This window comes from Bubalus kerabau, chromosome 6 (genome assembly GCF_029407905.1).
Source record: "Bubalus kerabau isolate K-KA32 ecotype Philippines breed swamp buffalo chromosome 6, PCC_UOA_SB_1v2, whole genome shotgun sequence".
Taxonomy (NCBI): Eukaryota; Metazoa; Chordata; class Mammalia; order Artiodactyla; family Bovidae; genus Bubalus; species Bubalus kerabau.
In genome coordinates this window covers 21,782,673-21,833,624 of record NC_073629.1, presented here as the reverse complement: position 1 = coordinate 21,833,624, position 50,952 = coordinate 21,782,673, and the positions used below count along the sequence as shown (strand labels likewise).

General features: G+C 46.6%; 12 non-coding genes across 12 annotated transcripts; 3 read left to right on the top strand and 9 right to left on the bottom strand.

The window, feature by feature from the left end:
• Positions 1 to 4,739: 4,739 nt before the first annotated feature.
• On the bottom strand, positions 4,740 to 4,812 carry TRNAV-AAC (transfer RNA valine (anticodon AAC)). The gene has a single exon. It is a non-coding gene; the product is annotated as a tRNA-Val (tRNA).
• A 7,903-nt stretch (positions 4,813 to 12,715) lies between these two features.
• TRNAG-CCC (transfer RNA glycine (anticodon CCC)) lies at positions 12,716 to 12,786 on the top strand. Its single transcript has one exon. It is a non-coding gene; the product is annotated as a tRNA-Gly (tRNA).
• An 801-nt stretch (positions 12,787 to 13,587) lies between these two features.
• On the bottom strand, positions 13,588 to 13,659 carry TRNAE-UUC (transfer RNA glutamic acid (anticodon UUC)). The gene has a single exon. It is a non-coding gene; the product is annotated as a tRNA-Glu (tRNA).
• A 517-nt stretch (positions 13,660 to 14,176) lies between these two features.
• TRNAV-CAC (transfer RNA valine (anticodon CAC)) lies at positions 14,177 to 14,249 on the bottom strand. The gene has a single exon. It is a non-coding gene; the product is annotated as a tRNA-Val (tRNA).
• Positions 14,250 to 14,850: 601 nt separating this feature from the next.
• On the bottom strand, positions 14,851 to 14,924 carry TRNAN-GUU (transfer RNA asparagine (anticodon GUU)). Its single transcript has one exon. It is a non-coding gene; the product is annotated as a tRNA-Asn (tRNA).
• Positions 14,925 to 16,128: 1,204 nt separating this feature from the next.
• Positions 16,129 to 16,200, top strand: TRNAQ-CUG (transfer RNA glutamine (anticodon CUG)). The gene has a single exon. It is a non-coding gene; the product is annotated as a tRNA-Gln (tRNA).
• Positions 16,201 to 19,909: 3,709 nt separating this feature from the next.
• On the bottom strand, positions 19,910 to 19,982 carry TRNAV-CAC (transfer RNA valine (anticodon CAC)). The gene has a single exon. It is a non-coding gene; the product is annotated as a tRNA-Val (tRNA).
• An 11,812-nt stretch (positions 19,983 to 31,794) lies between these two features.
• On the bottom strand, positions 31,795 to 31,867 carry TRNAV-AAC (transfer RNA valine (anticodon AAC)). The gene has a single exon. It is a non-coding gene; the product is annotated as a tRNA-Val (tRNA).
• A 9,286-nt stretch (positions 31,868 to 41,153) lies between these two features.
• TRNAV-CAC (transfer RNA valine (anticodon CAC)) lies at positions 41,154 to 41,226 on the bottom strand. Its single transcript has one exon. It is a non-coding gene; the product is annotated as a tRNA-Val (tRNA).
• A 602-nt stretch (positions 41,227 to 41,828) lies between these two features.
• Positions 41,829 to 41,902, bottom strand: TRNAN-GUU (transfer RNA asparagine (anticodon GUU)). Its single transcript has one exon. It is a non-coding gene; the product is annotated as a tRNA-Asn (tRNA).
• A 1,193-nt stretch (positions 41,903 to 43,095) lies between these two features.
• Positions 43,096 to 43,167, top strand: TRNAQ-CUG (transfer RNA glutamine (anticodon CUG)). Its single transcript has one exon. It is a non-coding gene; the product is annotated as a tRNA-Gln (tRNA).
• Positions 43,168 to 44,878: 1,711 nt separating this feature from the next.
• Positions 44,879 to 44,951, bottom strand: TRNAV-UAC (transfer RNA valine (anticodon UAC)). Its single transcript has one exon. It is a non-coding gene; the product is annotated as a tRNA-Val (tRNA).
• Between the last annotated feature and the right edge of the window lie 6,001 nt (positions 44,952 to 50,952).

Below are 50,952 nucleotides of genomic sequence, written 5' to 3'. Positions count from 1 at the left end.
TACTGCTTTCGCAGCTGTGGGCCAGGGTTTGTGGACCTAAGATCCCACAGTCTGTGTTCAGTCATGCATGCTCAGTCATATCCAACTCTGTGGGACTCCATGGACTGTAGCCCACCATGCTCCTCTCTTCATGGGATTTTCCAGAGAATCCTGCAGTGGGTTGCCTTTTTCTACTGCAACAACAGATAGGTTTCTTCTTAATGCACTTATTAAGGTCGGTAGTGGCTGGTGGCTAGATGGCACAGCATGCTTTGTTTGCTGATATGGCAGGTAAACTTTTTCATTCACATTCCTCCCCTCTCCCTCCTGATCTCATTTGTTTGGCTGCACCCATTGGATTCCATGGGCAAGCAAGACAGGGAAATGCTGGTTGCCAGGGTCCGCCTCAAGCACACAGATCAGAGGCAAAAGCTAGACAGGAAACCAGGAACCAGGAACGGCAGAGAATATTTAGCCCAAATGTAATGAGCCCAACAATCAGGGGGCCTCCTATTAGTCCTGGTGCCACCACTTACCTTCCTTTTGACCTTGGGTCAACTCCAATTTGCTAGGCCAATTTGCAAGTGTCTTGTGAAAGAAATAATAAGTACTTCATAAAGCTATTGTCTAGATTAAATGGGATAATCAAATAACACAGCTGGCACAGAAGGTGGCCAATACTAAGTATGTTCTGGGAGGAAACAATCAAAGATAAGCTGGCACTTCAGTCTTTTGTAACATTTGAATACATTTTTAAATATTTCAATAAATTTTGTCATTGAATGCAACATCCATTCACAAAACAAATGTATATTAAAGAATAGAAAATTTTAAATGGAATTTATAAAACATATGCCCACAAAAAGGACTTGCTTATAGTAGCTTTGTTCATAATAGTCCCCAAATTGAAAAGCATTCAAATGTCCAGCATGAAGTGAATAGATATAATTGTGACGTATTCACTCAAAGGAATACTACTCTTCAATAAAATGAAAGAAATTCCTGATCCATGGCAACGATATGGATTAAAACATCACCCTGAGTGATGAAAAGAGTACATACTCTGCAGAGCCACCTATAGGAATTACTAGATGAGGCAAACTAATCCCTAGTGACAAGAACTATATCATTGATTACCTGGCACAGGGAGTGGCAGGGGGATTGATGGCAAAGGGGCTTAAGAGGATATTTTGGAGTACTGGAGATGTTCCTGAACTGGGTAGTGGTTCCATGGGTATGTTCAGTTGTCAAAAGTCATCAAACTTGAAATGGATAGATTGTATCATTTTAAAATTAATTCTTAAGAAATTTGATTTTTTAAAGTAACGAGAATCATTCCAAATTTTAATAACTCAATGACACTCATTATTATTATTAGCATTAGAGGGTTCCTTTAGAAATGTAAGTCACTTAAAGTAAACAATTTGATTGAAAGTTCAACAGTTTCTTCATTTTTGTGTTTTTTTTTCATTAATTTATACACTAGTATATTGAAACACTTTAAAGTTGGAATAGATTCTATAAGGGCTCAATCATATAAAAGTATATATATATATATATATATATATATACCTAAAAGACTCCATTATCATTTACTTACATTAACAGAAGTTACTTTTGAATTTAAGATGTTTCAAAATTTTACATATTTGTATGTTCTGCATCATTTCAATTTTTAAAAATAACACATAGAGTTTAGGGGCTTCCCAAGTGATACTAACGGTAAGAACCCACCTGCCAATGCAAGAAACACAAGAGATGTGGGGTCTATCCCTGGTTCAGGAAGATTCCCTGGAGGAGGATATGGCCACCCACTCCATATTCTTACCTGGAATCCTCTCATGGTCAGAGGAGCCTGGGGGGCTACAGTCCATGGGTCCCAAAGAGTCGGACAGGACTGAAATGATTTAGCATGAACCCATGCACTTTTGCTACTTAGAATAATGTAAAAATAGGTTTGAAGGAAAATGTGCAAAGATGTTAACAGCAGTCCATTCTAGGAGGTGGGACTATGGATGACTGCTTATTCTCTTCTTTAGATATATTTAACATTTTTAAATTAAAGAAAATGAATGACCTGGAAGTGAAAGAACAGAAGAGCTATGGAAGAGGTATTGGAAATGTGAGAGGAAAGGATAAAAGGGAGGGAAAACCTAGTTCTTGCAGAAGTGTGTGTAAGTTGGGGATTCAAGGGGAGCAGCTCTTGGAATAAGAAAGGTGTTTGGGAGGCAAGTGGGTCATGAGGATACTGCAGTTTTATTCATCTTATATGACTCCTCCTTGGTGTTTTGTCAAAGAAACATTCGGGCTTAAATCTCTTGCCAAACATTTTTACCATATGTGTTGCTCTTTGACTAGCACATATCCTGTGTAGCCAGGCAGGCTCCAGTTCAAATTGCTGCTTTCAGATCCCACTCACTGATTGAGTGACTAGACAAGTTATTTAACCTTCCATGTCTCAGATTTCTCATATGTGAAATGAGGATGATGATATGATAGAAGCCTGTTGAAAGGATAAAGTGAGTACACCCATGTAAAACTTGTAGACAGTGCCTCAGCACATGGCACTTTGCATGTCACCATTGAGTGTAAGGTCTTGCATTTTGGCACTGCACTGCATAAAGTCTGGGTGTGGTTTTCTCTTAAGTTAGTGATATCTTTCAGTGGCAGTGGAACTTTCAAGAGAGAGTGAAGGAATCCTGTCTGACCAGCTTTAACCTTCTGGGCTTGTGGGACCGGCCAGTTTACTAGTTCATCTGATCAGCTCATCAAAAGGGGAACAGTAGTCCAATTCTTTGCTTCAAAAATCCCCCAATTAAAAAAAAATTAAAGTTTTACAGTGGAAAACATTCCAATACATGACACAAGACCCAGACTTTTACATAGCATATATATATATATATATATATATATATATATTTATGACTACATAAAAGTTTAAAGTTAAAATACACGCAATGGACCTTACTATGTGTATATCTGTGTATATACAGCACACACACACACGGTATCAAGTTATACATGCCTGGGAAGAGTAGTCCACTGGCCCCTGTCAGGTTCCCATTCCCACTCTCCCACCAACACAACCACTTTCACTGACTGCTTGGCTATTGATCTCCTTATCTCAAAATCAATATTGATACCATACCAGCACTCAGATTTTTCAGTTTCCCACCCAGACCCTGAAGACCAGCCTGCAAACGGGAAAGTGAATTTGTGTGTTTCCTTGCCCACTAGTCATCTCCAAGGTAGCCCATAGGTCTTGCATTCAACTGCAAACCCACACAACCCACCTTGCCCCTCCTCATGGAACCAGCAAAGGAAACTGCCAGAACAAATGTAAGGCCAGCAGCTTTGCGATTGGGGGTGAACCGGATTCCCGGACACCTCAGTAAAGCGTGGGAGCTGCGCCAGAGTCAGGCGCTGTGATCTCCCATCCAGCGACTGCCCCGGCCACGATACCAGCCCGCTCCTCTCTCTTGCAGTCCCTTTCTCCTTCTGGCTCATTCTCTGTTCTCTCCTGCCCTTGGCCTTCCTCGGATCTATTCGCCCTCTTCACACCTTTCCTTTCCCGTCTTCAAAAGACAGCTAAAGCCTTACATTGAGTGGATCACAATAAACTAATCTCTTTCCAGCTGCAGCCACACGCACCCCATCTACTAAACCGATGTCCAGAAGCGCAAATGGTCGGACGAAGGCGGAGCAAACCAGGAGCCATCAGCTTCTTTCTGGGGCCCCTCGGCTCAAGCTCGGGGCTTCTCTTGGGCGCTGACATCTGCAGCGGCGAGGATGCTCAGGAGACCTTCTGCCCTCGGAACCTCCCGGCTCCCCGACGGGAACGAACAGGCTGAGTGGACTCCATCTCTCAGGTTGTCCGAGGCTCCGAAGTGGAAACGCCATTCTGCGAAACACAGGTGGCTCCTCCCAGTACCGTAAGTATGCTTGCTTTCTGTGGGAGTGAGGATGAAACTCTCCTCCCGACTTTGGCACAATCGGTTAGGGCGTTCCGTCTGTTAACCGAAAAGCTCGTGGTTTGAGCCCACCCAGGGACGTGTCTCACTCTTTTAGAATGTTAATGATGTATGATTGTTTCTAGTCTATGCATCCTCTCCCATGCTCCACTACTACCCTACTCCTCTGTGTCTTGTACACATACACATACACACACACACACACACACACACACACACACACAAGCACACAAGCACGTACGTCCAGGTAGTCTGTGATCCTCAGAGAGGATCTCTGGAGGAAAGCAGGTTGACTGGGAATCCTAGAATGCATGAAAGAGTAGGATCATCATCATCACCCTGTAAATGCGTTTTACCAATGAAATTTCCTCCATTGTTTATAGTAGTCTCTATTTAACCTTTTCCATATAGTTTTCCAATTAATTTGGTTCTATCTGTTTCCTCCTTTTCCCTCCATTTTTCCTCCATTGTATCATAGAAAAAGCAAGAGAATTCCAGAAAGACATCTAGTTCTGCTTCATTTACTCCACTAAAACCTTTGACTGTGTGGATCACAAGAAAATATGGAAAATTCAAGAGATGGGAATAGCAGACCACCTTACCTGACTCCTGGAAAACCTGCATGCAGGTTAAGGAGAGATGAAACCAGTCAGTCCTAAAGGAAATCAATCCTGAATATTCTTTGGGAGGACTGATGGGGAAGCTGAAGCTCCAAGCCTCACTCCAGGCGGCAGACCTCTATTTTCTGTTTAAATTATGAATCTAAAAGTTTGGGGGGGGAAGTGGAGTTGTTTCCACCCGGTTTCGAACCAGGGGCCTTTCGTGTGTTAGGCGAACGTGATAACCACTACACTACAGAAACCACATGGCCAGTTGTGTCTAGCGACATATCCAAGAATTACATGTTTGAACACACCTGACCTTCAAATTTTCAAAGGAAGAGGACTCTGGAAACACAGGCAATCCGTCAAGTAAGGATCTGCATTTCCTGAGAGGGCCTGATTTAGGGTTCCTTGCCTCTTCCGGGGCAAGGTCCGTGTGTGCCAGCTTTGCGCCCAAGCACAGAGGTCGCCCCCCCTGACTCCCCAGTTCTCAGAAGCCTCAGGAGCGGGGGGAGTAAGGTGCGTCTGAGCCCCAGGTGGCCCCACGTCTGTCAAGATGGACACAGCCCTTCCAGAGGCATATCCAGTGCCTTAGAGTCCCTTTTCATGGCGCCAGCGGGGACCAGGCTCGATGCTTCAAATCCCACTGGGGAAACAAAGGACCCGCCCTCCCTTCTGCCCCGCCTGACCTGTGCGCTCCTCTCTCGCAGGCCTTTCACAGCAGCGCTTCTCCGGCGCCGCCTGGCACCGGGGGTTCCTCAGGTTCCTGCGTCTGTGGCTGATTCTAGTCCTCTAGTTTCAGTCCAGACTTGCATCACGCTTTCACATTTAGCAGGAACCAGGTCATATGTTGAATTCCTTTGCCTACCAGGCCCAGCATAAAGCCGCCTAGGAACCAGGCGCGGTCCACACTGATCTGATAGTCTTGATTCCAAACTTGAGATTCTTCTTGAAGGACAGCTTTGTTTTACATTTTACAATGTCTGAAACGCCTCTTCTTTTTCTTTCATAATTTTGCAGTTCAACAGGTCGTGGAACGAGAATTTAATAGAGAGGTAAAGGTCTTTATTTTTGTTTTTGTTTTTCAGAAAGCAGGTGTCTTGAAGGGTTTTCGTATTTACCTCACAGCAGGCAGTTTCTTTTCGCTGAAAGTTTTTAATGCGATGTTGTCTGTGTGTCTGCTTGTCTCTGGTTTCCTTTAGCAGTAGAGCTTCTCATTTGGGGGAATGCATGTGCCCTTTTCTCCAGCAGTGGCTTTCCTTCTTTTCTCAGTGCGGCGTTGCTTTCGCGTCTGAGGTTCAGAGGCTCAGACCCAGAGGAAGGCGCGGGACGCATGCGCACCGGCTCCCAGGCCGCAGGGCTCCTCCTGGTTCCGCGTGGACTCCGAGTGCGGTCGAGAGTGCGACCGCGCGCCAGCACCCTCAATCTCGCTAGAGGCCTGAGTTCCCAAGGAGGCAGACTTGAAAATAGCTTTAGATCAGAGCGTTTCTTGAGATTTTGCCTTGCTTTCTTCCCCTGCAGGTCCTAGTTTTCACCTCCCACGTCCAGACAGAGGAGCGGATTCATCGTTTTCTGTCGCGTCCGGCATGCTGACGTCCCACCGGGACGGGACGAGGGTGAGGTGGTCCTCTCCCCGTCAGGGTGGACGCACAGCGGACGCCCGAGAGACCACAAACACACGGCTCTCTGCAGCAGAAATGGTAGGCACAGGGCTTCAGAGCCGGCGAGTGGAGCGCGCCGAGGGGACGGATCCATTCCCTGACCCCGAAGATGTGACAAAACACAACGACGGCCGCCCAACCCCTGGATCAGAGGTTCAGCCTCATCCAAGAACTGGACAAGGGAGGCTCCGCGGGTCGTGTGGGAAGACCTGGAATCCAGGTGTGGTGAGAGGTCAAGCTCTCTTTCTGAACCTGTTTCCTTGTGAAGCAGAGGCCACTTGGTTCTCAGCCGGTGATGGGCGGGTCCATCTACTCCCTGATCTTGACCAGATTTCGGGGCCTCCCCTGATAGCGGCTCGACGGCCGGCTGCTTTTCCTCCTGGATCAGCTCAATCCACAGAGCCTGACCCTCTTCATCATTGTGTCTTCGGCTGTAGAGTTGAAGTCGTTCCCTTTTGTTCTCTGACTCAAATCAGATTGTCCCGCAGGTGTGCTGGGGTGAGGGAAAGCGAAGTGTCTTCAGAAGGGATGAACTTCTTGGTTTTCAGAGAGATATGGGTGTCACAGGTAGAGACGATGTAGGGCCCAGGTGAAAAGGTGAGGGGATATCAGGAGGTAAAAGTATCCTGCAGTCAGCTTTGTCCTGTGCCCTCTTGGATTCACTGACTGGCTTGTTCTACAAGGTGACTCAGAGCAGAGAAAGATGGGCTGGTTGTAGGCCCTATGGAGCTTTCCGGTGGTAAGGAACTGTTCCCCAATTTCTTCAGTTCAGTAGGGATCCAAGGATGGCAACATGCCAGGCTTCCCTGTCTATCACCAAACCCTGGAGTTTGTTCAAATGCATGTGCATTGAGTCGGTGATGCCATCCAACCATCTCATCCTCAGCCACCCACTTCTCCTCTTGCCTTTGATCTTTCCCAGCATCAGGGACTTTTATACTGAGTCAGCTCTTCCCATCAGGTGGCCAAAATATTGGAGCTTCAACTTCAGCATCAGTCATTCTGATGAATATTCAGGACTGATTTCCTTTAGGATGGACTGGTTGGATCTCCTTGAAGTCCAAGGGGCTCTCAAGAGGCTTCTCTAGCACCAGTTTAAAAGCATCAATTCTTTGGTACTCAGTTTCCTTTATAGCCCAACTCTCACATCCATACATGACTACTGGAAGAACCATAGCTTTCATTAGATGGACCTGTGTTGGCAAAATAATATCTCTGCTTTTTAATATGCTGTCTAGGTTAGTCATAGCTTTTCTTCCAAGGAGCAAGCATTAATTTCATGGCTGTGGTCCCCATCTATAGTGATTTTGGAGCCCAAGAAAATAAAGTCTCTCACTGTTTCCATAGTTTCTCCATCTATTTACCATGAAGTAATGGGATCGAATGTCATGATCTTAGTTTTTTGAATGTTGAATATTAAGCCAGCTTTTTCACTCTCCTCTTTCAGTTTCATCAAGAGGCTCTTTACTTCCTCTTGGCTTTCTGCCATAAACGTGGTGTCATCTGCATATTTGAGGTTATTGATATTTCTTGCTGAAATTTTGATTCCAGCTTGTGCTTCATCCAGGCTGGCATTTCACATGATGTACTTTGCATAGAAGTTAAATAAGCAGGGTGACAGCATACAGTCTTGACATACTCCTTTCCCAATTTGGAACCAGTCTGTTGTTTCATGTCCGATTCTAACTATTGCATCTTGACCTGCATACAGATTTCTCAGGAGGCAGCTAAGGTGGTCTGGTGTTCCCATCTCTTGAAGAATTTTTCACAGTTTGTTGTGATTCACACAGTCAAAGTCTTTGGAGAAGTCAGTAAAGCAGAAGGAGATATTTTTCTGGAACCCTCTTGCTTTTACTATGAACCAAGGGATGTCGGCAATTTGATCCTTGGTTCCTCTGCCTTTTTTGAATCCAGCTTGCACATCTGGACATTCTCCGTTTACATACTGTGAAAGCCTCACAGTGAGAATTTTGACCATTACTTTGCTAACATGAGAGATGAGCACAATTGTGTAGTAGTTTGAACATTCTTTGGCATTGCCTTTCTTTGGGACTGGAATGAAAACTGACCTTTTCCAGTCCTGTGGCTGCTGCTGAGTTTTCCAAGTTTACGGGCATACTGAGTGCAGCATTTTAACAGCCACGCCTCCCTGTCCATCACAGGAGTTTTTTGAATGTTCTTCCCAATGGCCCAGGAGTTATAAGTAGTCCAGTCTGTGTGGGGAGATCACTCACATACAATTGCTTGTCCTGTGTGAGTGCCAGGAGTTGTTCCAGGATCTTTTTAAAACGTTCTTTCCTTGGCCTCAGGCACTTTCTTCATAAGGATACCCCAATCATTACTCTGCTGAGTACTTGAGGGAGACCCTTTCGTATCCCAGCATTCTCTCTCTCTCATCATGGGACCTTTCTTCATGTTTCTTTTTTTTTTATTATTAACTTTTATTTGAGTATAGCTGTTTTAGGATGTGTTAATTACGATGTTGTGTTAATAGCACAGTGAATCGGCCATACATATACATGTATCCCCTCTTTTTAGGATTTCTTCTCATTTCGGTAACCACAGAGCATCCAGTAATTCCCTATGCCATACGATAGGTTCTCATTTGTTATTTATTGTACCAGTTCAGCTCAGTTCAGTCGCTCAGTCATGTTTGACTCTTTTCGGGCCCATGAACTGTAACATGCCAGGCCTCCCTGTCCATCACCACCTCCCGGAGTCCACCCAAACCCATGTCCATTGAGTCAGTGATGCAATCCAGCCATCTCATCCTCTGTCGTCCCCTTCACCTCCCGCCCTCAATCTTTCCCAGCATCAGGGTCTTTTCAAATGAGTCAGCTCTTTGCATCAGGTGGCCAAAGTATTGGAGTTTCAGTTTCAACATCAGTCCTTCCAATGAACACCCAGGACTGATCTCCTTTAGGATGGGCTGGTTGGATCTCCTTGCAGTCCAGGGGACTCTCAAGAGTCTTCTCCAACACCACAGTTTAAAAGCATCAAAGCATCAATTCTTTGTGTTCAGCTTTCTTTATATCCAACTCTCACATCCATACATGACCACTGGAAAAACCATAGCCTTGACTAGATGGACTTTTGTTGGCAAAGTAATATCTCTGCTTTTTAATATGCTGTCTAGGTTGGTCATAACTTTCCTTCCAAGGGGTAAGCATCTTTTAATTTCATGGCTGCAGTCACCATCTGCAGTGATTTTGGAGCCCAGAAAAATAAAGTCTGCCATGGTTTCCGATGTTTCCCCATCTATTTGCCATGAAGTATTGGGACTGGATGCCCTGATCTTAGTTTTCTGAATGTTGAGCATTAAAACAACATTTTTACTCTCGTCGTTCACTTTTATCAAGAGGCTCTTTAGTTCTTCTTCACTTTCTGCCATAAGTGTGATGTCATACATAGCATCAATAGTGTATATAGGTAAACCCTAATTTCCCAATTTCCCCAACTCCCCTTTCAGCCTTGATATCCATACCTTTGCTCTCTACAACTGCTTTGCAAATAAGAATCACTGGATCTTTGTCCTGTGAACTCTAGCTTTCTTGCTCTCCACCAACACTACCTGAAATCCTCCTCTTGGTGCCCAGCGTGGGAACTCACTGAAAGCAGGAAGCTGGGCCCATGGCAAGACTCACCTTGTTTGTTTGTCACCTCTCGAGGCTTGCTATCCTTTGCTGCCTGATTTCCAGTGTCTTAGAAATCAGTATTTCATGGTTTTTGTCTTTTTGTTCCTTTGGGAGTGGGACAAAGGGGGAGAGTGAGCTTTAGGAAAGAGGGTTAATCTGATTTCTGTCACTGCACCTTTGCTAGAAACTGAAGGCATCTCTTTATGATCTTAGTTATCCCTAAATAGATGTGCTAACTTATATTCCAATGTATTTTGCCCCCTGAAGGAAAGAGTCTTTTTCTTCATGGCCTTGCCATGACAAGAGATTGTCAATACACCTGTCTGTTACTCTAACAAAGGAATTTGTGCCCTACTGACTCAACTTAGCAGGAGGTACAATGAAAAGACAATGTGTACATTTCCAGAGATTGCACATATTCAGCAACCAAACTTCCAAGCTGATTGGAAATTATTCTAATAATTGTAACTGTTTTCAGTAGTGACCAAGTCATTGAGTCCAGACAAGACCAGCCAAAATGACTCTGGAGAGCCTCTTGGAGAGCAGCTTATGGATTATAGGAGCTTAAAAAAAAAACAAAAAAAAACAAAAAAAAACGACTGGTCCCAGACATTTATCCTCTTCCCTTCATGAGTTGTATTTTGGCTCTGGTTGGATGCACACAATCTAATGAGGGGTCTCCCTCCAGTTATGTGGGTGTATTTGCAAGCCTGAGACTGTCTCTGTATGATATCTGGACAGTACGTGGCTACTATCTGCAAAAATTATCTCATTTGAGACAAATTGTTGCAAGCTACAGAATCCTGCACCGATAATACATCTTGTGCAAACCTGGATCCTTAGAGTTCCTGGTTCACCTTCCACTGATTCCTCAGTTGAAGTTCAAGAGGAAAGAAGAGCTCTTCAGATTTTCTGTACTCAGTCGAGGATGTCTCTAGGTTCTAGGACATTTGTCTCTGCCCTTCTCTCTCCCTCTTGGAGTTTGTGTCCTTCTCTCCCTTATACTCTAGGCCTGTGTGGATCTTACCCACATTCTGTCCTCTTCATCAGTTTTCCGGAACTGTGTATTAGGAGTCCTTAAGTCAGCAAGGACTTACTAGGTGCTCACCAGGTACCAGGCCCTTCTCCTGGAAAACTGCTGTATCAGGAGTAAAGTCAAGGTGCCACTCCTTGGTGCATTCACACCAGGAGGCATCAAAAATAAGACACACAAAGACAAATAAGAATCACAGCAGGAGAACAACCTGTCATGTTCTTCTCAGGTTCATCTGCCTGCCAACGCCTAAGGACCCCACAGTGACTAAAAAAAGAATTACCTAGCACATGGGAAAATGTGTGACTTGAGATCTAGAAGGCAGGTAACTAAGAATCAGGATTTTTTTTTTTCTAATAAAGGAGTACATCAGGTAAGCAACACGTCCTTACTTAACTTAGAGAGTCCATGTGTTGTACTCTTCTTCAAGTGATGTTATGGCTACATTCAGGAACATCTCCTAAATGTACCCACACATTCTCTTAAACTATTAAGCTAGAGCCCTTCCATATATAACCTATAAAAATATGGGCATTATTATTTCTACCTTGTTTAGAAATTCTCCAGGCAAAATTATACATTAATTCAACCAATTTAATATCAGTCAAAGAACTTAAAGTTAATGATAGATCTTAAAATTGCAATTTGAGCTGAGTTGTGTCTTTTAAATGCTGCTTAGAATCACATATTAGATGATACCTAAAAACATTGACCCCAAATTGAAAAGGGAATAATTAAGTCACTATGATTTCGAGACTCAAAAGACTTAATCCTGATTTAAAAGATATTATACGGTATATTTAATTTACTGGGACACATAATTTTAAATTTTATAAATAATAATAAATCTGAAAGTAATCATGAGGTAGTTTTTAGACCAAAATTATTAAAGTAGTGTGGTGCATACCAAGAGTCATCTCTGGGAGCATGACAGGACAAACATTTTCTATGTAATTACACATCAATTATTAGAATTCTCTAGAGTGTTAAAAGTATTCAAGATTCATCCTTACTATCAAGTTGAATTTTATTCTTGTTTGTAGCATGGAGTGCACTAATTTATCTAAAGCTAAACCTTTTTTATATTCCTGAGTTACATTTCAGTGAAACAAAGGGGAAAAATAAATAAATAAAAGATCCACATGGTTGCTATTCACTGAGATAGAAAAGGTGGTTCAGAACTCCCCTTGGAGAGAGACAGAATGACATATGGGTGGGAAAGCAGGGTGCCTCTGTGCTTGAATTCAGGCTGGACCTGGGACTGGGTCAAGGTCAGAACACAAGACTAAGCCTTATTGTCATAGGCCAGCCACCCAACCGACAGCACCCACACAGCAGTTCTGGGAAGCTTTTGAGAATATTCCCCTCCCTTTGCAGCATTTCCCATCTGGTTCTCTCATCCTCCGACCACAGGGAAGGATTCTTCACCTCTGTGTCCTGACAGAACACTTTATGCTCCCTGCAGGGCAAGGAGAGCCAGGCAAGAGCCAAGGGGGCAGCTGTACTGCCTCGATGGGTTTCTAGCAAAGGGGCGTGGCAATCCCAGGGACAGAGGAGCCTGGTGGACAAGGGGTCGCAAAGAGTTTTGGACAAGATTGGGCCAGTAAGCACGAGCACCAGGCGGTTCCACCACTCAGACAAATCCAAAGTACACCTGAGTGCCCGCCAAAGCAACCCGCAAGAGGCCAGAGGGCAGAGGGCAGCCAGTGCAGCCGAGGGCGGAGGATGAAAGCCTAGACCGTCCTACAAGCACAGGGCATGAGTGGCCTGCATTTGAGAAAGACCTGAATAAAACTCCATCTAGGTTATCCTTACAAACATTCTCTCTATAGTGGCATTGGTGTTTCAGTGGTAGAATTCTCACCTCCCACGCGGGAGACCCGGGTTCGATTCCTGGCCAATGCATTACGGTCTTCTTTGTTTTGGACTACGCTGATGGCTCAGAAGGTAAAGAATCTGCTTCCAATACAGGAGACCTGGGCTGGGAAATTCCCCTGGAGAAGGAAATGGCAACCCACTCCAGCATTCTTGCCTGGAGTAATCCCATGGACAGAGGAATGCTACAGTCCAAGGGGTGGCCAAAAGTCCAAAAGGACTGCACGACTAACATATACCTTCTCTACATCCTAAAGAGAAAAGATTCCAGGTTCCTGAAGGGCCAAGAGGGCCCCCTTCCAGAAGGCAAAGCTGTTCCCTGGCCTTGGAAGACAGGTTCCACAGAAGTTAGCTTTGAGAGGGACGCCAAAGGAAAGGAACAATCCTGAGATATCAGTACGTTACTATCAAGTGATGTCACGACTCTTATATAAAGAAAGAGTGTGATGTTAACTGGGCACTTAGGTACAGAATCTAGGATGTTCGTATTCTTGCAAACTTTGGTATCTTATAAAAGCTTTTGGTTTTGGATTTTAATGAATTTTTGGAACTGAAGCCCCACGTTCTCTTTGAATGAAAACTCTGTTAAGTAAGACTCTGGGTTTACCACGCCAGGAGAAAAGAGTGGAGGCCAGAGCTGGCCAGCCCAGGCTGTTCACGGCATCTCAGCTCCAACAGCCAGCCTGAGGTCCAGGACCCTGAGGCCCGGACTCAGCGGCATTTAGAAACTGTGCAGAAATGTTCTGCCCTGGACCTTTAAGCAAAATACAGTTCCCATCTGGGCAGGAAGAGAGAGACTTGTGTGAGTGCAGACGCTGGGAAAAGAAAGATTTCCCTGACCGGGAATCGAACCCGGGCCGCGGCGGTGAAAGCGCCGAATCCTAGCCACTAGACCACCAGGGAGCTGTAGACAAATGGCTTACTTAGCTTCTCCAGGTGAAAGGTGAGTGTAAGATGACCCTTCAAAAAGTCAGAAAGCGGGAAAGGCAATGTCGCAGCGGCCCAGGGCTGTGTGCAGCTGTGCAGGGCTCCCAGCCCTGCCCCGCTGCTCATCGCCCTTCACCTCTCCTTTCCTGGGCGTCGCTTTTGCTCTGGGGCAAGGACACAAAGTAGCGGACTGGGTCCCTCCTGGTCTAGCTGTAGCGCTGCGTGCTGCCGAGCCCAGGTCTTGCTCTCCTTGAGAACCTCGGTTTTCTTTGTCGTCAGGCTCGGTGATGAGTGGGGGGTGATGAGCGGATCCATCCACCTCCAGATCTCTGACGCTGCTCCGGGGCCTCTGCTAGCACTCAATAAAGAGACTTCCAGGTGGTCACCAAGTCTTCCTGCAGCTGTGTCCCCTGCCTCACCCCGTGCCTTTCGCGCCTGTTGGTTTTGCCAATGAGAAGGCAGACCTCTGGGTGGGGAAAAGAAAAAGGAAGCGTGTTTCCGCCCGGTATCGAACCGGGAACTTTTCGCGTGTGAGGCGAACGTGATAACCACTACACTACAGAAACAAGCCACTCTCTTCTCCTGAACATTGGATCCATGAAATTCCGAGGTCCCGCCACCACTAATCACAACACCAACTCTTAACACTCAAAGAGTACCTTGAAGCCCCAAGCTCTCTCACGCACGGAGACGGCGGCTCCCAAGGACTCTGCTTTAGGGTTCCTCCTCTCGCCTGAAGTGAGGACCCTCGGGCCTCCACAGGTTGCCTCTGGGGCCCCGCACCCAACGAAGAATCCTCAGATCCTCAGCTGCGCACCCTGAGTTCAGGGGTCGCCCCAGCCACCTCCGCAGCTCCCGGAAGCCGCAGGAGGCGGGGACGGTGGGTGCGCCCGAGGCCCAGGTGACCCCGAAACCCAGCGGTATAGAAGCCGCCCCTTCCGGGCTGCGGACCCGCGCTTCGGTGGTCCTTCTCTCAGCGCCGGCGATCAGCGCTCGGGGCTCTCAGGAATGACCGACGCTTCCAATCCACCCGGGACGCGCCCTCCACGCTGTTTCTTTGCACCTGACTCCTGTTGTGTTTCTCTGAAAGTCCGTTGGGCGCATCACTTCTCCTGTGTCCTCCTGGCAAAAGCGAGTCTCTTTGGTGTTGCTTAAAATGTCACCCCACGTCCCTGGGTGGGCTCGAACCACCACCCTTTCGGTTAACAGCCGAACGCGCTAACCGATTGCGCCACAGAGACAGCAGTACGGGGTTTTTTTGGACTCTCTGTGGAGTAAACCTACTTAACGCATTCCCAGGGTGAGCGCTCTGTCCCCCAGAGAAACGGTGCCATTTCCTTGCCCCTACCCGCCACAGATGCCAGCGCCCCCACTGAAACCGCCATCCAGGCTCGAATCTTCCGGGCCTGAACCGAAATAGATCCAAAGACAGCTGAACACCGGGTTGCTCCCACAATGGCTCTTTCCGTTTCCTCGCCTACATCCAACGAATGAGTTTGCCCACCTTGGCAAAGGCCTTTGGGGCCGAGGTTGTGCTTCGGTTTCCTGCGTCCACCCGGCGGTTTCCACCAGAGTGGGCTTCTCTGGCGGTTCAGGCGGTAAGAATCCGCCTACAATGCAGGGCACCCTGATTCAGTCTTTGATTTTGGAAGATCCCCTGGAGAAGGGAATGGCCACCCACTCCAGAATTCTTACCTGGAGAATCATTCGACAGTGGAGCCTGGAAGGCTTCGATCCGTAGGGACACAAAGAGTTGAACACGACTGAACCACATTGACTTCACTTTAAGTGAATATAGCTCGTTTGTCTGTTTTCTTTAAATGGTTATTTTTACTCACATTGTAAATTTAACAATATACACTTATTGTGAGAATAACTTATCCCTCTCCAAATCAGAAATATATGAAGAATAAAAGAAGAGTTCTCCTGCCTCCATTCCCACTCCACCGCTGACACACTTTATATGTTACAGGTAAGAGGTGGTGGCCGCTTAGGAGTGTGATCAGCGCTGTGAAAAAAATAAGGGACCCAGGAAACCCCGCCTCCTGCCCTGCTTGACAATCGTCTGCCCTCTCTGGGCTATGGGAAAAGGGTGAAGGCAAAGAAAAGGAAAATAACACTCTTATTTGCAGAAATTTTACCTCAGGATGGGACACTCTGGTTAACCTAAACAGAATATGCGGTTGGTGATAGAGACCTAGGGGGTCCTCCCCGGCACAAAACCCAAAGTGGATTTCACTTCATTTTCTGAGGTGAGAGTAAGCTGAGTCGATCAAAGGAGAGGAGCGGAGAGAAAGCGAGAGGGTTGAGCACCTAGTAGTGTCAACCGTATTGGAGTCTCCTCAGGGCCTTAGAAGAACTGCCCTGAGCTTATGGGTGGGACGTATGGAGGCTAAAGAAGCGGATACCGTTGTCTGGCGATGGAGGCCAGGCGGCTCCCGAGGGGGTTCCATGGTGTAATGGTGAGCACTCTGGACTCTGAGTCCAGCGATCCGAGTTCAAATCTCGGTGGGACCTTTCTGCCTAGTTAGAAGAACTCTCGTTAAAAAAAGAACACTTTTTCTAATAGGGTTCCCCTAATGCGACCTGCCTTTACGGCTCCCGCGACCCTCAGCGGCGTGGTTCACACGGACACGGCGGACAGGTGTGGGACCCACCCGGGGCGTCCTCGCTGGACCCGGGGGGGCGCTGGCCCTCAGAGCCCGGCCCTTCCTCTGCCCTCCAAGCCCCGGTCAGGGGCGCAGCGGCCCAGCCAGTGCCTCCCCCTCGTCGGGCCCCCTGGGTCTCTGGAGTCAAAGGCAGAGGTTGAGCTCATGGAGTCCTGCCCTGCCAGGGGGCTTCGCACCTCAAGTCTTGTAACTGCATGGTTGTCCCTGTGAGTAAATAGTGCTGGGGATGAGCTGCCGTGTCAGATATTCACATATTAGATGATACCTAAAAGCATTTACCCCCACGTTGAAAGGGGAATATAAGTAACTATGATTTCTACAATTAAAAGACGTAATCTTCGTTGAAAAATATTATTATATGGTATATTTAATTTTCTGTGGCACATAATATTGAATTTTATAAATGGAAATATTTTTTGGAATTAGAGTTTGCTTATGGGAAACAAAGCAATACAGGAAATTTAGGCAGTTCACTTTCATTAGGATTTTGAATAGAAAATAAATGTAAGACTTCTACAGAGTACATCATGAGAAACGGTGGACTGGAAGAAACACAAGCTGGAATCAAGATTGCCTGGAGAAATATCAATAACCTCAGATATGCAGATGAGACCACCCTTATGGCAGAAAGTGAAGAGGAACTAAAAAGCCTCTTGATGAAGGTGAAAGTGGAGAGTGAAAAAGTTGGCTTAAAGCTCAACATTCAGAAAATGAAGATCATGGCATCCGGTCCCATCACTTCATGGGAAATAGATGGGGGAAACAGTGGAAACAGTGACAGACTTTATTTTTCTGGGCTCCAAAATCACTGCAGATGGTGACTGCAGCCATGAAATTAAAAGACACTTACTCCTTGGAAGGAAAGTTATGACCCACCTAGATAGCATATTCAAAAGCAGAGAATTACTTTGCCAACAAAGGTTCGTCTAGTCAAAGCTATGATTTTTCCTGTGGTCATGTATGGATGTGAGAGTTGGACTGTGAAGAAGGCTGAGCGCCAAAGAATTGATGCTTTTGAACTGTGGTGTTGGAGAAGACTCTTGAGCGTCCCTTGGACTGCAAGGAGATCCAACCAGTCCATTCTGAAGGAGATCAGCCCTGGGATTTCTTTGGAAGGAATGATGCTAAAGCTGAAACTCCAGTACTTTGGCCACCTCATGCAAAGAGTTGACTAATTGGAAAAGACTCTGATGCTAGGAGGGATTGGGGGCAAGAGGAGAAGGGGACGACAGAGGATGAGATGGCTGGATGGCATCACTGACTAGATGGACATGAGTCTGCGTGAACTCTGGGAGTTGGTGATGGACAGGGAGGCCTGGTGTGCTGCGATTCATGGGGTCGCAAAGAGTCGGACACGACTGGGTGACTGATCTGATCTGATCTGACAACTTAGAATAGTATGATACCAATATTTTACACATTTTTAGAAAATCTGAAAGTCAACATGAAGTAGGTTTTAGACCAAAATTATTAAAGTTGGGTAAAGCGTACCAGGAGTCATCTCTGAGAGTATGATAGGACATTTTCTATGCAATTATATATAAATTATTAGAATTATCTAGAGTGTTAAAAGTATTCAAAATTCATGCTTACTATCAATTTGAAATTTTTTCTTGTACGTAGCATGGAGAGCACTAATTTATCTAAGGCTGAATGTTTTTATATTCCTGAGTTACATTTCAGCAAATCAGAAAGTTCAAGGGGGAAAAAAAACCCCAACCCTATGGGTTCTATTCACTGAGATAGAAAAGGTGGTTCACTACCCCACTTTGGAGAGAGGGAGAGTGGAATATGTGTGTTAAGCTGGATGCCTCTGTGCTTGAATTTGGAGTGGACCTGGGACTGGGTCAAGGCCAGAACAACACAAGACTAGGCATTATTATCCTGGGGCTTAGACCCACCTGACAGCACCCACTCAACAGTCCTGGAAAGCTCTTGAGGATACCCCCCCTCCCTTGGACGTGTTTCCCATCTGGTTCTCTATTCCACCAGCCACAGAGAAGGACTTTTCACCTCTGTGTCCTGACAGAACACTTTATGGTCCCTGCAGGACACAGGGAGGCAGGCAAGAGTGAAGGGGGCAGCTGCACTGACCCAATGGGTTTCTAGCAAAGTAGCGGGAAAATCCCATAGAAAGAGGACCCTGACTGGCTACAGTTCATGAGGTTGAAAGGAGTAGGACATGACTGAGCCAGTGGGGGTGAGGACGAGGTGGTTCCACCAATCAGATGATCAAAACACCACTGACTGCCCACCGAAGCAACCTGCAAGAGGCCAGAGGGCTGCTGGTGCTGCGGAGGGCGGAGGATCAAAGCCTAGACATCCTACAAACACAGGGCATGACAGGCCTGCCTGCACTTGGAAAACAGCTGAATAAAACACCATCTAGTTTATTCTCTTAAAAAGCCTCTCAGTAGGGGCATTGGTGGTTCAGTGGTAGAATTCTCACCTATCATGTGGGAGATCCAGTTTGATTCCTGGTGAATGCATTGTGGTCGTGTTTGTTTAGGGCTTCCCTGGTGGCTCAGATGGTAAAGAATCTGCCTGCAATTCAGGAGACCTGTGTTGGGAAGATCCCCTGGAGAAGGAAATGACAACTCACTCCGGTAGTCTTGCCTGGAGAATCCCATGGACAGAGGAGCATGGTGGGCTACAGTCCAAAGGGATCTCAAAAAGTCTGACACGACTGAGCGACTAACACACATACCCTCTCTACATCCAAAAGAGACCAGATTCCAGGTTCCTGAGGGGCAAGAGGGCCCTCTTCTGAACGGCCAAGCTGTTCCTGTCCTTGAAAGACAGGTCCCACAGAAGATAGCTTTGAGAGGGACTCCAAAGTAAAGGAATGATCCTGAGATGTCGGCATGTTATTATCAAGTGATGTTATAACTCTTACATAAAGAAAGAATATGATGTTAACTGCCCATGTAGGTACAGAATATACCATCTTGCAAACTTTTGGTATCTTATAAAAGCTTTTGGTTTTGAATGAATTTTTGGAACTGAAGCCCCATATTTTCTTTGAATGGAAGCACTGTAAGTCAGTCCCTGGTTTTACCATGCCAAGAGAAAAGAGTGGAGGCCAGAGCTGGCCGGCACAGGCTGTTCACAGCATTTCAACTCCAACAGCCAGCCTGAGGTCCAGGACCCTGAGGCCCGGACTCAGCGGCATTTAGAAACTCTGTGCAGAAATGTTCTGCCCTGGACCTATAGGCAAAATACAGTTCTGATCTGGGCAGGAAGAGAGTGACTTGTGTGAGTGCAGACGCTGGAATAAAGAAAGTTTTCCGAGACCAGGAATCAAACTCTGGCTGCGGCAGTGAGCATGCCGAATCCTAGCCACTAGACCACCAAGGAGCTGTAGAGAAAAGGTTATTTATCTTCTTCAGGAGAAAGATGTAAGATGTGTAAGGTGAATCGTCAGAAATCAGGAAAGGAAAAACCTCAATGACCTACAGCTGAGTCCAGTTGAGTCCTTTGCCTCACCCCGTGCCTTGCCTTTGCCTTTGCCAATGTGAATGCAAATCTCCGCGGTGGGGTGGTAGGGGAGAGCAACCTGTTTCCGCCCGGTTTCGAACCAGGGACCTTTCGCGTGTGAGGCAAACATGATAACCACTACACTACAGAAACTGGACCACCTCCAATACTTAACACTGTATTCATGAAATCCCTAATGCTGCCACCAGCATCTAGACCACCTAATTGTAACACTCAAAACAGGAACCTTGAAGCCCCAAGCTTGCTTAGATGCAGAGACGCCAGTTCCCGAGGGCCCTGCCTTAGAATTCCTCATCTCCTCTCAAATGAGGACACTGGGGCCCCCACAGGTTGCATTCTGGGTCCTGCACCCAATGCAGAGGCCTCAGACCCTTAACTCGGCACCGGAGCTCAGGGGTTGCCCCAGCTGATTGCCAAGCTCCCGGAAGCCGCAGGAGGTGGGGAGGGTAGGTGTGTCCGAAGCCAGGCGACTCTGCGGCTCAGCGGTGTAGACGCTGCCCCTCCCGCGCCGCGGGCCCCGCCGCGGTGGCCCTTTTCACAGCGTCGGCGGTCAGTACTCGGGGGTCAGTACTCGGGTCTCAGGAATGATTGACTGTCGGGTGCCGCGCTAGGCATTACTGACAAAATGGAGGCACAGCCCCAAGCCCCTCTCTTTGTCCTGCAGGCACGGACCCGGGATGAAGGAGTTAGGCCTTGTGATTCTGTCTTGTTTTTTCCTCTCCTCGGCTGAGTTGACTGAAAAGGAATATTAAGTTGCTTATTGTTCTTGAGAGGAGCATGAGAAGGCACAAAGCCTTCTGCAGCTGTGCTCAGAGAATAATTCATAAAGTTAATCATTGACGTTTGTTTAAGGACTTTTACAAAAGAGTGTTCCAGGATGAGCACATAAGCGGCAGCTTGAGGCCATGGGAAAAATTGCTATCTGAAGCTTATTTGTGAGGAAAATATTTATGGCAAAGGGGTTTACTGAATTTAGGGCTTAGAAATAATTAAAATAGTTACAAGTTAAAGATTTAAGGAATGTTGTAATGTTAGCATATTTTACTATAGCTTATAGAGGTTAGGAATTTTAGAGATACTAATAGCTAGAAGCCTTTTTAAGAGATAGTGAGCTCAGGATGTTAGGGGCAAACAGGATTTAGAAAAATAAAAAATAAACAGGAATGTAGCATGAATTACCATGTAATCACAAGTTAACTATAGGACACATAAGAGGAAGTAGCTAATAGATGGTAAAGCTGATTCTGAGAGAATGGCTGAAGCAGGAACTCTGTTTGAAGGGCAACAATGATTTATGGAGATAGTAAATTTGGGTGAGGGGGAACTGAAAATGTCAAACCTCTGACCTAATGTTTTTGTAAAAGTATAAAAGAGAATATTAAACTTGAAATAAATAGGCAGTCCAAGAAAACTGAGAGGCTGCCTCATTTTCTCACCGACACGGTCCATCTCTTCAGGCTGAATCCCTGGCTGCTGAAGCTGGACTCAGGCAATCTACGCTTCCAATCCCCTGAGACCCACCCTCTCCCCTGTTCCTTTGTCCCTGACTCCTGTGCTCTTTCTCTGCATGCCAGCTCGCCGCTGCACTTTCTGGTGTTCTCCTGACAAAAGGGAGTCTCTTTGGTGGTCTCTAAAATGCCACCCCACCGTCTCTGGGTGGGCTCAAACGACCAACCTTTACGGTTAACAGACGAACGCTACGGAGAGAGAGGTATCGGGCTTTTCCTGGGGTCTTTGGAGTTGACACTTCTTCCTAGGATAAGACCCCTGCCCCCAGGGAAATGGTGCCACTTCCGTGCCCTCTACCGACCACAGATGCCAGAGCCTCCAGAGGTACCAGGAGCCAGGGCTCCAATCCTGTGGGCCTGAACGGAAATAGATCCAAGGACAGCTGAACACACGGTGGGCTCCCATGAGCCACTAGACCATGGCTCTCCCCACGTCTTCGCCTACACCCAACGAATCAGTTTGCCCACCCTGGCATAGGCCTCTGGGGCTGTGTTAGGTTTCCTGTGTCCACCAGGCGATTTCCACCAGAGTGGGCTTCCTTGGGGCTCAGACAGTAAGAATCTGCCTGCAGTGCAGGACACCCAGGTTCATCCCTGGTTTGGGACTATCCCCTGAAGGAGGGCATGCAACCCACTCCAGTATTCCAGCTTGGAGAATCCCCATGGACAAGGAGCCTGGCGGGCTAAGTCCATGGGGTGGCAAAGAGTCGGACAGGACTTAGTGACTAAGCACAGAGGTCATGGGGATGGTCCTTCTGTGTCTGCACACCGGCAACAGAGTTGGGCACTCACTGCAATGCTCTAAGACTTGGATGAATACATTGTCTTTAGCCCTTCGTTCCATGAAGACCATTGAGAAGGGAAACACAGAAAAGTTTTCGAAGTGAATGGTTCTTTTTTAAAAGACTTTATCCCAGTTTTTGGAATCCACAGCATCCAATGGGGTGGGCAATGGAAAGGCCCCTGGAGCAGCGCAAGCTGGTTGGGGCTCCTGCATCGCAGTCTGGGTAGGCTGCATTCTGTGAGGTCCACCTGGGAGCGGGAAAGGGTGGAAACCAAGCTGGGAAGGCTGGTTTGGGAGGAAGGCATGGAGACCTCCCAGGAGGCTTGGGCAGGAATCCTTAGAGCTGAACATTGCTCCACTCCAGGTAGCAGAGTGGGGAAGGAGGGACAGGGCTGGTGCAGGCAAGAATCAAGGAGGCCTAAGGAGAGGGGAGGAAGGAGAGAATAAAAGAATTTGTGCTTCTACCCTTCCCCACTTCCTCTCTTGCCTTCTCTCTTCTTCTTGGTCTTCTTCCCATCCCTACAACTGAGAAATCTTGATACACCCACTTCTGAGAAGGGAGACCCAACTATCTGTGAACAAATTCTGGGTTGTAAAAATAGTTCTGTCCTTATGTGGCCTTAAACAAATAAAGAAAATTTCTTGTGCCTCCCTTCTTTCTGCTTTAAAATGGAAGGAATGTAAGCATTTGTTGTCAGATGTGCCTGGGCTTAGAAACTACTGGATGAATCATGTTATCAGCTGTGAAATCATAAATATTGTTGTCACTATTCTCAGAATCTTTTGACAAACTCTACCCTTATTTATTTCACCTTGAATTAACTTGATGCTTCTAGAAATTTCTGTAAACGGATTCAAAACAATGGCTCCCCTGATTGCTCTTGCAGTTTGCTCCGAGAGTGTTCTTGAAGTTTGCTCCAATATAGCTGGACCACTCTTCATTGCCAGTTCTCTGCTTGCTGATCAGGACCGATGTGCAGGCTGGAGGAAATGGGAAGAACACACATCTCCACCCATCCCAGTCTAACCTCACCTGATTCTGTCCTTGCCCCTTGTGAGAGCCCTGTTCTCCAGGTTTCCTGGCCATTCTGTGATCTCTCAACATACTTTCTATGGATTTCTTTTCTTCCTTTAGGAATCAGAGTCCATTTCAGGTCCTTGAACTCATAAACCTTGACTTTGTGTTGTTTGTTACCACTCAACAGCTTGATTTTCCAAAAAGAAGATTCATGTTCTCACCCTGGAGCTGTGAACTTCCTCCTCATAACAAGAGCCTCCCCTTTGCCTCCTTCCTCCTTGAGTCAACCTCTCTCCAGTCTCTGGAAATAAACATGTCTCAACGCAACACTAGGCATCTTTCTAACTCTTTTGACTGGCCAAAAACTGGTGCTATTTTTTCTGTTATGTGTATTGGCTTAGGGAAGAAACACTTTTATTTATTTATTTTTTTTGAAACACTTTTAGGATACAATGAAGACGTAAAGATTATTAGTCTGAGCCCTGATAGGATTTATACCTATTATACATGCAAATATTTAATGTAGTGGTATTTTGGGTACATAAGTACTGTCTGTACTGTAAGACAACTTGGATGTGCATCCTCTATGATTCAGCAAACAGTGCTCTTGTGTACCTTGATATTTGTACGCCTTTTTTAAAACTGCAATTTCTAGATTTGACATGTTAAGAAATGGAAGAGAAACTGACTTGACTGACCTGACCAAAGAGTGTGTGACTGCCTAAGTGTCAGAGCTGTGCCTCATGCCCTCCTCGATATGTGAGTCACCCCAGGTGAGTTTGGGTCTTCCCTAGTGGCTCAGCAGGTAAAGAATCTGCCTGCAATGCAAGAGACCCAGGTTAAATCCCTGGGTTGGGAAGATCCCCTGGAGAAGGGAATGGCCACCCATTCCAGTATTCTTGCCTGGAGAATCTCTTGGAATCTGGCATGCTCCAGTCCATGGGTCACAAAGTCAGACAAGACTGAGAGAAGTTCCCTTCACTTCTAGGTGAGTATAGCTAGTTTGTCTGAATGTTTGATGTAAATGGTTATTTTTACTTACATTGTAAATCTAACAAATATACACTTGCTGTGAGAAAACCTTACCCCTCCCAAATCAGAAATGTATGAAGAAAAGGAGAGTTCTCCTGCCTCCATTGTCACTCCACTGCTGATACAGTTTACATGTTACAGATTAGAGGTGGTGGCAGCGGCTTTGGAGGGTAATTTGTATGATTGGAAAACTAAGGGATCCAGGAAATCCCGCCTCCTGCCCTGACAACCATCTGCCTTCTTGGAGCAATGAGAAAAGATGAAGCAAGGAAGAGGGAAATACTCTTATTTGCAGAAATTTTAGCTCAAGATGGGACATTCTGCTTAACCAGGGCAGAATATGTGGTTGATAATGGAGAGCTAGTGGGCTCTTCCCTGGTACAAAACCCAAAGTGGATTTTACCTCATTTTCTGAGGTGAGAGTGAACTGAGCCTATCAAAGGAGAGGAGCAGAAAGAAAGCAAAAGGGATGTGCACCAACGCGGGTACTGTGTTCAAGTCTTGGGAGTAGCAATGGGACATTTGGAGGCTGAAGAAGCAGATGCCCTTTCCCTGGCAGCAGAGAGAAGGTAGATGCCAAAGAGGTTCCATGGTGTAATAGTGAGGACCCTGGATCCAGCGATCCGAGTTCAAATCTCGTGGAACCTTTCTGTTTAATTAGAAAAGTTGTCCCTGTGACTAAATGGTAACGTGGAAGGCCTGCGATGTCGATAATCAGCCGGGAATCTCGACAGCTTTAGGTTCGAGGGCTCCAGACCTGAATGAAAAGAACTGTGTTTTATTCAAGTTCCCTATTCTTCCGACTTTTTATTGGCCCTGTCCCAGTTTATTATGATTTTATTCAGAATTTCTTGCTCTTAAGTCTCCATTGGACACGCAAAGCCGCTCTTTGTCAAGATTCGAACCTTCACTCCTGGAAATCTCCTCCTTTGGTCCCAAGCTCAGACCGAAAGGGTCGCAGATTTCGGCGTCTGAGGAGACCCAGGTCCCTGACCCAGGGCCGACCAGCCAGGCTACTCCGGGGCCGAAGGGGAGACGAGCCGCTGGGAGTCCGGAGCCGAGGGCTGGGTTCCCTTCGTTCTGCCGCGACTCTGCTCCACCGAGATGATTTGTCACGACGTAAGCGGATGGAAACATTTGTGTCCTCTGCTGCTCGGGAGAAAAGTACAGATGAGGCCCGTGATGGACATGAATAGCTAGTTAGTTGTCCTTTCGCGGTGCTGAGAAGCATCTCTCTGATCTTTATAATTTGGAACTTTCAGCGGTTACAAGGAAAGGTATGAGGCCGGCGAAAACATCCGAGGAAGGGCCAAGATCAGGAAAGAACAGAGGTTGAGCCAGAAGCAGAAAGGGACTGGAAGAGAGAGGAGCGGGCAGGTGCTGCGGCGGGGCGGTCGCTGGGTTGGGGCGACCACAGCGCCTCACTGCGAGCAGCTCCCACCCTTTACTGAGGTGTCCAGGGACCCGATTCACCCCAAATCGCAAAGCTGCTGGCCTGGCATTTGTTCTGACAAAGTTCCCTTTTCGGGTTCCGTGTGGAGTGGTGAGGTGGGTTATGTAGATCTGCAGGTGGCCGCTGCCTTGGAGATGACTGGCGGGCAGGGAACTACACAGACACTCCACTTTCAGCTTTGCAGGCCGGTCTGCAGCGTCGGGCTCCGGAAAATCCGAGCGTCAATATTTGCTTAGAGATAAGGAGATATACAGCGAAACAGTCAGTGAAAGTGGTTATCCCTGGAAAAAAGGAATGTGGGAAAGGATCAGGAAACTACTGTTTGGGGGCGTGTGTAACATTGTATTACATACACGATATTTTCAAAAGTTCATTGCTTGTATTTTGGATTTAAATTTGTGTGTAGTCATAAGTATCACTCTTTAAAAATTCTAGGTCTATTTTCCTGTGTAGGGGAGTGTTTTCCACTGTAAAACCATGATTTTTTAAAAAAAGTTCAGCATTCTGGAAGGAAGGAGTTGGACCATTATTGCTCGTTTGTTGAGCTGATCAGATGAGCTGATAAACTCACAGATCCTCCCAGCCCTGGAGATCACTGCAGGTCAAAGAGGACTGCTTTACTCTTCTCTTGCCACCTGAGAAGCTCAGGGGCAGCAGATTCAAATTGCAGGGAGCTGGAGAGGCACAGGTGCACGGTGCACTTGGATGCACGTGGCGACAAAGGTTCTCAGGCAGCCAGTGCCCTCCTGGCCGCTCTGGTTCTGAACCCCAGGGCAGTAACGTCCGGGCAAGAAGAGACCAGTAGGAGAAGGGCAGCATCTCTTTAAGTCCTGTACTTTCTGCATCCAACAGTGGTCTTGAAGACACACAGTGAAAGAGTGGGAATAGATTAGGGGAAAAGAAGAAATCCTCAATGATTTCCTCATCTAAACCACTCCTGAGGATGAAGTGAGTATAGGCAGGGACCAGGCCCTCCTGGCACTGGTGAAGGTGGGTGGAGTTCTCCTCAGCAGCTGGAGCCAAAGCAGACATCCTTGGCTATGTGGCCAGTGAGTAAGCAGGCCTTCTTCTTCCCCAGCTGGGTAGCACTTGAACTTGCAGCATGGGAATGTGTCCCCCTAGGCTTTTGATGGGTTCCAAAGATACAAGAGATAGGTTTCTTTTCTTTTTTTTTATAATTTTTTTTCTCCAGGTTTATTGAGATATAATTGACATAAAATACTGTGTGAGTTTAGGGTGTGCAGCACGTTGATTAGATACAGTTATATATGGCAAAATGAGTCCCACCAGAGCATTAACTAGCTCCATCCCATCACATAATTCTCATTTCTTTTTTGTGATGAGAATATTTATGATCCAGTCTCTTGCATCTTTCAAATACACATATAATGAAGTGCTTTGACAAAGTTTACACCCAGGTAACTGACATCTTAAGATGTGACAAGAATTCCTTGGCAGTCTAGTGGTTGGAACTTGGTGCTTTCACAGCTGTGGGCCAAGGTTTGTGGACCTAAGATCCCACAGTCTGTGGGATCAGTCGTGCATTCTCAGTCATATCCAACTCTGTGGGACTCCATGAACTGTAGCCCAACACTCTCCTCTCTTCATGGGATTTTCCAAGAAGAATACTGCAGTGGGTTGCTATTTTCTACTCCAGCAACAGATATGTTTCTTCTTAATGCACTTATTAAGGTCGGTAGTGGCTGGTGGCTAGATGGCACAGCATGCTTTGTTTGCTGATATGGCAGGCAACCTTTTTCATTCACATTCCTCCCTTCTCCCTTCTGATCTCATTTGTTTGGCTGCACCCATTGGAGTCCATGGGCAAAAGACCTGGAAATGCTGGTTGCCAGGGTCAGCCTCAAGCACACAGATCAGGGGCGAAAGGTAGACAGGAAACCAGGAAGGGCAGAGAATATTTAGCCCAAGCGTAATGAGCCCAACAACTGGGGGGCCTCCTTTTAGTCCTGGTGCCACCACTTAGTTTCCCTTTGACCTTGGGTCAACTCCAATACGCTAGGCCAATTTTGCAAGTGTCATATGAAAGAAATAATAAGTACTTCATGAAGCTGTTGTGTAGATTAAATGAGATAATCAAATAATACAGCTGGTAGAGCATGTGGCTAATATTAAGGATGTTCTGGTAGGAAACAATCGATACTGATTGCTGATACTTCAGTCTTTTGTAACATTTGAATACAGTTTTTAAACATTTCAATAAATTTTGTCTTTATGAATTTATTCATAATTTGTGAATGAATTCAAATTCACAATGTAAATTTGTGAATTTATAAAAAGTTTTAAATGGAATTTATAAATCATATGCCCACAAAAGGAACTTGCTAATATCAGCTTTGTTCATAATGGTTTCCAAATTGAAAACCATTCAAATGTCCATCATGAAGTGAATAGATATAATGGTGATATATTCACTCAAAGGAATACTACTCTTCAATAAAATGAAACAAATTCTTGATATATGGCAACAATATGGATTAAAATATCACCCTGAGTGATGAAAAGAGTATATACTCTGTGTATCCACTTATGCAAATTGCTAGATGGGGCAATCTAATCCCTAGTGAAAAGAACTAGATCATAGAGTACCTAGGACAGGGAGAACCAGGGGGATTGATGGCAAAGGGGCTCAAGAGGATATTTTGGAGTGCTGGAGATGTTCTTGAACAGGATAATGGTTCCATGTGTACGTTCAGTTGTCAAAAGTCATCAAACTTGAATGGATAGATTGTATTATTTTTAAATTAATTCTTAAGAAATTTGATTTTTAAAAATTACTTTGAGAAGAATCCTTCCAAATTTTAATAACTTAATTCAATTATAATCATTATTATTAGCATTAGAGGGTTCTTTTAGAAATGTATATCTCTTAAGGTAAACAATTTGACTGAAGGTTCAACAGTTTCTTCATTTGTAACTTTTCATTAAATTTATTCACTATTAAATTGAAATACTTGAAAATAGGAATAGAACTCATAAGAGCTCAATCATATAAAGCATATTTATATATATTCTTCTCTCTGTTGATATACCTAAATGACTCCAGCAGCATTTACCTACATTAACAGAAGTTACTTTTGAATTTAAGATGCTTCAAAATTTTACATATTTGTATTTTGTGCATTATTTGAAATTTGAAAAATAAACCTACATACTTTAGGGGCTTCCCAGGTGATACTAATGGTAAAGAACCCACCTGCCAATGCAAGAGACACAAGAGATGTGGGGTCTATCCCTGGTTCAGGAAGATTCCCTGGAGGAGGGCATAGCTACCCACTTCATATTCTGGCCTGGAATCCTCTCACGGTCAGAGGAGCCGGGCAGGCTACAGTCACTGGAGTCCAAAAGAGTCAGACAGGACTGAAATGACTTAGCATGAACCCATGCACCTTTTGCTACAACTTAGGATAATTTAAAAACAGATTTGAAGGAAAACATGCAAAGATGATAACAGTAGTCCCTTCCAGGAGGTGCGACTATGGATGACTGCTTATTTCCTTCTTTAGATATATTTAATATTTGTAATTAAAAAAATGAATGACCTGGAAGTGAAAGAACAGAAGAGCTGTGGAAGAGGTATTAGAAAGGTGAGAGGAAAGGATAAAAGGGAGGAAAAATCTAGTTCTTGCAGAAGGTGTGTTTAAGTTGGGGATTCAAGGGGAGCAGCTCTTGGAATAAGAAAGGTGTTTGGGAGGCAAGTGGTTCATGAGAATATTGCAGACAATTTTATTCATGTTACGTGACTCCTCCTTGGTGTTTTGTGAAAGAAATATACAGTCTTAAATTTCTTGCCAAACATTTTTACCATTTGTGTTCCTCTTTGATGGGCACCATATCCTGTGGAGCCAGGCAGGCTTCCAGTTCAAAATGCTGGTTTCAGATTCCCACTCACTGATTGAGTGACTAGACAAGTTACTTAACCTTCCATATCTGAGGTTTCTCATGTGTGAAATGAGGATGATGATATGATAGAAGCCTGTTGAAAGGATAAAGTGAGAACACCCATGTAAAATTTGTAGACAGTGCCTCAGCACATGGCACTTTGCATGTCATCACTGAGTGTAAGGTCTTGCATTTTGGCACTGCACTGCATAAAGTCTGGGTGTGGCTTTAAGTTCCTGATGCCTTACAGTGGCAGTGGTAGCCTCCTGGACTGATGGGATCTGCCAGTTTACTAGTTCATCTGATCAGCTCATCAAAAGAACAGTAGTCCAATTCCTTGCCTCAAAAATCCCCCAATAAAAAAAATTAAGGTTTTTAGTTGAAAACCTTACACATGACACAAGACCCAGAATTTTAGATAAGATATATATTTATTTATGACTATGTAAAAATTTAAAGTTAAAATATAAGCAATGCTCCTTACTATGTATATATGTTTGTATACACACACACACACACACACACACACACACACACATGTGAATGATACCAAGTTACATATACCCCAAAGAGTACTCCACTGGCCCCAGTCAGGTTCCCACTCACACTCCCCCACCAACATAACCACTTTCACTGACTGCTTGGCTATTGATCTCCTTATCTCAAAATCAGTATTGATATTGGCACTCAGATTTTCCAGTTTCCCACCCAGATCCTGAAGACCAGCCTGCAAAGGGGACAGTGAATTTGTGTGTTTCCTTGCCCACTAGTCATCTCCAGGGTAGCCCATAGGTCTTGCATTCACCTGCAAACCTACACATCCCATCAGCAAAGGAAACTGCCAGAACAAATGCAAGGCCAGCAGCTTTGCGACTGGGGGTGAACCGGACTCCTGGACACCTGAGTGAAGCGTGGGACCTGCGCCAGAGTCAGGCGCTGTGATCTCCCCAACCCAGCGCCGATGGCCCTCGCCGAGATACCAGCCTGCTCCTCTCCCTTGTAGTCCCTTTCTCCATCTGGCTCCTTCTCTGTTCTCTCCTGCCCTTGGCCTTCCTCGGATCTATTCGCCCTCTTCACACCTTTCCTTTCCCGTCCTCAAAAGACAGCTAAAGCCTTACATTGAGTGGATCACAGTAAACTGATCTCTTTCCAGCTGCAGCCACACGCAGGCCATCTACTAAACCGATGTCCAGAAGCGCAAATGGTCGGAGGAAGGCAGAGCAAACCAGAAGCCATCAGCTTCTTTCTGGGGCCCCTCGGCTCAAGCTCGGGGCTTCTTCTGGCCGCTGAATCTTGGCGGCGAGCTCCGCTCAGGAGACCTTCTGCCCTCGGAACCTCCCGGCTGCCCGACGGGAACAAACAGGCTGAGTGGACTCCATCTCTCAGGTTGTCCGAGGCTCCGAAGTGGAAACGCCTTTCTGCGTAACAGGTGGCTCCTCCCAGTTCCGTAAGTATACTTGCTTTCTGTGGGAGTGAGGATGAAACTCTCCTCCCGACCTTGTGGCACAATCAGGCAATCGGTTAGCGGGTTCGTCTGTTAACCGCAAAGCTCGTGGTTTGAGCCCACCCAGGGACGTGTCTCACTCTTAGAATGTTAATGATGTATGATTGTTTCTAGTCTATGCATCCTCTCCCATGCTCCACTACTACCCTACTCCTCTGTGTCTTGTACACACACACACACACACACACACACACACAAGGACGTAGGTCCAGGTAGTCTGTGATCCTCAGAGAGGATCTCTGGAGGAAAGCAGGTTGACTGGGAATCCTAGAATACATGAAAGAGTAGGCTCATCATCATCACCCTGTAAACACCTTTTACCAATGAAATTTCCTCCATTGCTTGTAGTACTCTCTATTTAACCTTTTCCATATACTTTTCCAATTAATTTGGTTCTATTCTTTTCCTCCTTTTTCCCTCCATTGTATCATAGAAAAAGCAAGAGAATTCCAGAAAGACATCTATTTCTGCTTCATTGACTCCACTAAAGCCTTTGACTGTGTGGATCACAAGAAAATATGGGAAATTCTTCAAGACATGGGAATAGCAGACCACCTTACCTGACTCCTGGAAAACCTGTATGCAGGTCAAGGAGAGATGAAACCAGTCAGTTCTAAAGGAAATCAACCCTGAATATTCTTTGGAAGGACTGATGGGGAAGCTGAAGCTCCAAGCCTCACTCCAGGCGGCAGACCTCTATTTTCTGTTTAAAATATGAAACTAAAAGTTTGAGGGAAAGTAGAGTTGTTTCCGCCCGGTTTCGAACCGGGGACCTTTCACGTGTTAAGCGAACGTGATAACCACTATACTACAGAAATCAGACGGCCACTTTTGTCTAGTGACATATCCAAGAATTGCATGTTTGAACACACCTGACCTTCAAATTTTTAAAGGAAGAGGACTCTGGAAAGACAAGCAGTCCGTCAAGTAAGGATCTGCAGTTCCTGAAAGGGGCTGATTTAGGGTTCCTCGCCTCTTCCGGGGCAAGGTCCCTGTGTGCCAGCTTTGCGCCCAGGCGCAGAGGTCGCCCACGCTCACTCCCCAAGTCTCAGAAGACTCAGAAGCGGGGTGGTGGTTGGGGGGGTGAGTAAGGGGCGTCTGAGCCCCAGGTGGCCACACGTCATCAAGGTGGACACAGCCCTTCCAGAGGCAGATCCAGTGCCTTAGAGTCACTTTTCATGGCGCCAGCGGGGACCAGGCTCGATGCTTCAAATCCCACTCGGGAAACAAAGGACCCGCCGTCCCCTCTGCCCTGCCTGACCCGTGCGCTCCTCTCTCGCAGGCCTTTCACAGCAGCGCTTCTCCAGCGCCGCCTGGCACCGGGGGTTCCTCAGATTCCTGCGTCTTTGGCTGATTCTAGTCCTCTAGTTTCAGTGCAGACTTGCATCACGCTTTCACATTTAGCAGGAACCGCCGCAAAGACTGAGGCTCGGGTCATTTGTTGAATTCCTTTGCCTACCAGGCCCAGCATAAAGCCGCAGAGGACTCAGGCGCGGTCCACGCAGATCCGATGTCTTCATTCCCAACTTGAGATTCTTCTTGAAGGACGGCTTTGTTTTACATTTTACAATGTCTGAAATGCCTCTCCTTTTCCTTTTATAATTTTGCAGTTCAACAGGTCGTGGAACGCGAATTTAACAGAGATACAGGCTTTTTTTTTTTTTCAGGAAGCAGGTGTCTTGAAGGGTTTTCGTATTTACCTCACAGCAGGCAGAGCTTCTTTTCGCTGAAAGGTTTTAATGCAATGGTGTCTGTGTGTATGTCTGTCTCTGGTTTCCTTTAGCAGTAGAGCTTCTCAATTTGGGGAATGCATGTGCCTTTTTCTCCAGCAGTGGCTTTCCTCCTTTTCTCAGTGCGGCGTTGCCTTGGCGTCTGAGGTTCAGGGGCTCAGACCCCGAGGGAGGCGCGGGCCGCATGTGCACCAGCCCCCAGGCCGCAGGGCTCCTCCTGGTTCCGCGTGGACTCTGAGTGCTGCCGAGAGTGCGACCGCGCGACAGCACCCTCAATCGCGCTAGAGGCCTGAGTTGCCAAAGAGGCGGACTTGAAAATAGTTTTAGATCAGGGCGTTTCTTGAGATTTTGCCTTGCTTTCCTCCCCTGCAGGTCCTAATTTAAACTCCCACGTCCAGACAGAGGAGCGGATTCGTTTTCTATCGCGCCCGGCATGCTGACGTCCCACTGGGACGGGAAGAGGGTGAGGTGGTCCTCTCCCCTTCAGGGTGGACGCACAGCGGACGCCCGAGTGACCACAGACACACGGCTCCCTGCAGAAGAAATGGTAGGCCCAGGGCTTCAGAGCCGGCGGGTGGAGCGCGCCAAGGGGACGGATCCATCCCCTGCCCCCGAAGATGTGACAAAGCACAACGACGCCCGCCCAACTCCTGGATCAGAGGCTCAGCCTCATCCAAGAACTAGACAAGGGAGGCTCCGCAGGTCGTGAGGGAAGACCTGGAATCCAGGTGTGGTGAGAGGTCCAGCTCTCTTTCTGAACCTGTTTCCTTGTGAAGCAGGGGCCACTTGGTTCTCAGCCGGTGATGGGCAGGTCCATCTACTCCCTGATCTTGACCTGATTTCGGGGCCTTCCCGGATAGCGGCTGGACCATCGGCTGCTTTTCCTCCTGGATCAGCTCAATCCGCAGAGCCTGACCCTTTTCATCATTGTGTCTTTGGCTGGAAACCGCGGTGTAGAGTTGAATTCGTTCCCTTTTGTTCTCTGACTCAAATCAGATTGTCCCGCAGGTGTGCTGGGGTGAGGGAAAGCGTAGTGTCTTCACAAGGGATGAACTTCTTGGTTTTCAGAGAGATAATGGGTGTCACAGGTAGAGACGATGTAGGGCCCAGGTGAAAAGGTGAGGGGATATCAGGAGGTAAAAGTATCCTGCAGTCAGCTTTGTCCTGTGCCCTCTTGGATTCACTGACTGCGGCTTGTTCTACAAGATGACTCAGAGCAGAGAAAGATGGGCTGGTTGTAGGCCCTATGGAGATTTCTGGTGGTAAGGAACTGTTCCCCAATTTCTTCAGTTCAGTAGGGATCCAAGGATGGCAACATGCCAGGCTTCCCTGTCTATCACCAAACCCTGGAGTTTGTTCAAATGCATGTGCATTGAGTCGGTGATGCCATCCAACCATCTCATCCTCAGCCACCCACTTCTCCTCTTGCCTTCAATCTGTCCCAGCATCAGGGACTTTTATACTGAGTCAGCTCTTCCCATCAGGTGGCCAAAATATTGGAGCTTCAACTTCAACATCAGTCCTTCTGATGAATATTCAGGACTGATTTCCTTTAGGATGGACTGGTTGGATCTCCTTGCAGTCCAAGGGGCTCTCAAGAGGCTTCTCCAGCAGCAGTTTAAAAGCATCAATTCTTTGGTACTCAGTTTCCTTTATAGTCCAACTCTCACATCCATACATGACTACTGGAAGAACCATAGCTTTGATTAGACGGAATTGTGTTGGCACAGTAGTATTTCTGCTTATTAATATGCTGTCTAGGTTGGTCATAGCTTTTCTTCCAAGGAGCAAGCGTCTTTTAATTTCATGGCTGTGGTCCCCATCTACAGTGATTTTGGAGCCCAAGAAAATAAAGTCTCTCACTGTTTCCATAGTTTCCCCATCTATTTGCCATGTCGTGATGGGATCAGATGCCAGGATCTTAGTTTTTTGAATGTTGACTATTAAGCCAGCTTCTTCACTCTCCTCTTTCACTTTCATCAAGAGGCTCTTTACTTCCTCTTTGCTTTCTGCCATAAACGTGCTGTCATCTGCATATCTGAGGTTACTGATATTTCTTGCAGAAATATTGATTCCAGCTTGTGTTTCATCCATGCTGGCGTTTCACGTGATGTATGTTGCATACAAGTTAAATAAGCAAGGTGACAACATACAGTCTTGACATACTCCTTTCCTAATTTGGAACCAGTCCATTGTTTCATGTCTAACTGTTGCTTCTTGACCTGCATACAGATTTCTCAGGAGGCAGGTTAGGTGGTCTGGTATTCCCATCTCTTGAAGAATTTTCCACAGTTAGTTGTGATCCACACAGTCAAAGTCTTTGGTATAGTCAATAAAGCAGAAGTAGATGTTTTTCTGGAACCCTCTTGCTTTTACTATGGACCAACGGATGTTGGTAATTTGATCTCTGGTTCCTCTGCCTTTTCTGAATCCAGCTTGCACATCTGGACGTTCTCAGTTTACGTACTCTGAAAGCCTCACAGTGAGAATTTTGACCATTACTTTGCTAACATGTGAGATGAGAGCATTGTGTAGTAGTTTGAACATTCTTTGGCATTGCCTTTCTTTGGGACTGGAATGAAAACCGACCTTTTTCAGTCCTGTGGCTGCTGCTGAGTTTTCCAAGTTTACGGGCATATTGAGTGCAGCATTTTAACAGCCAGGCCCCCCTGTCCATCAGAAGAGTTTTTTGAATGTTCTTCCCAATGGCCCATGAGTTATTAGTCCAGTCTGTGTGGGGAGATCGCTTGCATACAATTGCTTTTCCTGTGTGATTGTTCCAGGATCTTTTTAAAACGTTCTTTCCTTGGCCTTAGGCACTTTCTTCATGAGGATACCCCTATCATTACTCTGTTGAGTACTTGAGGGAGACCCTTTCATATCCCAGCATTCTCTCTCTCTCCCACTCTCTCTCATCACGGGAACTTTCTTCATGTTTCTTTTTTTTATTATTAGCTTTTATTTGAGTATAGCTGTTTTCCAGTGTGTTAATTATGAAGTTGTGTTAATAGCACAGTGAATCAGCTATACATATACATATATCCCCTCTTTTTTGGATTTCCTTCTCATTTAGGTAACTACAGAGTATCCAGTAATTCCCTGTGCCATACAATAGGTTCTCATTTGTTATTTATTGTACAAGTTCAGATCAGTTCAGTCGCTCAGTTGTGCCCAACTCTTTGCGACCCCATGAACCGTAACACACCAGGCTTCCCTGTCTATCACCAACTCCCGGAGTCCACCCAAATCCATGTACATTAAGTCGGTGATGCCATCCAACCATCTCATCCTCTGTCGTCCCCTTCTCCTTCTGCCCTCAATCTTTCCTAGCATCAGGGTCTTTTCAAATGAGTCAGCTCTTTACATCAGGTGGCCAAAATATTGGAATTTCAGTTTCAACATCAGTCCTTCTAATGAACACCCAGGACTGATGATCCCCTTTAGGATGGACTGGTTGTACCTCCTTGCAATCCAGGGGACTCTCAAGAGTCTTCTCCAACACCACAGTTCAAAAGCATCAATTCTTCTGCACTCAGCTTTCTTTATAGTCCAAATCTCACATCCATACATGACCACTGGAAAAACCATAGCCTTGACTAGACGGACACATGTTGGCAAAGTAATATCTCTACTTTTTAATATGCTGTCTAGGTTGGTCATAACTTTCCTTCCAAGGAGTAAATGTCTTTTAATTTCATGGCTGCAGTCACCATCTGCAGTGATTTTGGAGCCCAGAAAAATAAAGTCTGCCATGGTTTCCACTGTTTCCCCATCTATTTGCCATGAAGTAATGGGACCGGATGCCCTGATCTTAGTTTTCTGAATGTTGAGCTTTAAGGCCACATTGTCACACGCCTCGTTCACTTTCATCAAGAGGCTCTTTAATCTTCTTCATTTACTGCCATAAGTGTGGTGTCATGAATAGCATCAATAGTGTATATAGGTAAATCCTAAATTCCCAATTCCCCCAACTCCCCTTTCAGCCTTGATATCCATACCTTTGCTCTACATCTGCTTTGCAAATAAGAATCACTGGACCTTTGTCCTGTGAACTCTAGCTGCCTTGTTCTCCACCAACACTACCTGAAATCCTCCTCTTCGTGCCCAGCGTGGGAACTCACCGAAAGCAGGAAGCTGGGCCCATGGCAAGACTCATTTTGTTTGTCACCTCTCGAGGCTTGCTATCCTTTGCTGCCTGATTTCCAGTGTCTTAGAAATCAGTATTTCATGGTTTTTGTCTTTTTGTTCCTTTGGGAGTGGGACAAAGAGGGAGAGTGAGATTTGGGAAGGAGGGTTAATCTGATTTCTGTCACTGCACCTTTGCTAGAAACTGAAGGCATCTCTTTATGTTCTTAGTTTTCCCTAAATAGGTGTGCTAATTTATATTCCAATGTATTTTGCCAACTCAAGGAAAGAGTCTTTTTCTTCATGGCCTTGCCATCCCAAGAAATTGTCAATACACAGGTCTGTTACTCTAACAAAGGAATTTGTGCCCTACTGACTCAACTTAGCGGGAGGTACAATGAAAAGACAATGTGTACATTTCCAGAGACTGCACATATTTAGCAGCCAAACTTTCAAGCTGATTGGAAAGTACTCTAATAATTGTAACTGTTTTCATTGGTGACCAAGTCATTGAGTCCAGACAAGACCAGCCAGAAAGACTCTGGAGAGCCTCTTGCAGAGCAGCTTATGGATTACAGGAGTTAAAAAAACAAACAAAAAAAAAGCCCACTGGTCCCAGACATTTATACTCTTCCCTTCATGAGCTGTATTTTGGCTTTGGTTGGATGCACACAATCTAATGAGGGGTCTCCCTCCTGTATATGGGTGCATTTGCAAGCCTGAGACTGTCTCAGTATGATATCTGGACAGTACATGGCTACATCTGCAAAAATTATCTCATTTGAGACAAATTGTTGCAAGCTACAGAATCCTACACTGATAAAACATCTTGTACAAACCTGGATCCTTAGAGTTCCTGGTTCACTTCCACTGATTCCTTGGTTGAAGTTCATGAGGAAAGAAGAGCTCTTCGGATTTTCTGTACTCAGTCGAGGATGTCTCTAGGTTCTAGGACATTTGTCTCTGCCCTTCTGTCTCCCTCTTGGAGTTTGTGCCTTTCTGTCCCTTATACTCTAGCCCTGTGTGGATCTTACCGACATCTGTCCTCTTCATCAGTTTTCCAGAACTGTGCATTAGGAATCTTTCAGTCAGCAAGCACTTACTAGGTGCTCACCAGGTACCAGGCCCTTCTCCAGGAAAACTGGTGTATCAGGAGCAAAGTCAAGGTCCCACTCCTTGGGTCATTCACACCAGGAGGCATCAAAAATAAGACACACACACACACTCACAGGGACAAATAAGAATCACAGCAGGAGAACAATGTGTCATGTTCTTCTCAGGTTCATCTGCCTGCCAGCGCCTAAGGACCCCAGTAATGAGTAAAAAAAGAATTACATAACACATGGGAAAATGAGTGACTTGAGATCTAGAAGGCAGGTAACTAAGAATCAGGAATTTTTTTTTTTTTTAATAAAGGAGTACATCAGGTAAGCAACACGTCCTTACTTAAATTAGAGAGTCCATGTGTTGTACTCTTCTTCAAGTGACATTATGGCTACATTCAGGAATATCTCCTAAAGGTACCCACACATTCTCCTAAGCTGTTAAGCTAGAGCTCTTCTATATATAACCTATAAAAATATGGGCATTATTATTTCTACCTTAATTAGAAATTTTCCAGGCAAAGATTATACATTAATTCAACCAACTTAATATCAGTCAAAGAACTTAAAATTAATGATAGACCTTAAAATTGCAATTGGAGCTGAATCATGCCTGATAAATGCTGCTTAGAATCACATATTAGATGATACCTAAAAACATTGACCCCAAATTGAAAAGGGAAAAATTAAGTCACTATGATTTCGAGACTCAAAAGACTTAATCCTGATTTTAAAGGTATTATATGGTATATTTAATTTACTGGGGCACATAATTTTAAATTCTATAAATAATAATAAATCTGAAAGTAACCATGAGGTTGTTTTTAGATCAAAATTATTAAAGTAGTGTGGTGCATACCAAGAGTCATCTCTGGGAGCATGACAGGACAAACGTTTTCTATGTAATTACACATCAATTATTAGAATTCTCTAGAGTGTTAAAAGTATTCGAGATTCATCCTTATTATCAACTTGAATTTTATTCTTGTTTGTAGCATGGAGAGCACTAATTTATCTAAAAAGCTAAACCCTTTTAATATTCCTGAGTTACATTTCAGCAAAACAAAGTTAAAGGGGAAAAAAAAAAAAAAAGAAAAGACCCACATGGTTGGTTTTCACTGAGATAGAAAAGGTGGTTCAGAACTCCCCTTGGAGAGAGACAGAATGACATATGTGTGGGAAAGCAGGGTGCCTCTGTGCTTGAATTCAGACTGGACCTGGGACTGGGTCAAGGCCAGAACACAAGACTAAGCGTTATTGTCATAGGCCAGCCACCCAACCAACAGTGCCCACACGGCAGTTCTGGGAAGCTTTTGAGAATATTTCCCTCCCTTTGCAGCATTTCCCATCTGGTTCTCTCATCCTCCGACCACAGGGAAGGATTCTTCACCTCTGTGTCCTGACAGAACACTTTACGCTCCCTGCAGGGCATGAAGAGCCAGGCGGGAGCCAAGGGGGCAGCTGTACTGCCTCGATGGGTTTCTAGCAAAGGGGCGTGGCAATCCCAGGGACAGAGGAGCCTGGTGGACAAGGGGTTGCAACGAGTGGGACAAGACTGAGCCAGTGTGCACGAGCACCAGGTGGTTCCACAGCTCAGACGGATCCAAAGCACACCTGAGTACCCGCCAAAGCAACCCGCAGGAGGCCAGAGGGCAGAGGACAGCCTGTGCTGCGGAGGGCGGAGGATGAAAGCCTAGACCATCCTACAAGCACAGGACATGAGTGACTTGCACTTGAGAAAGACTTGAGTAAATCTCCATCTAGGTCATCCTTGCAAACATTTTCTCTATAGTGGCATTGGTGGTTCAGTGGTAGAATTCTCTCCTCCCACGCGGGAGACCCGGGTTCGATCCCGGCCAATGCATTGTGGTTGTTTGTTTTGGGCTTCGCTGGCCCACGGACTGAGTAATGCTACAGTCCAAGGGATGGCCAAAAGTCCAAAAGGACTGAGCGACTAACACACACATACCTTCTCTACATCCTAAAGAGAACGGATTCCAGGTTCCTGAAGTGCCAAGAGGGCCCTCTTCTGGTCGGTACAGCTGTTGCCCGGCCTTGGAAGACAGGTCCCACAGAAGTTAGCTTTGAGAGGGACACCAAAGAAAAGGAACAATCCCAAGATATCGGCACGTTACTATCAAGTGATGTCATGACTTATATAAAGAAAAAATGTGATGTTAACTGGGCACTTAGGTACAGAATATAGGATGTTCGTATTCTTGCAAACTTTTGGTATTTTACAAAAGCTTTTGGTTTTGGATTTTAATGAATTTTTGGAACTGAAGCCCCACATTCTCTTTGAATGAAAACTCTGTTAAGTAAGACTCTGGGTTTACCATGCCAGGAGAAAAGAGTGGAGGCCAGAACTGGCCAGCCCACGCTGTTCACGGCATCTCAGCTCCAACAGCCAGCCTGAGGTCCAGGACCCTGAGGCCCAGACTCAGCGGCATTTAGAAACTCTGTGCAGAAATGTTCCCCACTGGACCTTTAAGCAAAATACAGTTTCGATCTGGGCAGCAAGAGAGAGACTTGTGTGAGTGCAGACGCTGGAACAAGAAAGTTTTCCCTGACCGGGAATCGAACCCGGGCCATGGCACTTTCGAATCCTAGCCACTAGACCACCAGGGACCTGCAAAGAAAATGTTTATTTAGCTTCTCCAGGTGAAAGGTGGGTGGAAGATGACCCTTCAGAAAGTCAGAAAGCGGGAAAGGCAATGTCGCAGCGGCCCAGGGCTGTGCGCAGCTGTGCAAGGCTCCCAGCCCTGCCCCCGCTGCTCATCGCCCTTCACGTCTCCTTTCCTGGGCGTCGCTTTTGCCCTGGGGCAAGGACACAAAGTAGCGGACTGGGTGCCTCCTGGTCTAGCTGTAGCGCTGCGTGCTGCCGAGCCCAGGTCTTGCTCTCTTTGTGAACCTCGGTTTTCTTTGTCGTCAGGCTCGGTGATGAGTGGCGGGTAATGAGCGAATCCGTCCACCTCCAGATCTCTGAAGTGGCTCCTGGGCCTCTCTGAGCGCTGAATAAAGAGACTTCTAGGTGGTCACCAAGTCTTCCTGCAGCTGTGTCCCCTGCCTCACCCCGTGCCTTTCCCGCCTGTTGGTTTTACCAATGAGAAGACATATCTCAGTGGGGCAAAAAGAAAGGGAAAGCCTGTTTCCGCCCGGTTTCGAACCGGGGACCTTTCGCGTGTGAGGCGAACGTGATAACCACTACACTACGGAAACTGGATTAACTCTACTCTTGAACAATGTATCCATTAAATTCGAGGTCCCGCAACCAGTAACCACAGCACCAACTCTTAACACTCAGAGAGGAGCCTTGAAGCCCCAAGCTGTCTCAGGCACGGAGACGGAGGCTCCCGTGGGCCCTGCTTTAGGATTCCTCCTCTCCCCTGAAGTGAGGACCCTCGGGGCCCCACAGGTTGCCTTTGGGGCCCCGCACCCAACGCAGAATCCTCACATCCTCAGCTGCGTACCCCGAGTTCAGGGGTCGCCCCCGCCGACTCCCCAGCTCCCGGAAGCCGCAGGAGGCGGGGACGGTGGGTGCGCCCGAGGCCCAAGTGACCCCGAAACCCAGCGGTGTGGAAGTCGCCCCTCCCGGGCTGCGGACCCGCTCCTCGGTGGTCCTTCTCTCGGCGCCGGCGATCAGCGCTCTGGGCTGTCAGGAATGACCGACGCTTCCAATCCACCCGAGACGCGCCCTCCACGCTGTTCCTTTGCACCTGACTCCTGTTGTGTTTCTCTGAAAGTCCGTTGGGCGCATCACTTCTCCGGTGTCCTCCTGGCAAAAGGGAGTCTCTTTGTTGGTGCCTAAAACGTCACCCCCACGTCCCTGGGTGGGCTCGAACCACCAACCTTTCGGTTAACAGCCGAACGCGCTAACCGATTGCGCCACAGAGACAGCGGTACTGGGTTCTTTTGGACACTCTCTGGAGTAGACACTCATTCCCGGGGTGAGCGCTCTGTCCCCCAGAGAAACGGTGCCCTTTCCCTGCCCCTATCTGCCACAGATGCCAGCGCCCCCGGAGAAACCGGGATCCAGGGTTCGAAGCTTCCGGGCTTGAACCGAAATAGATCCAAGCACAGCTGAACACCAGGGTGCTCCCACGGTGGCGCTTCCCGTTTCCTCGCCTACACCCAACGAATGAGAGTTTGCCCACCCTGGCAAAGGCCTCCGGGGCTGTGCTTCGGTTTCCTGTGTCCACCAGGCGGTTTCCACCAGAGTGGGCTTCCCTGGGGGCTCAGACGGTAAGAATTCGTCTACAATGCAGGGCACCCTGGTTCAGTCTTTGATTTTGGAAGATCCCCTGGAGAAGGGAATGGCCACCCACTCCAGTATTCTTAGCTGGAGAATCTTTGGACAGTGGAGCCTGGGAGGCTACAGTCCCTAGGGACACAAAGAGTTGAACACGACTGAGCGACATTGACTTCAGTTTAAGTGAGTATAGCTCGTTTGCCTGAGTGTTTTCTTTAAATGGTTATTTGTACTCACATTGTAAATTTAACAATATACACTTGTTGTGAGAATAACTTATCCCTCTCCAAATCAGAAATATATGAAGAATAAAAGAACAGTTCTCCTGCCTCCATTCCCACTCCACCGCTGACACACTTTATATGTTACAGGTAAGAGGTGGTAGCCCTTTGGAGTGTGATCAGCGCTGTGAGAAAACTAAGGGACCCAGGAAACCCTGCCTCTTGCCCTGACAACGGTATGCCCCCTCTGGGCTATGGGAAAAGGGTGAAGGCAAAGAAAAGGAAAATAACACTCTTAATTGCAGAAATTTTACCTCAGGATGGGACACTCTGGTTAACCTAAACAGAATATGCGGTTGGTGATAGAGACCTAGGGGGTCCTCCCCGGCACAAAACCCAAAGTGGATTTCACCTCATTTTCTGAGGTGAGAGTGAGCTGAGTCGATCAAAGGAGAGGAGCGGAGAGAAAGCGAGAGGGTTGAGCACCTAGGGGAGTCAACCGTATTGGAGTCTCCTCAGGGCCTTTGAAGAACTGCCCTGAACTTAAGGGTGGGACGTATGGAGGCTAAAGAAGCGGATACCGTTCTCTGGCGATGGAAGCCGAACCGGTCCCGAAGGGGCTCCATGGTGTAATGGTGAGCACTCTGGACTCTGAATCCAGCGATCCGAGATCAAGTCTCGGTGGGACCTTTCTGCCTAGTTAAAAGAAAAACACTTTTTACTCCCTTAATAGGACCCGCCTGAGGTCTCCTGCGACCCTCAGCGGCCTGGTTGACACGGACACGGCGGACAGGTGTGGGACCGACCCGGGGCATCCTCGCTGGACCCGGGCGGCTCTGCCCATCTGTGCTCTCCAAGCCCCTGCCAGGGGCGCAGCGGCCCAGCCATGCCTCCCCCTCGTCGGGTGCCCTGGGTCTCTGGAGTAAAAGGCAGAGGCTGAGCTCGGAGTCCTGCCCCGCGAGGGGGCTTCGCACTGCTAGTCTTGTAACTGCACGGGTGTCCCTGTGGGTAAATGGTTGCCGGTATGAGTTGCCATGTCAGATATTCACATATTGGATGATACCTAAAAACATTTACCCCCACGTTGAAAGGGGAAAATAAGTAACTATGATTTCTATAATTATACGACTTCATCTTTGTTGAAAAAAATTATATGGTATATTTAATTTTCTGTGGCACATAATTTTGAATTTTATAAATGGAAATTATTTTTTGGAATTAGAGTTTGCTTAAGGGAATCAAAGCAATACAGGAAATTTAGGCAGTTCACTTTCATTAGGATTTTGAATACAAAATAAATATAAGACTTCTACAACCTGGAATAGTATGGTACCAAGATTTTACACATTTATAGAAAATCTGAAAGTCAACATGAAATAGGTTTTAGACCAAAATTATTAAAGCTAGGTAAGGCATACCAGGAGTCATCTCTGAGAGTATGACAAGACATTTTCTATGCAATTATATATCAGTTATTAGAATTATCTAGAGTGTTAAAAGTATTCAAGATTCATCCTTATTATTAATTTGAAATTTTTTCTTGTACGTAGCATGGAGAGCACTAATGCTTCCCTGGTGGCTCAGAGGTTAAAGCGTCTGCCTGCAAAGCTGGAGACCCAGGTTCAATTCCTGGGTCGGGAAGATCCCCGGGAGAAGGAAATGGCAACCCACTCCAGTTTTCTTGCCTGGAGAATCCCACGGACGGAGGAGCCTGGTAGGTTACAGTCCATGGGGTTGCAAAAAGCCGGACACAACTGAGTGATTTCACTTTCACTTCACTAAATGTTTTTTATACTTCTGAGTTACATTTCAGCAAATCAGAAAGTTCAAGGGGGGTGGGGGTGGGGAAACCCAACCCATATGGGTTCTATTCACTGAGATAGAAAAGGTGGTTCACTACCCCCACTTTGGAGAGAAGGAGAGTGGAATATGTGTGGTAAAGCTGGATGCCTCTGTGCTTGAATTCGGACTGGACCTGGGACTGGGTCAAGGCCAGAACAACACAAGACTAGGCATTATTATCCTGGGACTTAGACCCACCTGACAGCACCCACTCAACAGTCCTGGAAAGCTCTTGAGGATACTCCCCCTCCCTTGGACACGTTTCCCATCTGGTTCTCTATTCCACCAGCCACAGAGAAGGACTTTTCACCTCTGTGTCCTGACAGAACACTTTATGATCCCTGCAGGACACAGGGAGCAGGCAAGAGTGAAGGGGGAAGCTGCACTGACCCGATGGGTTTCTAGCAAAGTAGCGGGAAAATCCCATAGAAAGAGGAGCCTGACTGGCTACAGTTCAAGGGGTGGAAAAGAGTAGGACGTGACTGAGCCAGTGCGGGTGAGAACCAGATGGTTCCACCAATCAGAAATCTCCGCGGTGGGGTAGTGGGGGAGAGCAACCTGTTTCCGCTCGGTTTCGAACCGGGGACTTTTCGCGTGTAAGGCGAACGTGATAACCACTACACTACGGAAACGGGACACCCTCCAATACTTAACACTGTATTCATGAAATCCCGAATGCTGCCACCAGCATCTAGACCACCTAATTTTAACACTCAAACAGGAACCTTGAAGCCCCAAGCTCGCTCAGACGCGGAGACGCCAGTTCCCGAGGGACCTGCTTTAGAGTTCCCCATCACCCCTAAAGTGAGTACACTGGGGCCCCCACAGGCTGCATTCGGGGTCCCGCACCCAACGCAGAGGCCTCAGACCCTTAGCTCCGCACCCGAGCTCAGGGGTGGCCCCAGCCGATTGCCGAACTCCCGGAAGCCCCAGGAGGTGGGGACGGTGGTTGCGTCCGAGGCCAGGAGACTCCTCGGCCCAGCTGTGTGGACGCCGCCCCTCCCACGCTGCGGGCCCGCGCTGCGGTGGCCCTTTTCACAGCGCCGGCGGTCAGTACTCTGGGCTCTCAAGAATGATCGACGCTTTCAATCCCCGGGGACCCGCCCTCTCCGCTGCTCCTTTGTACCTGACTCCTGTGCTTTTGCGTGCCGGCTCGCCGCTGCACTTTCTGGTGTTCTCCTGGAAAAAGGGAGTCTCTTTGGTCTGTAAAATGCCACCCCACCGTCCCTGGGTGGTGTGGCTCGAACCACAACCTTTAGGGTTAACAGCCGAACGCTCCGGAGAGAGCAGTACCGGCTTTTCCTGGAGTCTTTGGAGTCGACACTTCTTCCTAGGATAAGACCCCTGCCCCCAGGGACACGGTGCCACTTCCGTGCCCTCTACCGACCACAGATGCCAGAACCCCCAGAGATACCGGGAACCAGGGCTCCAATCCTGTGGGCCTGAACGAAATAGATCCAAGGACAGCTGAACACACGGTGAGCTCCCATGATGGCTCTTCCCACGTCCTCGCCTACACCCAACGAATGAGAGTTTGCCCACCCTGGCATAGGCCTCCGGGGCTGTGTTAGGTTTCCTGTGTCCACCAGGCGATTTCCACCAGAGTGGGCTTCCCTGGGGCTCAGATGGTAAGAATCCGCCTGCAATGCAGGACACCCAGGTTCAATCCCTGGTTTGGGACTATCCCCTGGAGGAGGGCGTGCAACCCACTCCAGTATTCTTGCCTGGAGAATCCCCATGAACAAGGAGCCTGGCGGGCTAAGTCCATGGGGTGGCAAAGAGTCGGACAGGACTTAGCGACTAAGCACAGAGGTTGCGGGGACGGTCGTTCTGTGTCCCCACGCTGGCGAGAGTGGGGCACTCACTGTGATGCTCTAAGACTTGGATGATACATTGTCGTCTTTAGCCCTTCGTCCCATGAAGACCGTTGAGAAGGGAAATACAGAAAAGTTTTCGAAGTGAACGGTTCTTTTTTAAAAAGACTTTATCCCAGTTTTTGGAATCCGCAGCATCCAGTGGGGTGGCAACGGAAAGGCCCCCGGAACTGCCCCAGTAGGTTGGAGCTCCCGCATCCCAGCCTGTGTAGGCGGCGTTCTGTGAGGTCCTCCTGGGAGCCGGAAAGGGTGAAAAACAAGCTGGGAAGGCTGGTTTGGGAGGAAGCATTGAAACCTCCTAGGAGGCTTGGACAGGAATCCTTAGAGCTGAACATTGCTTCAGTCCAGGTAGCAGAGTAGAGAAGGAGGGAAAGGGCTGGTGCAGGCAAGAATCAAGGAGGCCTAAGGAGAGGGGAGGAAGGAGAGAATAAAAAAATTTGTGCTTGTACCCTTCCCCCCTCCCTGTCTTACCTTCTCTCCTCTTCTTAGTCTTCTTCCCATCCCTACAACTGAGAAATCTTGATACACCCACTTCTGAGAAGAGAGATCCAACTATCTGTGCTTGAGTGCACAAATTCTGGGTTGTAAAAATAGTTCTGTCCTTATGTGGCCTTAGACAAATAAAGAAAATTTCTTGTGCCTCACTTCTTTCTGTTTTTAAAATGGGAGGAATGTAAGCATTTGTTGTCAGATGTGCCTGGGTTTAGAAACTACTGGATGAATCATGTTATCAGCTGTGAAATCATAAATATTGTTGTCACTATTCTCAGAATCTTTTGACAAACTCTACCCTTATTTATTTCACCTTGAATTAACTTGATACTTCTAGAAATTTCTGTAAACGGGATCAAGACAATGGCTCCCCTGATTGCTCTTGCAGTTTGCTCCAAGAGTGTTCTTGAAGTTTGCTCCAATGTAGCTGGACCACCCTTCATTGCCAGTTCTCTGCTTGCAGATCAGGACCGATGTGCAGGCTGGAGGAAATGGGAAGAACACACATCTCCACCCATCCCAGTTTTAACCTCACCTGATTCTGTCCTTGCCCCTTGTGAGAGCCCTGTTCTCCAGGTTTCCTGGCCATTCTGTGATCTATCAACATACTTTCTATGGATTTCTTTTCTTCCTTTAGGAATCAGAGTCCATTTCAGGTCCTTGAACTCGTAAACCTTGATTTGTGTTGTTTTCTGTTTAATAAGAAAAGTTGCCCCTGTGACTAAATGGTAAAGTGGAAGGGCTGCGATGTCGATAATCAGCCGGGACTCTCGACAGCTTTAGGTTCGAGGGCTCCAGACCTGAATGAAAAGAACTGTGTTTTATTCAAGTTCCCTATTCTTCCGACTTTTTATTGGCCCTGTCCCAGTTTATTATGATTTTATTCAGAATTTCTTGCTCTTAAGTCTCCGTTGGACACGCACAGCCGCTGTTCGGTCAAGATTCGAACCTTCACTCCTGGAAATCTCCTCCTTTGGTCCCAAGCTCAGACCGAAAGGGGTCGCAGATTTCGGCGTCTGAGGAGACCCAGGTCCCTGATCCAGGGCCGCCCGGCCAGGCTACTCCGGGGCCGAAGGGAGTCTGGAGCCGAGGGCTGGGTTCCCTTCGTTCTGCCGCGACTCTGCTCCACCGAGATGATTTGTCACGACGTAAGCGGATGGAAACATTTGTGTCCTCTGCTGCTCGGGAGAAAAGTACAGATGAGGCCCGTGATGGACATGAATAGCTAGTTAGTTGTCCTTTCGCGGTGCTGAGAAGCATCTCTCTGATCTTTATAATTTGGAACTTTCAGCGGTTACAAGGAAAGGTATGAGGCCGGCGAAAACATCCGAGGAAGGGCCAAAATCAGGAGAGAACAGAGGTTGAGCCAGAAGCAGAAAGGGGCTGGAAGAGAGAGGAGCGGGCAGGTACTGAGGCGGGGCGGTCGCTGGGTTGGGGCGACCACAGCGCCTCACTGCGAGCAGCTCCCACCCTTTACTGAGGGTCCAGGGACCCAATTCACCCCAAATCGCAAAGCTGCTGGCCTGGCATTTGTTCTGACAAAGTTCCCTTTTCGGGTTCCGTGTGGAGTGGTGAGGTGGGTTGTGTAGATCTGCAGGTGGCCGCTGCCTTGGAGATGAATGGCAGGCGGGGAACTACACAGACACTCCACTTTCAGCTTTGCAGGCCGGTCTGTAGCGTAGGGCTCCGGAAAATCCGAGCGTCAATATTTGCTTAGAGATAAGGAGATATACAGCCAAACAGTCAGTGAAAGTGGTTGTCCCTGAAAAAAAGGAACATGGATAGGGATCAGGAAACTACTGTTTGGGGGCGTGGGTAACATTGTATTACATACACGATATTTTCACAAGTTCATTGCTTGTATTTTGGATTTAAATTTGTGTGTAGTCATAAGTATCACTCTTTAAAAAATTCTAGGTCTATTGTCCTGTGTAGGGGAGTGTTTTCCACTGTAAAACCATGATTTTTTTAAAGAAGTTCAGTATTTCGGAAGGAAGGAGTTGGACCATTATTGCTCTTTTGTTGAGCTGATCAGATGAGCTGATAAACTCACAGATCCTCTCAGCCCTGGAGATTACTGCAGGTCAAAGAGGACTGCTTTACTCTTCCCTTGCCACCTGAGAAGCTCGGGGGCAGCGGATTCAAATTTCAGGGAGATGGAGAGGCGCAGATGCACGGTGCACTTGGATGCACGTGGCGACAAAGGTTCTCAGGCAGTCAGTGCCCTCCCGGCCGCTCTGGTTCTGAAGCCCAGGGCAGTAACGTCCGGGCAAGAAGAGACCAGTAGGAGAAGGGCAGCATCTCTTTAAGTCCTGTACTTTCTGCATCCAACAGTGGTCTTGAAGACACACAGTGAAAGAGTGGGAATAGATTAGGGGAAAAGAAGAAATCCTCAATGATTTCCTCATCTAAACCACTCCTGAGGATGAAGTGAGTATAGGCAGGGACCAGGCCCTCCTGGCACCGGTGAAGGTGGGTGGAGTTCTCCTCAGCAGCTGGAGCCAAAGCAGACATCCTTGGCTAGGTGGCCAGTGAGTAAGCAGGCCTTCTTCTTCCCCAGCTGGGTAGCACTTGAACTTGCAGCATGGGAATGTGTCCCCCTAGGCTTTTGATGGGTTCCAAAGATACAAGAGATAGGTTTGTTTTCTCTTTTTTATAATTTTTTTCTCCAGGTTTATTGAGATATAATTGATATAAAATACTGCGTGAGTTTAGGGTGTGCAGCACGTTGATTGGATACAGTTATATATGGCAAAATGAGTCCCACCAGAGCATTAACTAGCTCCATCCCATCACATAATTCTCATTTCTTTTTTGTGATGAGAATATTTATGATCCAGTCTCTTGCATCTTTCAAATACACATATAATGAAGTGCTTTGACAAAGTTTACACCCAGGTAACTGACATCTTAAGATGTGACAAGAATTCCTTGGCAGTCTAGTGGTTGGAACTTGGTGCTTTCACAGCTGTGGGCCAAGGTTTGTGGACCTAAGATCCCACAGTCTGTGGGATCAGTCGTGCATTCTCAGTCATATCCAACTCTGTGGGACTCCATGAACTGTAGCCCAACACTCTCCTCTCTTCATGGGATTTTCCAAGAAGAATACTGCAGTGGGTTGCTATTTTCTACTCCAATAACAGATATGTTTCTTCTTAATGCACTTATTAAGGTTGGTAGTGGCTGGTGGCTAGATGGCACAGCATGCTTTGTTTGCTGATAAGGCAGGCAACCTTTTTCATTCACATTCCTCCCTTCTCCCTTCTGATCTCATTTGTTTGGCTGCACCCATTGGAGACCATGGGCAAAAGACCTGGAAATGCTGGTTGCCAGGGTCAGCCTCAAGCACACAGATCAGGGGCGAAAGGTAGACAGCAAACCAGGAAGGGCAGAGAATATTTAGCCCAAGTGTAATGAGCCCAACATCTGGGGGCCTCCTTTTAGTCCTGGTGCCACCACTTAGTTTCCCTTTGACCTTGGGTCAACTCCAATACGCTAGGCCAATTTTGCAAGTGTCATATGAAAGAAATAATAAGTACTTCATGAAGCTGTTGTGTAGATTAAATGAGATAATCAAATAATACAGCTGGTAGAGCATGTGGCTAATATTAAGGATGTTCTGGTAGGAAACAATCGATACTGATTGCTGATACTTCAGTCTTTTGTAACATTTGAATACAGTTTTTAAACATTTCAATAAATTTTGTCTTTATGAGTTTATTCATAATTTGTGAATGAATTCACATTCACAAAATAAATTTGTGAATTTATAAAAAGTTTTAAATGGAATTTATAAATCGTATTCCCTCAAAAGGAACTTGCTAATATCAGCTTTGTTCATAATGGTTTCCAAATTGAAAACCATTCAAATGCCCATCACGAAGTGAATAGATATAATGGTGATATATTCACTCAAAGGAATACTACTCTTCAATAAAATGAAACAAATTTCTGATACATGGCAACAATATGGATTAAAATATCACCCTGAGTGATGAAAAGAGTATATACTCTGTGGATCCACTTATGCAAATTACTAGATGAGGCAAACTAATCCCTAGGGAAAAGAACTAGATCATTGAGCACCTGGGACAGGGCAACAGGGTGTGGCAGGGGGATTGTCAGCAAAGGGGCTCAAGAGGATATTTTGGAGTGCTGGAGATGTTCTTGAACAGGGTAATGGTTCCATGCATACATTCAGTTGTCAAAAGTCATCAAACATGAAATGAATAGACTGTATTATTTTTAAATTAATTCTTAAGAAATT